Source organism: Crinia signifera, chromosome 6, assembly GCF_055691185.1.
Source record: "Crinia signifera chromosome 6, ASM5569118v1, whole genome shotgun sequence".
NCBI lineage: Eukaryota > Metazoa > Chordata > Amphibia > Anura > Myobatrachidae > Crinia > Crinia signifera.
The window spans coordinates 219,304,408-219,376,496 of record NC_139222.1 but is presented as its reverse complement, the minus strand read 5'-3'; the positions used below and the strand labels follow the sequence as shown (position 1 = coordinate 219,376,496).

Genomic DNA, 72,089 nt, shown 5'->3' with positions numbered 1-72,089 from the left:
TGAAAGATATGGCGGTACCTTTCAAAGACCTACCCGATTACAAAGAAAGGGAGGCAAATATTTGTCAAAAAATTGAAAAAAACGAAAATGCCATTATCAATCGTAAATTGAAAAAATTACAAAGAGATACTAAACCCCCCGAGATATTAAATGAACAACCACAATCTAAACCTATGGGCGTCTTACATAAATTTAAACCCAAGGTTCTTAATACTACCATTGAGACACCCGTAAAAAAAGTGTTTTCCAAAAATAAAACAAAACCGTTCACTCCCAATCCTTATAAGATCAATAATTATAGAAAATCCTACCAGAACCAAAAAGAAAACTGGAGACCAAAAAATAGAGAAGAAAGAGATAATAGAAGGTTTGATAATGATAGGTGGAGGAACAGGTTTGCTGTATTAGATAATATTCATACAGACCCACAGGACACTTATGTACCGAGAACCCATGCTAATCAGCATTTTTTAGAGCAAAGGGGAAACCCCAGGAATTGGAGGTAAAACATAAAAGGGGTACCATAGGTGGTAAACAGAGTAAAAAAACTTATTCAAAAGAAAAAAGGAAAAATAAAAGAATTAGTAAAAGAAAGATCCCAAACGAAAAGGAAAAATCTGAAAAAGTAAAAATATTTAATCTGAGTGACCATCTATTACTCCAGGAGGAAAGATCTGTCCTGGAAAAGGGATTAAAATTCTGTCCTTCCATTCCTGTCAACCATTTTGAACTTTTTGTTGACCTACAAAAATTTCTACGTAAATTGACTTTGAAAAAGTTTTTTGAAATAAAAACAGGGGATAAATCAGATGAAGTAATTATGGAATCTATATCCCCCTTTAAACCCAAGTCAAAGTTCAACCCCACGTATTTAAGAGGTTGTTTCTTGGAAACCTTCAACACCATGGTTATGGACGATATCAAAAAGTTAGAACCTAGAAATATCAAACACAATTTAACTATAAAAGAAAAAAAGGGTTTAAAAAGTCTAACAGAAGACAAGAACTTAATAATCAAACCCTCAGATAAGGGGGGGGGGGATTGTGCTCTTAAATAAAAAGGATTACGAAGAAGAAATAAATAAACAATTATCTGATATTATTACATATAAAAAAATCAGAAATAATCCGACACAAAAAATTAATAGCACGATGAAAATCCTAATTGAAAAATATGAGAAAAATAGGACTTTGACCACAAATGAGTCTAAATTTTTGTATATAGATGAACCTATAGTACCAACCATCTATATCCTCCCAAAAACTCATAAAAATCCCCTCAAACCACCCGGGAGGCCGATAATAGCCGGAGTGGATTCCATCACATCTAATATGTCTATGTTTATCGATTTCCACCTTCAGCCCATAGTTCTTCAAAATAAGTCACATTTAAAAGATACGCTGGATGTGATTAATTTCTTAAATACAATAGAATGGCATGAAAATTGCTATTTAATCACTGCAGACGTGTCAACGTTATATACTATTATTGAACATCAACAGGGAATCAAAGCTGTTAAAAATGCCCTGGGGAAATCAATTGTGGAAAAAAATCTCCAAAATTTCTTGGTGGAGGGTATTGAATTTATTCTTTATAATAATTACTTTTTATTTAAAGATGATTATTATTTACAGAAGCGAGGGACCGCCATGGGTACCAGGTTCGCCCCAAGTTATGCTAACATCTTTATGGGTGAGTGGGAGACCGATACCATCTGGTCCCACCACCCATATGGGGCGAGCCTGGTATCATGGCGGCGCTACATTGATGACATTTTGATTTTTTGGAAAGGAGACAAAGACACTCTGGACCAATTTTGTTCTTATTTAAATAATAACAATAGGGGTATCCACCTCACCTTTGATATTAGTCAAACCACAGTAAATTTCCTGGATTTAGTGATTTATATCGAAGGCAACAAAATAAAGACACGTAATTATGTTAAGCCCACCGATTCAAGGGCATACATAAGTAAGGACAGCTGCCACCACCAAAGGTGGTTGGAAACTGTCCCACTTTCCCAATACCAGAGACTACGAAGAAACTGCACTGACCTCCCTGTTTTTTATGAACAGATACAAGAGATGAGTAAAAGTTTTGTCCAGAGCGGATACGACAAGAGAAGCCTAGACAAGACTCTAAATCTGGTAGAAAATAAAACGAGGGAAGAATTATTAATTCCTAAAGATAAAACCCTAAAAAATCAATCAGAACACCATAAATGGTCATTCACTACCAATTACACAGCCCAACATTCTGAAGTAACTAAAATCCTCAAGAAACATTGGGGACTGTTGAGGAAAGATCCTGTTATTGGCACAAAAATCCCTCCAATTCCTAAAATGATCTTCAGACGGGCACCTAACCTAAAAAATAAACTGGTCAACAGCTTGTGTCCATCTTCACCAAACAAACCCTCAATTACCTCTAAGGGCTTCTACAGATGCGGAGGATGTTTGGGGTGTAAAAACATCCCTAATAACTTTGGGATGAAGGTGGACAAAATTGATATCAATGGAAAAATGTTCGTTATACATGATTTCCTTACCTGTCATTCTACCAGTGTAACTTACGCCATACAATGTGAGTGTAATAAATTTTACATTGGCAGAACCAGTCGAGCCTTTAAGGTTAGACTGGGAGAACATTTAAGAAATATAAAAAAAGGTTTAGAGGTACATGCCCTGTCGGATCATTTTAGATTACACCATCAAAGCAATGTATCTGGTATAAAGAATTTTTATATTTTACAAAAAATTTTACCTAGTATTAGAGGAGGTGATTTGGCCAAAAAATTAGCTAAGTGTGAAATGTCTACCATTTTTAATTATAATACCTTAGTCCCAAATGGATTGAATAAGGACTTTGAGACAAAATGGTTTTTATAATATGACTTTATTTTTATCTGTTTTTATTATCATCTGCTTTTATATAATATATTGTTATTTCGAATTTTTTATCCATAATGCGTCATTATAAATATGTATTATTTTCATAATATTGACTATATCCATTTATTCCCGAGGATTCTGTGCAATTACATGCATTTGCACTTTAAAGAATGAACAACAATGACGAAAGGAACACTTAATCACCTCCGTAGTTCCACTCGGTGGAGGATTTCACTTCCGCGTTGTGATACCGGAAGTATGAACATTGGAACGCACGCGTCACTTCCGGTGATGACGCTACCACCCGGAAGTCGCGGTAACACTCGTGCAGCAACGCAAATGAAATACAGGTGCCGGAGAAGCACCTGGTTTCCAACACATTGAAAATATGGACTGGATTGCGCTATGTTTATACCTATGTTTAATGTGAATGTAGAGGCTAGCTATTCTATGTCTGGAATTAGGACTTTCTTTTGTGAATTCAGCAATGACGTATAAATACCCCTCCCAGTGGCCTTACTTTGTATGCCTTGAAAAAGATATCGCAGGATATCGAAACCGGTCGGCTGGGGCCATTTGGAGGAACAAGAGAAGGGGACCCGGTGGGACTACTAGCCAATTTCCGGATCCAGGGACGCCTGCATTGGAATCTTTAAACATCTTATGCTTTTTTGTCTGCACTTTGCCTGTAGACAAAACCATTTGGTGAGAGTCCACCTGTTTCCCTATTCATTGTTCATGTAATTTTAAATTGTTTTATTAAAGTGTGTACATACTACACCATGAAGTCTCTTTTATATATTTGAGACAAATATCGCATACTGCAGAGGAGGAAAGGAGAGGATCCTATCCAGTGTGACGTGTGTCGCCCCCCATATGCGCAGTTGTCTACACCATATGTAGACCACATCTTAGGGTACGAGTCCAGCATCTGATTACTGCCAGAATTGAATTTATGTTAAAACAATATCACACTATTGTAGCATTTCTTCTTTTTTGGGTATATCTTCTGGACTCAATTGGATGTTTGCCTTAGCGCCCAGGAGACCTATTCACAATCTATTGGTATTGAATGCCACATAACACCCACCATTCATTCCACCAGAATCTGAGCCGCAAAATCCAAAAATCACTCCTTCCCTTCTGAGTCCTGCCATGCACCCAACTGGTATTTTTTGGTCACATGTGAGGCATTGCCGTACTCGGGAGAAATTGGGGCACAGATTTTGGGGTGCTTTTTCTCCTTCATACCTTATGAAAATGAAAAATTTTGAGCCAGAACTGCATTTTTGTGTACAAAAATGTAATTTTTCATTTTCACTGCCCAGTTGTATCAAAATTGGTGAAACCCCTGGGGGTTTGAAATGTACACTATACCCCTAGATGAATTCCCTGAGGGGTGTAGTTTGCAAAATGGGGTCACTTGTGGGGGGGTTCCACTGTATTGGTGCTTTGGGGGTCTTGCTAATGCGACATAGCACCCACCAACATTCCACCAGAATTTGTGCTGCAAAATCCAAATATCACTCCTTCCCTTCTGAGTCCTGCCACTTTTTGGTCACACATGAGGCATTGCCGTACTCGGGAGAAATTGGGGCACAGATTATGGGGTGCTTTTTCTCCTTCATACCTTCTGAAAATGAAAAATTTTGAGCCAGAACTGCATTTTTGTGTAAAAAAATGTAATTTTTCATTTTCACTGCCCAGTTGTATCAAAATTGGTGAAACCCCTGGGGGTTTGAAATGTACACTATACCCCTAGATGAATTCCCTGAGGGGTGTAGTTTGCAAAATGGGGTCACTTGTGGGGGGGTTCCACTGAATTGGTGCTTTGGGGGTCTTGCTAATGCGACATAGCACCCACCAACATTCCACCACCAAAAATCACTCCTTCCCTTCTGAGTCCTGCCATGCACCCAACTGGTATTTTTTGGTCACATATGAGGCATTGCCATACTCGGGAGAAATTGGGGCACAGATTTTGGGGTGCTTTTTCTCCTTCATACCTTCTGAAAATGAAAAATTTTGAGCCAGAACTGCATTTTTGTGTAAAAAAATGTAATTTTTTATTTTCACTGCCCAGTTGTATCAAAATTGGTGAAACCCCTGGGGGTTTGAAATGTACACTATACCCCTAGATGAATTCCCTGAGGGGTGTAGTTTGCAAAATGGGGTCACTTGTGGGGGGGTTCCACTGTATTGGTGCTTGGGGGGTCTTGCTAATGCAACATAGCACCCACCAACATTCCACCAGAATCTGAGCTGCAAAATCCAAAAATCACTCCTTCCTTTCTGAGTCCTGCCATGCACCCAAATGGTATTTTTTGGTCACATGTGAGGCATTGCCGTACTCGGGAGAAATTGGGGCACAGATTTTGGGGTGCTTTGTCTCCTTCATTCCTTGTGAAAATGAAAAATTTTGAGCCAGAACTGCATTTTTGTGTAAAAAATGTAATTTTGCATTTGCACAGCCCAGTTGTATCAAAATTGGTGAAACCCCTGGGGGTTTGAAATGTACACTATACCCCTAGATGAATTCCCTGAGGGGTGTAGTTTGCAAAATGGGGTCACTTGTGGGGGGGTTCCACTGTATTGGTGCTTGGGGGGTCTTGCTAATGCGACATAGCACCCACCAAAATTCCACCAGAATCTGAGCTGCAAAATCCAAAAATCACTCCTTCCCTTCTGAGTCCTGCCATGCGCCCAAATGGTATTTTTTGGTCACATGTGAGGCATTGCCGTACTCGGGAGAAATTGGGGCACAGATTTTGGGGTGCTTTTTCTCCTTCATACCTTCTGAAAATGAAAAATTTTGAGCCAGAACTGCATTTTTGTGTAAAAAAATGTAATTTTTCATTTTCACTGCCCAGTTGTATCAAAATTGGTGAAACCCCTGGGGGTTTGAAATGTACACTATACCCCTAGATGAATTCCCTGAGGGGTGTAGTTTGCAAAATGGGGTCACTTGTGGGGGGTTCCACTGTATTGGTGCTTTGGGGGTCTTGCTAATGCGACATAGCACCCACCAACATTCCACCACCAAAAATCACTCCTTCCCTTCTGAGTCCTGCCATGCACCCAACTGGTATTTTTTGGTCACATATGAGGCATTGCCATACTCGGGAGAAATTGGGGCACAGATTTTGGGGTGCTTTTTCTCCTTCATACCTTCTGAAAATGAAAAATTTTGAGCCAGAACTGCATTTTTGTGTAAAAAAAATGTAATTTTTCATTTTCACTGCCCAGTTGTATCAAAATTGGTGAAACCCCTGGGGGTTTGAAATGTACACTATACCCCTAGATGAATTCCCTGAGGGGTGTAGTTTGCAAAATGGGGTCACTTGTGGGGGGGTTCCACTGTATTGGTGCTTGGGGGGTCTTGCTAATGCAACATAGCACCCACCAACATTCCACCAGAATCTGAGCTGCAAAATCCAAAAATCACTCCTTCCTTTCTGAGTCCTGCCATGCACCCAAATGGTATTTTTTGGTCACATGTGAGGCATTGCCGTACTCGGGAGAAATTGGGGCACAGATTTTGGGGTGCTTTGTCTCCTTCATTCCTTGTGAAAATGAAAAATTTTGAGCCAGAACTGCATTTTTGTGTAAAAAATGTAATTTTGCATTTGCACAGCCCAGTTGTATCAAAATTGGTGAAACCCCTGGGGGTTTGAAATGTACACTATACCCCTAGATGAATTCCCTGAGGGGTGTAGTTTGCAAAATGGGGTCACTTGTGGGGGGGTTCCACTGTATTGGTGCTTGGGGGGTCTTGCTAATGCGACATAGCACCCACCAAAATTCCACCAGAATCTGAGCTGCAAAATCCAAAAATCACTCCTTCCCTTCTGAGTCCTGCCATGCGCCCAAATGGTATTTTTTGGTCACATGTGAGGCATTGCCGTACTCGGGAGAAATTGGGGCACAGATTTTGGGGTGCTTTTTCTCCTTCATACCTTCTGAAAATGAAAAATTTTGAGCCAGAACTGCATTTTTGTGTAAAAAAATGTAATTTTTCATTTTCACTGCCCAGTTGTATCAAAATTGGTGAAACCCCTGGGGGTTTGAAATGTACACTATACCCCTAGATGAATTCCCTGAGGGGTGTAGTTTGCAAAATGGGGTCACTTGTGGGGGGGTTCCACTGTATTGGTGCTTTGGGGGTCTTGCTAATGCGACATAGCACCCACCAACATTCCACCACCAAAAATCACTCCTTCCCTTCTGAGTCCTGCCATGCACCCAACTGGTATTTTTTGGTCACATATGAGGCATTGCCATACTCGGAAGAAATTGGGGCACAGATTTTGGGGTGCTTTTTCTCCTTCATACCTTATGAAAATGAAAAATTTTGAGCCAGAACTGCATTTTTGTGTACAAAAATGTAATTTTTCATTTTCACTGCCCAGTTGTATCAAAATTGGTGAAACCCCTGGGGGTTTGAAATGTACACTATACCCCTAGATGAATTCCCTGAGGGGTGTAGTTTGCAAAATGGGGTCACTTGTGGGGGGGTTCCACTGTATTGGTGCTTGGGGGGTCTTGCTAATGCAACATAGCACCCACCAACATTCCACCAGAATCTGAGCTGCAAAATCCAAAAATCACTCCTTCCTTTCTGAGTCCTGCCATGCACCCAAATGGTATTTTTTGGTCACATGTGAGGCATTGCCGTACTCGGGAGAAATTGGGGCACAGATTTTGGGGTGCTTTTTCTCCTTCATACCTTCTGAAAATGAAAAATTTTGAGCCAGAACTGCATTTTTGTGTAAAAAATTTAATTTTTAATTTTCACTGCCCAGTTGTACCACAATTGGTGAAACCCCTGGGGGTTTGAAATGTACACTATACCCCTAGATGAATTCCCTGAGGGGTGTAGTTTGCAAAATGGGGTCACTTGTGGGGGGGTTCCTAAATTTTAGCATCTTATGGTGCCTAGAAACCTACATGGTGCCTAAAAAATAATCTCATAAAAAGGAGGCTCCAAAATCAAGTAGGTGCTCCTTCTATTATGAAGCCTGTGGTTTGGTCAACGTGCACACTAGGGCCACATATAGGATATTTATGAAAACAAAAGAATTGGGGGAATTAATGTTTAGTCACATTTCTCTAGTAAAATGTACTGTGTTCCTTAGAAAAATGTATTAAAATTGCAAATCTGCAAACAAAATGAAATTTTGAAATTTCACCTACACTTTGTTTTAATTCCTGTGAAACACCTAAAGGGTTAACAAACTTCCAAAATGCTGTTTTGAATACTGTGAGGGGTGCAGTTTTTGAAATGGTATCATTTATGGGGGTGTCTCACATACAAGTCCCTCAAAGTCACATCAGAACTGAACTGGTCCCTAAAAAAATCAGTGTTTGAAATTTTCTTGAAAATTTTAGAATTTGCTATTCATATTGTAAGCCTCCTAGTGTCCAAAAAAATTAAAAGGAAGTTGAAATAATGATGGAAACATAAAGTAGACATATGGTCTATGTTAGTTATTAACTATTTTGAGTGGTATGATTATTTGTCTCACAAGCAGAAAATTTAACATTTTGCAAATTGCAAAATGTTCCATTTTTTCACAACATTTTGGTATTTTTCACAAAAAAACACAGACTGTATCGACCCAAATTTACCACTAATTTGAAGTACAATGTGTCACGAAAAAACAATCTCAAAATCACTGGGATAAGTAAAAGCAAAAAAAAGTTATCCCCACTTAAGTGATACATGTCAGATTTGGAAAAAAGGGCTCTGTCAGGAACGCAAAAACTGGCTCTGTCAGGAAGGGGTTAATACTAAGTCCAAGAGCGCCTCATCACGAGTTGGAGTTTCTACCGTTTGTGTAATAAACTGGTCTTTAAGTAAGCTTAAGAACCCATTGCTTCTTGCTGATTTACATGTTTCGTTTTCCCAATCAATGTCGGGTAAACTAAAATCCCCCATAATTAATACCTGACCCAGATTTGATGCTTGTTTGATTTGGTTTAAAAGAAGAGACTCTTCCCTCTTCATTTATATTTGGTGGTCTATAGCATACCCCTATTATAAATTTGTTTTTTGGTTTCTTATTATTGTCGGTTATCTCTGCCCACACTGTCTCCGAGTTGTCGTCTGACAGGTCTGTGCACATATTTTTCTCACATGATGTTAAGTTATTATTTACATATAGGCACACACCCCCGCCCCTTCTATTTTCCCTGTCTTTCTTGTAGAGTGTATATCCCTCCATGTTTAATGCCCAGTCATGCGACTCATTACACCATGTTTCTGTAATACCAATGATGTCGTAGTCATCCCTACTGATCACCGTTTCAAGCTCCCCGATTTTACTCACTAAGCTTCTTGCATTAGCCAGTAAGCATTTTAATTTATGTTTATTTTTAGATATGGCTCTAATATTGTGATTAGTTTCACCCCAGGACCCATTTGAATTCTTAACTAGCTGGGTTTGTTTTGAAATATATGTATATGTGTGTGTGTGTTAGCAGTAATGAGTGCATAGTGCATCTGCAAATCCCCTTTGTTTTGCATGTAACTATAAAGCCCAGCAAGGTAGCAACTCTCATTACAGGGTGTGCTGTCTACCCCCCCCCCCCCTTCTTGTGCTCTAGATAGGCCAAGGCTGTTTTTTTCCCAGGAGGGAGGGACCATTTTTTGTGGGGGGAAGGTGGGGTTCAATAGATTGGGTGTGGGGAAGGGGGGGGGGGGGGTTCAATAGATTGGGGCTAGATTCTGTTATGGCAAGGGGACACCATGCTGTATGTCGGGGGTGCATACATTTTGTTTAAAAAATATCTATGTTACTGCTGCTACTAACAGCATCTAAATTATCGGCTTTGGAGAAGGGCGTTGGAAGTATATTTTCTACTAAGCTTTTAATTTTGAATAATGAAAAACAAATCTGTAGGGTTCTATTCAGTAGTTTAACAGAATCCTGTCTGCCACTGCTGGACCTCCATGTTTCATAGATGTGCTATATCCTTATAATGCTGCTGCCATGTGTTTGCACCGCTGCTCTTTCATTTATTTTAGCCACCCAGCATGCTGCAGTCTTTGGCGATATTGGTTATATTGTTATTGCTGATAATATTATTGTGAGTTCTGCGGTGGTTGTAATTAACTGCAAAGGATTTTTTCTGATAATAATGTAAAATTTACTGTTAATAGTATTATAGAAACAAAAATGATTCAACCTCCATGGATTTAGCTGTTTTTATCAATTCTTTTTTATGAAATCCAGATCCAAACACAAGCCCCCAGGGGAATGAGGACAGAGGACAGCGAGGATTTCCCCAAACAGTGAGGCTCGTGGCTAAGGCAGGGAGCCTGCTGCATTTAGCTGCGAATCTCACTGTTTAAGTAGCCGCACACTCTGTTTCCTCCTCTCTCCAAAAAGCTAGCGAGGGGTACACGGTGTGTGCAGGGGGTCAGTTGAATACTGACCGTGTAAGCTGTCACAGCTCGCTCAAATCATTGAATACTGCCCATAGCAGTAAGTAGGGTAGACAATCAAAGAGTTTAAACAAAAGGAAACGGAACACATGCAGGTTGAATCACCACTGCTGCAGGAGGCGACTGCTTGTGATGGATTACTGATGATGTTCAACTTTATTTGAGGATTCACATCATCATTTTGCAGGACGCTATGGAAAGCCATCCACCCCTTTGCTCATTTGCTGGTTATACCATTGTTGGCATGTACACACTGGGTGGCTTTGGAGCTGAAAGCAGCAAAACTTGGCACATGAAGTGCCTATCACGTGTGAGCCGTAGCAGGGAACTGCTGGGACAATCAGGTCCGACTTGTCCTTAGGACAAGTCTGACTAATGTAGGGGGCCTTTAAACCACTTTGAAGCTGCCAGTAATCAGACTTCCAGATATCTAGTCCCCACATCCTGTTTTCATACTATTTTAAAATGACAGCATATATCATAAACACAAACTTAGCAGGCACATAATATTGAAGTGTCTCTGATCGGGAACAGTAGTTAACAGTAATCGTAAACCATAGCACTACATGGTCTTCACAGTTTGTCTGTGATCAGGAAATACATAGACTTTTGTCATGAAAGAGTTACCAGTAACGGTAAATCATAGGACTAAATTGTCTCCTTGCCAAGTGTGATGCAGTGGTCAACATCTACTTTTGAATTTCTAGAAAAATGGCCTTGCCTAATATTGACCATCGTGGGTTCCACAGAGCTTAATAACACATTCTAGGGTCATTCTGTTCAGTCCCTGCAGAGAACATTGAATGTACATCGAAATACCTTCCTTGAACCGTTTATCTACTATAAAAAGAGACTTTTAATAAAAATCTTTATTATGGACTTTGGTTGTGAACATTATTACAGACTTTAAATTGAGGTTCATAGAGTACAAATAGAAAGTTCACAAGTATACAAGGTGCTACCCTGCAAATGTGTGTATATTTGCTGTTTACTTCCCTTGCCAACAGGGAGGTTTATGGGTAAGGCAGCCTCATCCATTATCTGATAGATTTCACTTATGTGAACTAAAGCCTCGTACACACGGGGGAGAGATATTGCTCAGCAATATATTGCTAGCAATATATTGCTGAGCAATATAATGTATTGCTCAGTTTCTCCTTTTCATCTGCGACCAGAGATGGCCGCTGATAAAAGGGAACCTCTGCCAGCGGTGCTGCAGAGGTAATCAGCTGGTCGCAGGAGTTTGCTCCTGCAACCAACGATTAGAACGTGGATGAAAACGGGAGCGCGCACCCGGCGATTTATCGCCGGGGCACACTCCCATAACTGGCAATATGGTCGCCAGTGACCATATTTCCCGCGATTTCAGCCCCTATCGCCCCGTGTGTACACAGCTTAAGCATGACTCAAGGGTTTGTTTTGAAATATATGTATATGTGTGTGTGTGTTAGCAGTAATGAGTGCATAGTGCACCTGCAAATCCCCTTTGTTTTGCATGTAACTATAAAGCCCAGCAAGGTAGCAACTCTCATAACAGGGTGTGCTGTCTAGCCCCCCCCCCCACACACACACACACCCCACCCCTTCTTGTGCTCTAGATAGGCCAAGGCTGTTTTTTTTCCAGGAGGGAGGGACCATTTTTTGTGGGGGGAAGGGGGGTTCAATAGATTGGGTGTGGGGGAAGGGGGGGTTCAATAGATTGGGGCTAGACTCTATTATGGCAAGGGGACACCATGCTGTATGTCGGGGGTGCATACATTTTGTTTAAAAATGTATCTGTTTTACTGCTGCTACTAACAGCATCTAAATTATCGGCTTTGGCGAAGGGCGTTGGAAGTATATTTTCTACTAAGCTTTTAATTTTGAATAATGAAAAACAAATCTGTAGGGTTCTATTCAGTAGTTTAACAGCATCCTGTCTGCCACTGCTGGGCCTCCATGTTTCATAGATGTACTATATCCTTATAATGCTGCTGCCATGTGTTTGCACCGCTGCTCTGTCATTTATTTTAGCCACCCAGCATTATTATTGTTATTGCTGATAATATTATTGTGAGTTCTGCGGTGGTTGTAATTAACTGCAAAGGATTTTTTCTGATAATAATGTAAAATTTACTGTTAATAGTATTATAGAAACAAAAATGATTCAACCTCCATGGATTTAGCTGTTTTTATCAATTCTTTTTTATGAAATCCAGATCCAAACACAAGGGCCCTTATTCTGATCGGTGCGTACTTTCCCGAATTCTTACATAGCGGTCCGCACGCCACGCTGTGCGGACATCGTCCGTAGAAACGCCCCCCGAGCCTCCGCATTCGGACGGACTCACTCTTTAAGAAGAGGGCATGTGTACGGACGACATACAAACCTTGCGTGTGCGGTGGACACGAACAGATTCTGCACGGTCTTACAGCGTAAGCACGGTCTTACCGCGTCAGAACGTACGGGAACCTGGCCGTACGCACAGATGCGGTGTATTTACGCTCAAATCACCACTATTCTCATAACACCCAAATCTGTACCATGACCCGCTTATGCAATTAGGCAAGCTCATTAAAAAGGGATTGTTTTTAATGGTCATCTATTATTTATCTAATTGATAATTAAACACTTGACTACCACTTTAGATTAACCCTTTCATCATGCTAAGTTCACAACATTTTTTTCTTGCCCCTTTACGCCCATGTGTTATCTATGCAGATGTATATACCTTTTGCACCTTACATAACTAAACACCATTATTTATAGTTATATACTTATAGTTATACTTATACTGTAAAATAAAACAATAACACAGAGACCACTTCGAACTTTCAACACAAATATTTATTATTACATAACAAAATATTATAAATGAAAAAAATTTAGAGCAGCAGGTCCCATACAGTCTCCACCTCTGCGGCCATGACCAGAAGGTGCTGCCGCAGCCTGAGTAGGGCCCCTCTTACATACAAACAATTACATAGGCAATACTGTTTGTAATGGTAAAAATAAAAATGGGCCCACACACACACACACACACTGGCTTACACTACTGAATATGTGACTGATAAAAATCTCCTGCCTTAACACTCACCAATCTACTAGAAAGCTACATCCAATACAACATGCCACATTTTGCCATACATATATACCTGCATGTCACTGCTTAATAGCTAAACTGCATGATAGATAGATACATAGATGGATACATAGATGGATGGATAGATGGATGGATGGATGGATGGATGGATGGATGGATACCACATTTAAAGGCTAGCCTAGTCCCTCTACCCCTTACTTCCTGAATCATTGTCACATTGCCAGATAGGTGAAACTGCTGCACTAATCCGCTTCCTTACACCAAACAATTTCTAAAGTCAATCCATCCTACAAAATCGCTTTGCAAAATACATGGCAACAACACGGGCCAACTGGCTAGAGGGGGGCCCAGGGGAACTGCCCACTTGGGACTCCATTATAAATCACGCCTGACCATACTCCATTGATGTTTTATTTGTGCTTGTATAGAAAGGCCCTCCATAAATAAACACTCCTCACCTACGTGAGCCTCCAGATTCCACGTTTTATGCTTGGGCCTATAACCCCTTAGTGTGTCTGTTGTAACCCACTTTTGTTTATTAATTAATAATAGAGTAAAACACACTAGATTCACCAGTGGTACCTAACAAATAGTAGTACCACCAATTATTAATGATGCCTTATGTTTACCTACCACTTCCTTCTACCTCCACCACCTCACATGCCTCCTCCTCGTCAAAGTCCTCCGAGGCCACCTCCTCAAGGGCCACTTCCTCAGGTGCCTCCTCCTCCTGGGCCACTTCCACAGGTTCCTCCTCCTCAAGGGCCACTTCCTCAGGTTCCTCCTCCTCCTGGGCCACTTCCTCAGGTGCCTCCTCCTCCTGGGCCACTTCCTCAGCGGCCTCCTCCTCCTGGCCCTGCTCACGGGCCTGTCTTGCACGGTCACGTGCTGTAAGAAAAATCAAAATGCAGAGTGTTAAATAAGGCACATGATTTGTTCATTCATCATGCAGCAAAAACAATGACATATTAGACCCACATTAGAGCATGTCAAACATGAAGTACCACACAGATAGTGTATGCCATGTTTAACTCATGATCAACCAGGTTACCTTATTGCCAAGAAAAAGGTCATGGAGGGGGCGTGGCCTGGCAGCCATCGCAACTAGACGTACTTCACCCGAGCTCCTGCTTTCTACCTCGCAGAGGACCCCCCCTTACCCCCTCGAACGCCGACCAGTAGATCCACCTCGCTGTGGGAACCCTCCAGGAGACCGCCGAGTCAGCTGCGGAGCCGGAGAGAGGACTGGTTCCCTTCTCGCGGGTTGCGGCACTCGACGCATCCTGTAGCCGCGCCCGCCATCTTGCGGCCTTCATCCGAACGGAGAGGAGAGGCTCTCCACTCGGCGCTCCCCAGCTTCTTCTCGCCCGAGCAGCAAGCCACCCGGAGCCGCAGCACGCCAATCACCACCTGCCGGGTCCGGGTTCCGACGAGCAGAGAATACCGCCGTCGCATAACCCGCACCTCTCCGACGGGCAGACGCAGAACAACACTGCCTCCAAGCCAGGTACCCGGGGATAATCGGGGGCCCTGATCACTGACCCAGACCTCTATTTTTTCCTGCGGGAAGAGCATCACCTGGCATCACTGGGATCTGGGGCTGAGCTGACTGCACCTCTCCTGCCCGTCATAGAATCAGTGCAGCGAGCCCAGAGCAAAAGTCTCTCCCCCTGCACCTCTAAACTCCGGAGATCTTTCTTCACCTTTGGGTTGTTAGATGGTCAGGGTACTCTCCCCACTGTCATCCTAGGCGCACATCTCTCACTCACCATCTGTGCCTAGAAGGGACTGGGTTGCCCTGAGATCCCTGATAGAGATATCAAAGCCCCACCTTGGATTAAGCAGACTGCGCCATATAATCACCTCATTCTGCAAGAGAACTGCAACTTTATATGAGACCCCCAACCCCACACATACAGGCGTGACTCTCACCAACCTATGCTCTCTTGAATCACCCGTGTACTGCCTCTGCCCTGTAGGAACCAAATCGGCCCAATCGGGGTCTTTTACCTGAATTCTTGGGAGTACGCTCACTGAATAGCCTAAGCCTGCTATACCCCTGACATCAACATAATAATGCAGCAAATGTGAATCGGAGGAGATTGGGAGGGTGCAATCATACAAAGAGATGCGCACTGACATGCAGTGAATACCCACCGAGAGCTACCACTACCGACCCCTGCTACCCAAGGGACACCTGACCCCTGCTCCCTTCCTTCCAATTTATCATCCTTACTAAGATATCACAGAGACCTGAACACCCTGAGGCATTAATATGTCACAGAAAAGCCGTAAAAGGCTCAAACAGCGCAAAACCAAACATCTTAAAAGCCTGGGAAAAATCTGGTGCTCTTTCAAAGCAGTCGCCCAGACCTGAATCAACATCCGATACAGAAGAGACCCCGCCATCCGAGATGGCCCTCACTGCAAAAGACATCAGGGAGATTGTTACCAAGATAATCCAAGCAGAAATGAGAACAGTCCTCGCTGAATTCAGAACGGACATTGCAGATCTGGGTACCCGCACCGACACTCTTGAGCAAAAACTTGACGAGGTTTGCACCTACCAAACTGTTGTGGAACAGGAGATCTCCGAGATCAGATCTGAATTTGAATCCTTTAGAGACCACCTGGAGGATCTCGAGAACAGGAATAGGAGAAATAATATACGGATCCGTAACGTTCCAGAAACAATCTCCAATGAGGATTTACACCCCTATCTGGAAGCTCTCTTCCTTCACCTGGTTCCGGGTATCCCCAAGCCTGAGCTCTTACTAGATCGCGCTCACCGAGCCTTAAGAGCAAAACCCCAACCTCCACAACCGCCCAGAGACATAATCTTGAGATTCCACTACTACACCACTAAAGAGAGAATAATGACGGCGGTGCGTGGAACACCCTCGATCACATATGCAGAATCCCAACTGCTAATTTTTCAAGATTTGTCCCCTGTCACCCTGAAGAAAAGAAGAGATCTGATTAACGTCACAAAGGCCCTCAGGAACCACTCAATCAGATACAGATGGGGATTCCCATTTCAACTGATAGTTACGAAAGACGGAAATACCTATTCAATCAAGACTCCCCAGCAAGGCTTTGAACTGCTGCACAAGTTTGGTATCATTGAAAACATGCCGAACTCCACTCATCCACCAGTTCCACCAGACCGTCTCACCGCTCAAGCCCCCTCCCCAGAGTGGACGAAGAAATGACTACCTTCATTATATCATACCCAGCTTCTCCTACGATCCCTGCCTTAAGCCAATCCCACTATACGATAAGTATCACAGGCTATCTTTAACACAAGCTGTACTGTATATGCTTTTTGAATCTAAAATAATTCTGTAATGTACTGTTTTAGCACCGATATGCTAGGTTTATAGTTGGTTTAATAATCTTGGATATATGCTTTCATACAATGCCGCTACAACTATCTCGTTCAGGAGAAGCTGCTTCAATGATGGACACTAATCACAGACTTTCCAATAGTCTTAATTTTACTGTTAGTTATAACGTTTTAATGATGCTTATATAAGTTCTAAACAGTCTTATGGAATGGTGTCCACTCTCTCACTTTCCCTTCAATGACCCATTCGCACCCCATTTATCCTTCCACCCCTCGGGTGTCCCACCCATCCCAACTGCTCTCCCCTCTTTGCTCCGCGTGAAATACATCTCTCTCATTCTTCATTTCACAACCGAGAACAGCACCCCTTCATCCCGTCTCCTGACTGTTCACCCCGATGCTGCTCATACATTTCCAACTCCTATCCGCCCGACGCCATGCCCCCCCTCACGGACACAGCCTAGACGGCATTGTCCCTCTAAACCCAGAGTCTCCCCCAATCCTTGAGGGAGCTCGATCTCCCCGCTTTCCCATTTCCTTTCTCCGTCACTCCCACCTCCCCTCCATTTTCCTTTCACTGGGGTGGGGGGGGGGGGGGGAGACCGGCACCCTCACTATTAACTATAGTAGCTCCACTCAATTCGATCCACCATGAATTTAAAAATCATTTCCCTTAATGTCAACGGCCTCAACTCACCCACGAAGAGGGCCATGGCCATACAATTTCTAAATAGACGTAACCCAGATATGGTAATGCTTCAAGAAACCCATTTAAAACCGCCACATCCATCAATTTCTTCCAGAAAATATCCCCATACCTTCTACTCTTCAATGTCCGCTAAACTTGGAGGTACTGCTATCCTCATCCACCGAGATCTCCCAATTGACATCGAAAAGGTCATATCAGACGATAAAGGTAGATTCATAATCTTATCGGGTAAACTCAACCAATCACCTATTCTTCTTGCCTCTGTCTATGCCCCTAACACGCAACAGAGCTCCCTCTATTCCATCTTTTTCTCTAAGCTAGCGCAATTTTCTCCATGTCTCACAATTATTGGAGGAGATTTTAATGCCACCTTACAGCCCTCCATAGATAGATCCCATTCTAACTTAACACTTCCCAATCATGTCAAACTTTCTAAACGCCTCCTCACTCACTTAATAAGACACAACCTCTACGACACCTGGAGAGTACTTTATCCTTCATCGCCAGGCTTCACCCATTTTTCCCCCCCACATAATCTGCATTCAAGAATTGATTACATATTTGCAGACACTACGTCCGCTCAAAATTTGATAGACGCGCAAACGATCCCAATTACCTGGTCAGACCACCTGGCCATAGAGCTAAACATCCGCGCCTCTCTACAACCCCCTGCAAGACATTGGCGTATTAATGACTCCCTTCTTCTAAAGCCGGATATCCTGCTAGACCTAACCTCTTTCATTTCAGAATTTTACTCCCTAAATAACACCCCTGACATCTCCCCGTCCATTCTATGGGAGGCCCACAAAGCCACAATTAGAGGCAAATTAATCAGTTTAACTAGTGCACAAAATGTAGCCAAGCGTAAAAAAATTCAAGATCTTGAGGCTTCTCTCACTTCTCTCACACAAGAACATCAGCAGCACCCGAATCAACAAACGTACTTGAGAATCATAACACTTAAAGGCCAATTAAACCAACTCCTCTCGTCTAGGGCCGCCCAAGCTTTATTATGGGCAAAGCAGAAATTTTATGAAAAATCTAACAAAGCAGACTCTTTATTAGCTAACCAACAAACGAACTAAAAACAGAATTATGTCCTTAAAGTGTATGGATGGATCCATTACCTATAACTCCGACACAATGGCGGCCCAATTCCGCTCTTTCTACGAGAAGCTATATAACCTGGACCCCCCTGACTCCTCTACGTCCTCCAGCCTGGAGGATTTGGACGAGTACCTGACCTCATGCCGGCTCCCCAAACTCACCACGTCTCAGGTAGAGACATTGAACACCCCCATCACCACTGACGAGATCCTTGAAGCTATCAAATCTCTACGACGCTCGGCCGCTCCCGGCCCTGACGGTTTCACCAACCTTTATTACAAAAAACTGGCCCATCCTCTCGCCCCTATGCTTACCGCCTTATTTAACTCCCTACTGCAGGGGCTCCCGATCAACGCAGCCACCACCAGGGCTAACATAATAGTTATCCCCAAACCCCGATAAAGACCCGACAGACATGGGCAACTATCGCCCTATATCCTTACTAAATGCAGATCTAAAGCTATATGCCAAAGTTTTAGCTAACCGCTTAGCCCCATTGCTACCTGCACTGGTCCATCCAGACCAGGTAGGTTTCATCCCCAACCGCCAAGCCTCAGATAACACCAGACGTCTAATTGATCTTATTCACGTCGCTAAAGAAAAAACAACGGAGGCCCTGGTGGTGGCTCTCGATGCGGAAAAGGCCTTCGATAGGGTGGCTTGGCCTTTCATCCGAGGCACCCTGTCTCATATGGGTTTCAGAGGTCCATTCCTAGAAGGCATATTAGCCCTCTACAATAACCCCTCGGCCTCTGTTCTGGTGAATGGACTTAAATTAGCCCAATTTAACATCAAAAATGGCACACGCCAAGGGTGTCCACTCTCACCTCTCCTATTTGCGCTAATCATGGAACCTCTCGCCTCCCGGATCCGTAACAACCCAAACATCCACGGTATCAATATAGGTCATGCACATCACAAGATAGCTCTCTATGCCGACGATGTCATACTAACTCTGACCAACCCTCTGACCTCGCTGCCCTCCATTTTTCATGAAACCAAAACATATAACACATTCTCCAATTACAAATTAAATACTTCTAAATCAGAAGCACAAGCTATTAACATCGCTCCAGCCGACCTTTCCACCATCCAAGCAAAATTCCCTCTCCACTGGCAGCCTGATAAAATCAAATATCTTGGGATTTATCTGTCCAGTTCATACAAGGACCTCTACTCGATTAACTTCCCAAGATTATTTACTTCTATTAGATCAGATCTGTCTGCCTGGAAATCGCAATTTATCTCATGGACTGGTCAGATGGCGGCGATTAAAATGATGATTTTACCCCGTTTACTTTATCTCTGGCAAACCCTCCCCGTGCATATCCCAGTCAAGACACTTAAACACCTCCAAAGAGATATCAGCACTTTCGTTTGGGCGGGGAAAAAACCCAGAGTTAAACTGCGCCTCCTACAAAAACCATGCGAGACAGGTGGCCTCGGCCTCCCAGATATCCTCAAATACTATAGGGGCGGTTCACATTGCCTCCTCAATTCTATGGCACGCTCCTCCCTCTCATAGAGTTTGGACACATATTGAAACCTCCTTTATCGCTCATTACTCACTATCCTCCCTCCTATGGATACCTCCCACCTCTCGCCCCACCCCTACCACCCTTATGCCTTCTACTCGCCACACACTTAGGGTCTGGGATCTCTCCACCAAACTCTACAAATTACGCTCTCATCACCCATCGTTAACCCCACTATGGAATAACCCGGCCTTCCCCCCAGGGACGTCTAATAGTGCGTTCAAATATTGGACGAAACATAACATCCTTTTCCCCGCGGATATTGCCCCTACACTGCTCTTTCCTGATTTTGAATCCCTCCGGTCTAAATTCTCGTTCCCACACTCTACTAATATTTACAGCTACGCCACTTCTATATTTCTCTCCCTCGGGCACAATCATCCTTGAAAAAAACGCCCCTTGAAACCCTGTGCAGACAAACTCAAAACATAAAAAACTCATTTCAACTATCTATCAAATACTCGTTTCTGTCAACCAACCCCAAAAGGAAAAACACGAGTCTGACTGGGAAGCCGACCTGGGAGAAGAGCTTAACTTAAACACGTGGTCCAATATCAGAATGGCGATTGCAAAAAGTTCTATTTCAACACGAATTAAAGAAAATGCATATAAGATCTACTATCGTTGGTATATGGTGCCAACCAAATTACATTCTATATATCCTGCCTCCTCTTCCCAATGCTGGAGATCATGTGGCCAAGAAGGCTCTTTCCTTCACATATGGTGGAGTTGCCCAATCATTCAATCCTTCTGGGTGGAGGCCCATGAGTTAATTAGTTTGATTCTGAATATACAAATGCCCTCCTCTCCCTCATTCTCCCTTTTACTAAGACCAATCCCACGTTCCCAACTTGCGACTCAAAAATTGATTAATCACATTCTCAATACAACCAAGTGTTTGATTGCTAAAAATTGGAAAAGTCCTACACCCCCGTCCAAAACCGTCCTAATTAATGCCATTTGGTCCACTTACAAGGTGGAGAAGATTTCCGCATTCCTACATGACTCTATGCCTTCTTTTATCAAAACCTGGTCTCCATGGACAACCCACTTCCAAACTGAGGCTCCGTTGACATTTGTGTAATATTCTGATTTATCTTCCCTAGATGCTCTGTTTGTGGGTGCCGGCTTCTCCCCCCTCCCCTCCCCCTCCCTTGTTCCTCTCCCCTGAGGTTTGATCGCTTTCTTTCTCTTCTCGCTCACAGCCCCTCTCATTACTTCTGTATCTATTCCCCCTGTTCCCTCCTCCTGCTTCCTCTCCCATCTCATTTTCCATCTTGGCTTATTCCCTTTCCCTTCCTCCCCTGTACATCCTTTTGGTTCTCAGACACGATGAGGTCTATTTCGCTTATTATAGATTTGTATTCCCTCAGACCTCTGTCAAATAACAAACCGCACTCAGAGTCATTTAATCAACATCTCTGCTTTAATGGTTTGTACTGTTTTTGGTTTTTTGAAAATGTACCTTGAAAAACTTAATAAAAATTTTTCTAAAAAAAAAAAAAGAAAAAGGTCATGGAAGCATTAATGTACAATTGGCCATTTAATGTGTAAACACTTACATCGTGCAATGCTGGCCCTTATTTGCTGGAGCTTTTCGGGCTGCCGGCGCCTCAGATCAGACCATCGCCGCTCCAGCTGGGCGATGGTCCTGCGCACCTGGGTGCGCGCGAATATGCGCCTGCGGGCAGCGGAATACGCTTGGCGCTTCTGGCGGTTAGTTATGAACGGCCCCGCACGCCCCAGCCTGGTCTCCATAACGGAGACCAGTGTCCTCAGCTCCGCGGGTGAGAAGGGTGCTGCTCTCCCATAGGCCGCCATCTTAGCAATGGCACAATTCAAGCAATCATGTCCTGTCATTGGTTGATCAGAGTGATATTTGGTATTAACTTTATTGTTCATTTTGTCATTAACAGCGTGTATGCGCCACAACAGACATGTGTACACTTACCTTCTACCGGCCCACACTAGAGATGTGGAATGAAATGTACCTAGCATCAAGCCAGTATTTGGACACCTTTCACATGTGATTTGGATGCAAGCACTGATTACTATTGCCTGAGTGGTGGACTGGATTTACATATGGAATGGGTCAGTGTCATTTGTAGTACATACCAAACAAGTGCACAGTACAAATGTACATTCACATATACATTTCATGTCTGACCACAGTTTTAGTTGTTCATTGGTGTACAAATCTGCAATTAGCTACTAAATCAGACTAACTAAGTTTGCCAGGTTTTTTTTTTTTCGCTGGTAGGGGCGTGGCCTATGCGCCACATGGTCTACGCTGCCGTACGGAACGCTGCCGCACGGAACGCAGGGTGTCGCTGATGTACGCCAATTACAGAAATAGGATATAAAGGTGTGCTAGAAAACTGCAATGTTGTTGCAAACATGGCTGGCTCACAATCTGAAGGAGACCAGGAGTGCCAGGATCTTTTCGAACGCATGGACTCCATCACCTCCTATGTGCCCCTCAGCACAGACCAGCCAGGGGCAGATGAGCAGGCTGCTGGGCCATCCACATCAGCCCAAGCAGCAGCTGGCCCATCTTCTGCCTCAGCAGAATCATTGGGAACACAACAGGTGGCTTACCAACAGAGTAGCCTGGCCAGCACTTCAAGTACAGCGACAGGTGGCCGTGGGCGTGGCCGAAATAGGCCAACGGAGGAACCAAGCAGCAGAAACATGGCATTCGAAGCGCAGGAGCTTGCCATCCTGGTACCCCGCGCACGGGATTGGATCGAGTGTCCACAGGACAGGTTGACACACACAAGGATATGGAAGATTTGGGAGGACATAACTGCGGAGATTAATGCGGTGGCTCCACAAGTTCGTGAGGCGGAGCACGTTAAGAAGAGGCAAGTTCATGTGTGTTACATTTGACCAGTACAAGACCAGTAATGTTTAAAATAGATGTTAGATGGAGATGGGAAATGGCCAGTCACGTTGCTTGGAGCCACAGACATGTTTGCCATGTCATTTAATCGATAGTTATTGTAGGGTGAGTGTGAATGTATCTTCTAAGGGTTGTTTTTATATTTTTATTGAATGTAAGTTGTGTGTAATGAAGCACATGTTGTCATCTGTTGCAGATTGCAATGTTTGCTACAGCAAACATGAGGAGGGACATGTAGTAATATGTCAACTTTGATAGCAGGTGGCACGACTTCAAAACCAACCTCAAGAAGAAATTGACCAAGCGGTGGGAACACAGCCACACCTCTGGGGCTGGCCCCATGCCAGGCCGGCTGAAGCTCACCCCCCTGGAGGAGATGGCAGAGTGCTGCATTGCAGTAGAGGAGGTCCGGCCGGGGGGTGAGCAACATGGATAGCGAGGCCCCAGCGGAAGTCTTTGCTGCTTTTGTTGAAGGTAATTATTTGCCATGGCATAAGTAGTTGGTACTAATTTGCTTGGAATGTGTTGTAATTGTAATTTTCTCTTTCACCAGCATCCCCACCGCTTGGTGAAGAATCTCTTGAGGAGGTGACGGAGTCTGTGCCACCTGCCACCAGTGCCAGGCCCGTGCAGCAGCAGCAGCCACCAGCCGACCCCGAATACAACAGGTGGGTGCAGGTGCTTGGCCAGATTCACCAGCAGGGAGACTTGGCATCAGAGCGGATGCGTAGGACCGAGGAGGTCATGCAGGGTTTGGTCAGCACCCAGCAGATTATAGCTGGGAGCCTGCAGGCTATGGCTGAGGCCCAGCAGGGCATGGCTGGCAGCCAGCAGTCAATTGCTGCAAGCCTGCAGGTGCTGGCAGATCAAGCCCTGCGCCAAAATGACCTCCTCCTCCACCATAATGAGCTTATGGTGGAGCTAGTTGCCAGCAATAGGGTCCTATTGTCATCCGTTTCTGGTGCATTACCACCAGCAGCACTCCCTGATGGCAGAGGGGGAACACCATCCCCCCCCTCAGCAGCATCTGCTCCACCTGGGCCACCATCAGAACGTGGCCGTGGCCGAAGAGCTGCTGCACGTGGCAAGGAGCCTACCAGGGCCAAACGTGCCCGCAAATGAACTTGTGTCCGCATTAATCTCCACCCTTATGTCTTCCCAAATCTTTCATTGAGCTGTGTGTGTCAGCTTCCTGTGTCCAATCCCGTGCAGAGGGTACCCACATTTGCCCTCGTTTCGAATGTCTTGTTTGGTTCCCCTGTTGGCCTCTTTCGGCTAGCATTACTGTCTGCTGTACTTGAAATGTTGGTGCTATACTTTTGTTGTGAAGCCACCTGATGTTTTCCTAATGATTCTGCTGTGGTTCTGTATGTCACAAATTCATTTATTTATTATATATTATTTTTGTACATTCCTGGCATGGTACCTTTTATTTTGTTACGGTTTCCCTTTTTCTTTTTTTATTTATTGTAATAAATGTATATTTTTATCCCGAAATGTGTGATTTAATTGTTACATGTACAAGTGACATGTCTATTTGTATTAGTGATAGTAAGTTCTGTCCATTGGTTGCAGTGTAAAAGTGTGTGAATACTGCAGCATATATGTGTGTGTTTAGTAATGGTCCATTTAAGCTGCAATGGTTCCAATTGAAGCACTGACAAGCGTGTAATTAATGAGTAATGAGTAAAGGAGTGGATTGTATTGTGTTTAGCTGACATTGGTTGAGGTGCGGCCGTCCTGATTAGGCGTTCCGATTGCCTAGCGCATGAACGAGTGGTGTCCGCAAAGCAATACTTGCTTATGGACACCGCATATTTCTAGCCTTTTTGTTCGCGTGCATTCGGTGTGCTGTCCGAATGCACGCCTACCAGAATAAGTGCACTCCCTCGTGCACGCCCATGTTTACGCCCAGTTTAGCCCACTTTGAAACGACGACCCTGTGTAGTTCAGAATGACGCCCATAATACGCCCATATTTCCCGAGTGATTGCGGTGCACATTTCTGTACGGTATTAGTGAGAACAAGTACGGAGACCATGCGTGGCACATGCGCAAAGCGTTCCCCACGCATGCGCAGACGGCTAAAAAACGCCATCCGAAAGTATTCGGAAATTTACGCATCGACCAGAATAAGGCCCTAGATGAGGATTTAAGCTGTGTACACACGGTGCGATTTGGTCGCTGATCGATTTTGGCTTAAAATCACTCAGCAATATATTGCTCAGTGTACTTGCAATATCTCTCAGCAATATATTGCTCAGTGTGCTGTTTTCATCAGTAACCAGCAATTTTGGCTGAAAATTGCAAGCTATTCTGTCTCATTAGCCCCGTACACACGGGGGAGATATATTGCTCAGCCATATATGGCTGAGCAATATATGGCTGAGCAATATATTGGTCAGTTTCTCCTTTTCATCAGCGACCAGAGATGGTCGCTGATGAAAAAGAAACTGCCGGGGGAGCCCGGCAGTGGTAATCAGCTGGTCGCAGGAGCATGTTCCTGCGACCAGCGATCACTACAGCAGGGGTAAAAACGGGAGCGCGCACCCGGCGATATATCGCCGGTGCACACTCCCATCGTGGGCAATATGGTCGCTTAGCGACCATATTTCCAGCGATATTATACAAAATCGCCCCCGTGTGTACGCACCTATTCTGTCTCATTTTGACTACAAATCGCTGGTGCACAGTGCATTGTGCACCAGTGACCAGCAATTTTTAGCCATAATCGGAGGACCTTGCTCCTGCGACCAGCGACCATGAAGGGCTGGTAGCAGGAACACGCTCCTGGCGATTTATCTCCAACAGCAAATAAAATCACTGGCAATATGGCCATATTGTCAGCCATATGTGCTGAAATCACCCCCTTGTGTACACAGCTTTAGAACTAAATCCAGACCATTACAAGGCACATGCCTCTATTTTTAATTGACACCTGAGGTGAAATTTAATAGGATGAGAGATTCCGAAAGTGAGAGATTTGGTAAGAAATCCCCATTTTTTGAAGGCAACAATCATTAACTCTGCAAAACCAGTTTTATTTTGAAGTGTAAATGATTAATCTCTCACTTTCTGATTCTCTCATCCTATTAAATTTCACCCCTATAGTGAACAAAAGTGTTTAAATGAAGTGTAAATGGTGGAACTGTGCAGGTATGCCTAGTTTGGCAAGTCCCATTCCCAATAATAAACCTAATTTATCCCATGAAAGAAAAAGCAAGATTTGAGTCAGTGAGATGAGGCACCCCCAACAGGTAAAGCAGTTTCCGACTTCAAAGTCAGGATCATTTATGCCTGGTACACACCAGGACGACTAGGGCCCGATCCCCTCAATCTAGATCCAATTCCGACCAATTGGATGTAGATTGTGTGGTGATTGGGCCCTTTTCTGTCCTTGTGTGGACCGATCCGATGCGCGGTCCCGCGGGTCGGTCGTTATTCAGATCCTACCTGCAGCAGGTAGGATCTGAAGAACGACCATACAGCCGGGTGCGGGTCGCCATCGGATCGGACCCGCTCACGGTGCACATCGTGAGCGGGTCGTGCCCCCCGCATCATCGTGAGCGGGTCTAAAGAAACACTGACGACACGCTCACAATGTGCATCGTGAGCGGGTCATCGTGGTGTGTACCCCACATTAGCTACAAATTAGCCTCACTCTTAAGCCACTTTGAAGCTGCTGTTTTTTCGACCTGACATGTGCCGACAGGTGGTAATTCATGCCCTACCATTCACTAGGGCGTGGTGGGAGAATAAAAGAATGTGCCCGAAGCATTGCGAGCAAAGTGAGCAATGCGAGGGGATCCAGTGCACTTCAAATTGTGTCCATGTCGACTGTGTTGATATTCGGGTAAAAAAAGTGAAAAAACCCATGTCAACCTTTTGACTAGCCCATGTCGACCTAATGCTTGTGTTGACTTAACGTCATGTCGACCTAGATCCATGTTGACCTAGACCCCTGTCGACCTTGGCCCATGTCGACATTGACTCATGTCGACCTTAACCCATGTCGACCTTGTGGTGTCGACCCAATGCTTGTCGACCTAGTTATGGTCGACCCAACAATCCCAACCCGCATGGTCCTGTCTTAAAAAATGTGTAAAAGTTCAAATAAAAAAAAAAATGGCGTGAGGTCCCCCCTCCTGAGCATAACAAGCCCCAGGCTCATTGAGCCGGACCTGGTTACAAAAATATGGGGGACAAAAAAGCGTTGGGGTCCCCCATATGACTGAAACCAGCCCGGACTATTTGGACCGGTCCTGGTTCCAAAAATACAGGGGACAAAAAATCTGGGGATCCCCCATATTTTGAAACCAGCTCCGGGCTCCAACAGCCTTTGGTGTCAGCGCCACAGCCAGGGGACACTTTTACATAAGGTCCCCCGGGCCGAACCATGAGCACTATGGCTGGTCAGCCTGGGGGAGTAAATAAATAAAGGGGTCCCCCCCCAGGCTTTACCCGTCCAGGGCTGAAGCCCGGGGCTATCACCGGCTTCCCTGGCCATTGGACGCCGGCCTGATAGTGTTAAATCATTCATAAATAACATTGCTTTATACAGGTGAACTACAAGTGCCAGAAAGCCTCCCCTGCATGCTGGGACATGGCGAACCACAAGTCCCAGCATGCGGGGCATTAATGGGGCTGCTGGGACTTGTAGTCCACCTGTAAAAAGAATGTTAAAATGACATTTTTAAATAAAACACACACAGAAAATAAGAACTTTATTACACACACACACACACACACACCTCAATTTTGCACCAATACACTTACCGAACCAGGGTCCTGCACTGCCCTCCCTCCTCCAGAGCCAGCACACCCAGCACTGACAGCGGGGTGAGCCGGCTTTCTCCGGCGCTGCTAACAGCTTCTATAGCGCTGTCCCAGCACTATAGAGGCTGATAGTGTCTTTGTCTATAGAGGCTACTAGCGTCTTTGGCTCTATGCATCTCCATGGAGACACATCAAGCCAACCACACTAATATGTAAAAAAGTGTCGCCCGGCTGTGGCATGACACCGCGAGCTGTTGGAGCCCGGTGCTAGTTTCAAAATACGGGGGACCCCCAGATTTTTTTGTCCCCCGTATTTTTGGAAGCAGGACCGGTCCAAGAGTCCGGGGCTGGTTTCAGAAATACAGGGGACCCCAACACTTTTTGTGACCCGTATTTTTTGAACCAGGTCCGGATCAATGAGCCCGGGGCTGGTTATGCTCAGGAGGGGGGACCTCACGCCATTTTTTTTTTTTTTTAACACGATATCACACATTTCCTCAAATTCGCACATTTTCATGACTAAAAATAGCATTTTCATGACTAAAAATCGCACATTATCGCACCTTTTTTGCCCAGATTTTGCTTTTCATTAAATATGCATATTCCAGCAAAAAAAAAAAAAAAAAATCGATTTTGAAAAGTGCGATATGGTGCGATTTTGGAACGTGACTAAAATTCGCATCCTATTAAATGTCACCCACAGTGTCTGTTGTCATGAAGGAGTTAACAACAATAGTAAACCATAGCACTAAATGGTCTCCTTGCCAAATCTGATGCAGTGGTCAACATTTGCTTTTAAATTTCTAGAGAAATGGCAATCAATAGAGATTGAGAATGATCAATATTGACCAATCGTGGGCTCCACCGAGCTTAAATAGCACATTACAGGGCCATTATGTTCAGTCGCTGCAGAGAACATTTCACGATGGTAAGTTTATTCTGCTTGGTAATAGTAATACTATCTTAGACTGAACAGACACATTTCAGTTGACTTTAATGGATGTTTTCAGGGAGTTTATGGCTACAGTATTATAGTATTTAAAAAAAATAAATCAACAGTCAATATCACACAAAAGAATTTCATTATTATACATTTTAATGAGTGATGTGATAATATCCTATGTGATAAATCATACAAAAATTGTCGTTTCTAACTATGAAGTACAATAAGCAGGAAAATATAATTACTGTATCATTATTAATATATCTCTATATAGGGTACTTGTTTCCTAGCACGGCCACAACGATCATAATCGCGGTCATCGGGGGTAAAATCGTGGCCATCACGGGCATCGAATGCGCAAAAAAATCGGGTGCGATGGGCCAGACGCGATGCCCGCGATTTCCCCATAGAGAACAATGTTAAATGCCTCAATTTACCCGCGATGACCACGATTTCCCATAGGAAACAATGGGAAATGGCTCAATTTACCCAAATTATCATAGTAACAATGGTAAATGGGCAAAAAACACCCCTGAACATTGAAATGTCCCCCCAAAAGTAGTTTACGCCACCACGTGATCAACGTGAACCCGAAGCGTGGCGAGCGCAGCGAGCCCGCGAGGGGCGGCGGTACGCGTCCTCCGACCTTTTCATACCCCTACTATCCACTAGGGCGTGGAGTGAGAATAGAATAGTGTGGCGAGCGCAGCGAGCCACCGAGCCCGAAGCGTGGAGAGCGCAGCGAGCCCCGCGAGGGGACGCGGATACCTGTGAAGCCCGCGAAGGGACGCGTTTACCTGTGAAGGTATCCTCGCTGCGCTCACCACGCTTCGGGCTCGGTGGCTCGCTGCGCTCGCCACCCTATTCTATTCTCATTCCACGCCCTAGTGGATAGTGGGGGTATAAAAAGGTCGGAGGACGCGTACCGCCGCCCCTCGCGGACTCGCTGCGCTCGCCACGCTTCGGGTTCACGTTCATCGCGGGGTGGCGTGAACTACTTTTGGGGGGACATTTCACTGGTCAGGGGTTTTTTGGGGGCTTTCTGGCCCATTTACCATTCTTCCCTATAATGATTTGGGTAAATTGACCCATTTAACATTGTTTCCTATGGGAAATCGGGGTCATCGCGGGTAAATTGAGGCATTTAACATTGTTCCCTATGGTGAAATCGCGGCCATCGCGGGTGGACCATTTAAGCATTTTTAGGCGCACACGACGCGACCGACCCGATTTTTCACTGTTTTCAATGCATTTCAATGGAAAAATCGGGGGCATCGCGTCGGTCGCGTCGCAGGCAACTAAAATTACCCCCGATGGCCAAGATTTGTGGCCGTGCTAGGAAACAAGTACCCTATATAGTTTATTTATTATTTATTTACAGTTTCTTATATAGAGCAGCAGTTACCATTGCGCTTTACAATTGTATACACAGATAAAACAAACTGGGTAATAACAGACAGACTTGGAGGTAGGAGGGCCCTGCTGCAAGCTTACAATCTATAGGGATATAGGAGGGAAACACAAGGACAGGCACCAGTAATAGCATAGCAGTCCCACCAAGTTACAGAAGGGAAGCTATATAATACATAAGTGCCTCAGAGGGTTATGCATATGGGACTTAAATATGGTAGGCTTGCCTGAAGAGGTGAGTTTTCAGGGAATGCTTGAAAGTTTGGAGGCTAGTGGAGAGTCTTATTGTGCGTGGAAGTTTATGTACTGTACTATTGTTATTATTACTACTACTAATGTTATGTAAAGTTATTTATGTAAGTAGTAAGTAGGGAAATCAATCATCAAGGTTTTAACACAAGGAAACAGAAAACACAGGTGGGATGCAGATAGATGGAGCTGGATGTTGGCATTACGTTACAGTATATTCATTGGCATCAATTCTTGTCCCTACAAATGGTCCACATATTACATTTAAAAACCTACACAGATTTAGACTTACATAAACAAAATTAAAATAATAGTGAATATCTAACACCTGTGCTGCCCGGTTACCAGATCAGGCAAATTAATTCATCAAAGTCCGGATGAAGAGGGCACAGCTACTTATTTACATCAACATGATATCAGACAATCACTGATTGTCACCGCCGCAGAAACCTAGGTTATTCCCTTGTGAACCCGCGTCAGTGGCAGCCCAGCAGCTTACCTTGGTGTTGGGCTTGCCCCCAGCGTGACAATCGGTGGCCCTAGCGGGGGGGATCGCCGGTCCCGGTGCTTGTAGAGGATGTCATCTCCAAGCGCCGCCTCCGTTTACACTGCAAGTAGGCACCGCAGTGTAAACGGTGCAAATCCCGGATCCGACCTGGCTTGGATCTGTGTTTCAAATGCCGGGTCGGATCTGGGATTTGGGTATAAAAGGGGTATTAATCTGTCAGTCTGACAGATACTAAATATAAGGCATTAAATAATTTGTCAGTAACTGCTCTGATACTGTGTATGGATTACATTCAGACAGGGGCATAGGGAGAGTGGAGCCGACGGAGCGCAAGCTCCGGGCGCCAAAGAGTAGCAGGGTGCCCAGGAACCACACTTGTTGCCCGCTGATCTGCCCTCTTGATGCCGACCGCCCGTCCGCTTCGGCCCTTTCCCCTGCCAGATGCTGACCGCCCATCTGCTGCGGAAGTGCAGTGTCTCTGACAGTATTACAGAGACCCTGCACCCCGTCCGCTGCCACAGAGAAGACAAGCTAGAGGTACTCCCTTAGTTCTAGCATCTGTCATACTGACAGACGCTAGAGGTGCAGGAGGACCTCTAGCGGCTGTCTCCTTTGTGGGGGCGGCCATCTTTGGAGGGGCACAGGGTCTCTAATGCTGTCAGAGACTCTGTGCCTCCGCAGCAGATGGGCGGTCAGCATCTGGCAGGGGGTAAGGCGGGCAATAAACAAATTTATTTCCTCCGGGGCAACTCACATTTAGCTCCCTTTGGGCAACGAGCATGTAATCTCCCCTGGCTACGAGCATGGAACCCCTGGCCACAAGCATGGAACCCCTATGGCAAAGAAAATGGATACCCTTGGCAACAAGCATGTAATCCCTTATGGCAACTACCATATAATCCCCCTTGACAACAAGTATGGAATCACAGGCAACAAGCATGTTACCCCTGGCAACCAGCAGGTGTAGGTAAGCCAAAGATGGCGAATAGGAGCACTGGTTCTATGTAATTAAAATATCTAAATCGCTGTGCACTATTGCTGCCCCTTGTCAGAGGTTGTGTACCTCAAAACAAGACAAGGAAAGGAAAAAGGACATCCAATTTACACTGACATGTACTTTCAAGGGGCGCAGTCGTGCTCAACACAATAATTAGCAATGTGTTTAAATGATAAATATAAGTATCACATATATAAACAATGAGAAGTGCACTTCATAAACAATTACATTATTATTATCACATACCACACAACAAGACGTACAACACATAACATAAAGAGGCATATCAATTAGTCTCGCAACATCTGGTATGAGGCTAGAATGGTTTTAAATTAAGGCATCAATTGGTTTTAACTGATCTGTTTTATATTTACCAGTCCTGCACAGAATTGATGAAAAGTCTCTTTGGTGGTGGTTATATCCAGCTCAAGCAATGTCCAATTTCATATGAACAATTTACCTTCTGATTGAATGGAGGTACTCTCCTGATGTTTGTGGAGAGAGCTATTCGCCAACCAAATACAGATAATGTCCGCTCCTATAGATGTATCAGCGGCAATGAGATTGCGGTCACTGGGACAGGCTGTTTATGATCAGCGGATCCCGACGTCGGGTAAATGACTGTCGGGATCCCGACTGTCGGGAACCCTTCCGGCACCCCCTTTCTCCGCCTGTGTATAACTTCAGTGGCTTCCTCACAACTGAGTGGTGCAAAAAGATACTGTGTGTGTGTGTATATATATAATATATATTGGGTGTCATTTTGCATGGCTTTTTAATACACATATATATATATATATCCAGGCAATGGACCGGCACTTTCCATGAAAATCACAACCAGCGCTGCGTGCCTTTGTAGTATAAATATACAGCAAGGTTCCCAGACATCCAAACAGGTCCCCAGGAACAACACGTCACTGCAGCATCTCCAACATGAAAAATCTTTAATGCATAGCCTCAACGGCTTGTTTCGGGGAATTTACCCCTTTATCAAATTCCCTGAAACGAGCCGTTGAGGCTATGCATTAAAGATTCTTCATGTTGGAGATGCTGCAGTGACGTGTTGTTCCTGGGGACCTGTTTGGATGTCTGGGAACCTTGCTGTGTATATATACGACGAAACGCCTCAGGGCGTGGCCTACAACGCTCCTACCCATCTCACAGCTGACGTCTGGTTCCTGGTAACCCCTGCACGCCTCCCTGCAAGCCAGCATAGCGGTGTCCTTGGTGGTTCCTTGTTCCAGCGCCTAAGTGTGAGCAGCTTAGCCTTTGGCTACATTTTAAACCTTGTGGTACCCAGTCCACAGTGCTTTTACTTATGGTACGAGTCTGTATTTGCCTGTACCAGGATTTTACTATTGTCCATTAAAATTGTTTATAAGTGATATTGCACCATGAAGCGCCTTCTCTCTGCCTTCTCCTAGATCTCTTCCTCTCTGTGGATTCCAGAGACTTCACCCTATAGAGAGAAGCAGCTGGCGCAGGGGTTCACGCCTGTTCCATTCAAAATAAATATATATATATATATATACATATACACATATATACACACACACACACACACACACATATATATATATATATATATATATATATATATAATTATTATTATTTATTCTGCCTGCGCTCCCGCTGGGGTGATGGAGCTGCTTGCGAGCAGGTGAGCTGTGGCAGTGTTCGGAAGGTGGTGGAGGGGGTGGAACAGCAGCAGACGTACAGGCAGGAGGGGGCTGCGGACGTACAGGCAGAAGGAAAGGAGGGAGAGTGGACGGACTGATGGGAGGCTGGGCGGGTGTTCAAGTGCGGCGTGAGTAAGGAGCAGGGGGAGGGAGAAGGGGAGGGAGAAGGGGAGGCTTGGGGCGGTCCACGGGCTGAAAGTGTATAATCTTTCAGACCGCGTTGCGTACACACAGCGATAATGGATGAAAAACCATCCATCATCGCTGGCATGCTGGTAAAACCAGCAGATGGTGGACTTTGCTAGCGATGATGCGGGAGCACGCATCATCGCTAGTCTGCCAACGGTGGCTCATACACACTAGGTGATTTTCAGCTGAAAATAGCTCAAAACTGCCAAAATGATCGATTTTCAGCTCAAAATCATCAAGTGTGTATGGGCCTTTTGTGTCACTAAAGTGCCATGGGAGGGGTTGCAAAATTTATAATTACACCATTGCGTGTAAAGAGTTAACCTGGAGCATTATGGTGTGTGGCATAAAAATTAATTGGTGTGTGGTATGTGCAATGGGCATTATGGTGTGTGGCATTAAGTTACTTAAGCATAACGGTTTGTGGCATAAAGTCTAAAGGCATTATGGTGTGGGTCATAATGTGTAACGGGCATTACAGATTGTGTGGCATATTCTGTAATGGCCATTACAATTTGTGTGGCATAGTGTCACCACCTGGAAAAAGATTACTGTATATCCGAATGAGAAGCCATGGATGAATAGGGAGGTTCGGCTTCTTCTAAGGGCCCGTAACACTGCCTTTAGGGAAGTAGCCTATGGTACAGCTAGGGCGAATCTAAAGAAAGGTATTATCGGGGCTAAACACTGCTATAAGCTAAGGATAGAGGAGCATTTGGCAAGATCTGATCCCCGCCGTTTATGGCAGGGTATCCGGGTTATCAGCAACTATAAGGTAGATAAAACTAGCTCAGCACTTGCTATGGATGTCTCCTCTCTAAATGAGTTGAACCATTTCTATGCACGGTTCGATAGAGACAACAGTGAAAGGGTGACTAGACTGCCTTCCTCTGGCCAATCTCTTGTATTAACATCTGCAGAGGTCCTAGCTGGTCTAAGCCAAATCAATGCAATTAAGTCGGCTGGACCAGATGGTAAACCGGGATGGGTGCTGAGGGCATGTGCTGAGCAGTTGACGGGGGTATTTACGGACATTTTTTCAATCTGTCCCTATCTGCGTCGATTGTGCCTGCTTGCTGTAAAAGCACTACTATAATATCGGTGCCAAAAAATTCTGGGTTGATAAATTTGAATGATTATCGTCCTGTTGCTCTCACACCGATAGTCATGAAGTATTTTGAACAGTTGGTGTTAATACATCTGAAGGCTGGTCTATCACCATCTTTGGATCCATTTCAGTTTGCTTATCGCAGCATTGATGATGCAGTCTCTTTGCTGATGCAATCTGTATTATCACATCTGGATAAAAATAACACGTATGTCCGACTGTTGTTTGTCGATTTCAGTTTGGCGTTCAATACGGTGATACCAGCTAGACTAGTCTCTGGACTTGGGGATTGACAATTCCATGTGTAATTGGATAGGGGACTTTTTAAGTGATAGGCCACAGGTGGTTAGAGCAGGGACAGACAGTTCAGGCTCAGTTACGCTGTATAATTTGGTACCAAAAGGTTGTGTATTAAGCCTGTTCCTTTATTCTATTTTTACGTCCGACTGCAAGCCGGTTTACAATTCCAATATCATTATTAAATTTGCCGATGATACAACATTAATAGGCCTTATTGACAACAACAACTAAACGGCAAATAGAGATGATATTCAGCATTTGGCTGAGTGGTGTTGTGCCAATAATCTCTTTCTTAACGCCAGTAAAACTAAAGAGATTGCGGTGGATTTTCGCTGGAAAAAATCTAACCCGGTTATGCCGGTACAGATTAGTGGGAGTAATGTTGACCGTGTCTCTAGTTTTACATTTTTGGGTACTCATATCTCTGAGGACCTAACATGGTCAACTAATATTAAGTGTCTGGTAAAAAAAGGCCCATCAACGCCTTTTTTTCCTTAGGATGCTGAAAAAACAACAATTGCCACTACGCATATTGGTAAATTTCTATCGCTGTGCAGTGGTAAGTATTCTGACCAGTTGTTTCTCCGTCTGGTATGGAAATTGTACCGCTGCAGAATGGAAGCTAATACAGAGGTCAATTAAACTGGCCAACGGATAATGGGTACTACTCTCCCTGCTGATGATGATATTCAGAGAAAGCACTGTCTGTGTAGGGCGCTCAATATCTTAAAAGATAGAACCCACCCGGCTAATGGGTTGTTTGTGTTTTTACCTTCAGGCAGATACTAGTTGTATGAGGAGTAGGACCAGTAGGATGAGGAATAGTTTCTTTCCTAGGGCTATTTTAAAACTAAATGCTAATTTGGGTCATGGGGGGAGGGTTAATGGGACTTAAGTTTTATTGTTATTTGTACGTGGATCATTCAGATTTTATTGTACAGTATGTACGTATGTGGATGGATGGTAAACTGAGTTTTGCCGCCCTAATTTAGGGTGATGACAATAAAGCTGTATCTAATCTAATAATGTGTAAGGAACATTACTATAAGAAGGAAAGATGACTGGGTGGGTTGGGGGTGCCAAAACATACCATTGCTCCGGGCACCATGTCACCTAGCTACTCCTCTGCATTCAGATAATCAAAATATTTAACATTAGAGATGATGGGGAAATTTACTAAAGGAAATTTGTAAAAAATAGGTGTATTTGTATCCAGAAATACACTTATTTTTGACATTTACTATCCCGAAAATACGGCTATTCGTATTGATGTGCTATGAATTGCCGTATTTTCGGGATAGTAAATGTCAAAAATAAGTGTATTTCTGGATACAAATACACATATTTTTTGTACAAATTTCCTTTAGTAAATTCCCCCCGATATGTTTGTTAATTAATTTTACAAAAACTGAACCATTGATCTAATATACACATTTACCCGTTATAAAGAAAAGCTGTCATGATTGTAATATGTAGTAGTAGGTCAAAGACAATTATTCATGGTTGGATCAGAAAGGTTTACTGTATGTAGACCACTACAAAGTAACATTATGCTCTAGAAATTAAACACCCCGGTCATCCCCAATCTTTGCTGGTTGTATGTCTTTTTCTTGTTTAATGATCAAACGACTACAGCAAACACTCAGCTAATAATTACCTTGCCGAGCCAATAGTACAGGAGCTTTTTTTACAAAGAGTTGAAAATATATTTGGTCAGTGTAAAGCACACTGTCAGAAAAAAAGCTACCGGTTTTATTATTTGTCTTTTTTTTACATAAAATTATACTTTATCACAAATTACTAAATTACAGCTATAAAGAATCTTAAGATAACTGTTAACTATGCATTACAGTGCAATGGATAAACACAATGGCCAGGAATCGGGATGTAGTAGGAGCCATTTTTGGTCCAATTTTGTGAAATATACAATTATTCTGCAGTCACCAATTGTAAATAGTGTCCAGCTGCATTCCAAATGACTGTATGTTACACTGCTTGGCTAGGATACACTTTAGCAGAACATGTTTTATGCAGATACAGTCACAATTACATAGATGCTGCTTGTACATCCATATTGCACAGCGATGCGCATAAGATGCATTTGTACAGTACATGACCTATTTTGACAGGTCAAAGTATATTTTGCAAATGAAAGTTACAAATAATTTGAAAAATGTTTGTTTGTTACAAATGTACCTAATTGTGTACTTGTAAGTGAACGTAAACATTGTTGAATAAAACTTATGACCCCCTCAAAAAAAAAAAAATCCATCTCTATATTTGTCTGACTTTCTAACTCGGCCGCCATTACGTCCCTGTCTGCAACTGTTACACTACAGGTTGAACAGCGATTACTCGGCATAGTCTGTTCCAGCACTGAGCTGGATTACCAAATTTGATGGATTATCGGTGGTACCCTCAGAAAGCAGAGAGCCCCCCTCAGTGTGACCTCTGTAGTACCAATCCGCAGCTTGTCTTGCGCGTGCAGATAATCCAAGCTCCCACAGACTCCCATAGTCCCTTCTACATCTAACAACCTATCAATACTAATTTCCCCCTGGCACTTGATATGTCCGGATTAAAGGAGATTCCGGACCACCGGTTGCTGGAAAATCAGCGGTGTACCTGTATATGGTGCATTCCGGTTGTCTTAAAAAATTCAGATGCTTCCTACTCTAAAAATACCATCAGAAGTCAGAGCCGATTTGCATTCGGAGTGTTACATTGGCCGAGTTCTGGTAAACAGTTGACATTCTAACGTTGACTTTGAGCAACTTTTACCTGTCGACTAAAATTAGCTTCCATTACATCCCGGCCAATATCATAAAACCCATAACATCACAAGTCAAATAAATAAGATAATGAACAATTAAATAAAGTAAAACAAGATGGGGTCAATAAAACTGTGCAAGGCAGTTGCCTACCAGTTCTGATACAATACATTCATAATCAACAATGAATACAAATAAAATACATAATCCTAAAATCCGTATAATAATATCACCACCCTTAGTAAGCCCAGCAGATACCTTACTTGGTTTCACAGACCCTTCAGGACAGTGCCGATCTGTGTCTCCCAGCTGCTGTTGCTCACAACCTGTGGTGCAGCTTTCTCTAGAGATCACAAATGGGGATGGGTGTGTCTGCTTAAATCAGTGTCAATATCCCAGCTCTTAGGTGCTTCTAAATAGGTCTTTAATGCATTTCCCCTCCTGCAGTAAGCGTCAGCGGCTTCTTCAGAGAGAGTGTCTATACATACTCTCTCTAAAGAAGCAGTCAGTCCTCACTCTACCTTCCCAAAGTCTCCCTGCAATGGGAGGGAGGGGTGTAGCGGGACCCAGGCCCACACCGGGACCCAACATGCCCGGGCCTGGGTAAAAAGGACCCATGCCCCCTCTCTGCGCCACTTTAGATATTTTGACCTTATTCACAGACATACAGTACTGGGTGTACACATACAGTGATGGGCTCATGATATATCGGCCACTTGAGCAAAATGCCAATATATGTATTACTTAGCATGTACCAGACTGATACCACTTTCACTTCGCTAAGCCGGGTCGGACCTGGGATTTTGACAATTAACCTGGGCCACCCATTATACACAGGGCAACCTGCCTTCTGAAGAAACCGCTGCCCTGCTATAGCAGAGAAACGCGTAAAGGATTGCTATACACCTCCTACAGCTACTACTGAGTGATAGATACAACCACCTGCCTCCACAATCTTCAAGCCGCTTTTCCTTCTGCCTTCCTGCGGTGATCTCCCCAGTGTTTCCAGCATATACCAACAGCCGGCGTCCGACTGGTAATTCCACCAACCTGGGTGAGTCCCGCACCGTGTCACTAATTGTGATTCCCGGCATACAGCTAATCTGTACAGCTTGCTGGAGACGGACGGCTCGCCCCCTGTACAAACATCACATCAGCGGATCGTCAACAGGCGGCGACCGCTGACAGGGGAGCTTGAGCTGTCTGTTAATCACACAGAATAGAGATTGCCATCAATTCATTCCATCGGCTATAGAAAAAGAAATTGAGGTCTGTTCTATCACCCTTAATGAAACTATCATTGTCTAAAAAGCTCTAAGTCCCTATCAAGGGATAATCAAAGGACATACTACTGTTTAAACACAGTCCTTAAATTGACTTTATCAGGAGTGTATGCAAATCTATTGTTATTCCATTGTGTTTTTATATATTTTTTTGTGAGTACTTATTAAATTGTACATTTTATTGAGAGATTTATAATAATTTTAAAAGTAATAAATCTATATTGATTACATCCATTGGTGTGGCGCTCTCTAGATATATGTGAGTGATCACATATATCTGATTCTATTATACTTAACCCTGGTTTAACCCTTCTTATAACCCGGGTTGAAATGCTGGGTTCGTTTACCCAGAATATTCAGTTTGGTCCTTTCACACCGCACCACGGCCCAGGTTGACCCGGGTTATAGGTGCAGTGTGAAAGAGGTAAAGCAATAAGATGTTTATTGCCCTACCACTTTACTTTCACTGTCACACCTCCCAGCACCCATGTACTGCATACAGTACATGGATGAATTACAGCCAATAAATGACACACACACACACGCTGCTCAAAGATTGACAGTATACAGCGATATATCGGCAAACTTCATTATGCCGGTATACCGGTTCAAGCACTGCACTTATTTCTTTTTTTATGTAGCTGCGGCTCTGAATCCCAATCACTGTGGCCAGCAGTGATCGTACGACCCACAGCATCCACACTCCCCACCTGGTGGCTGCTTGCTGGACAAAATTTTCCATCATGTGATCTCTGTAGCAGTGCTGCTGGACTGGCAGGTGGCTCTGTGGTATATGTACAATGATACACCATTCTTAAACAGTCATTACTGTATTAAGGGATCAATAGCACCCAGTAAATTTTGGGCATGTACTATATGTTTACCAGTCCCTTGATCTGGCTGTTTCATAACGGTTATGTGTCTGTCTATTTCCAACTAAGTATATCCTGCTGTTTCCACTACACCTAAAGGTTACTCAGATGTCTGATGATCAAACAGTCGATTGGTTGAAGCAGCAGCTCAAAGAAGCCTGCAATGGGTATTTTTTGTTACTCACGGGAGTCCTGTGGCATTTGCATATTTTCGCACTGCCGCTACTTACAAAGATGAAGAGTTGGATTGGAGTGCTCAATAGATCTAAGATCTGCTTTGTAATGATAGCAGGGCCACCAAGAGCGGGAAGCAGCGACAGCCTAGCACACCCTGCTGTATGCTGGTCTGGTGGGGAGGGTAGCAAGTGAACACCCCTGGTTGAGCGTTTACGTGCCCCCAATTCTAAACACAGCACTGCAAATACTTTTTTGTATTTTTTTCTACGGGAGTTTGGTGAAATAGTCACTAGAATGCTCCCTTGTTTCAATGGATTAAGGGGGTGATTCAACACCGCTCGGTAAGCAGCGGTCATTCGCTGCTTACCGAGCGGCTTAATGCCGCCCCGCCAAACACCCACCACTGAATCCCCTCAGTACCATGCGAGAGGATGTGTTGGCAAACATGCGTCCGCTAGCAGGAGAAATCATTCGATGGTCGCCGACCATCAAATGCTTTCTCCTGCCTTCAGAGGAATAAAAGTCAGTAGAAATGGACGTTTATTTCCTCTGCAAATCCAGGAAGGCGGGCTCGGAGCTGACATCCAATGGGAATGCATTTTCATGGAGATGCCCTTAAATGCTGGGTGTTCCCGAGGTCCAGCGCCATCACCGGTCTCTTCCCTCTCCCATTCTGTGTCGCAGGATCTGTTTGCACATGATAATCTGTACTTTGTGGCACAGGGTGCAGCTCCAACCACATCTGAAATCTGAATTAGGCCTGATGCTTTTGAATTTCAGGTTTAAAGAAAATATACCCTAAGGGGGTGATTCATGTTGGCTCGGTAAACAGAGAAAATCGCTGCTTATTGGGTGTTGAGACCATCGCCAAATCCCCTTGGTACCATGCGAGGGGATGTATTCACTAACATATCCCCTCATATGTGGTCGCTAGCAGGAGAAATCATTCAATGGGCGTCCCCATAAGAACGCTGGGCGTTCCCATGGGAATACAGTCGAGCCGATGTCTTCCCCGTCTAATGCGATTTGCGGAGGAAATAAAAGTCAGTTCAGAATGACTTCAATTTCCAAAGGCTGGGGAAATCATTCGATGGCCGCCAAATTCTCCTGCCCCATTTCTGCCTTTGTCCGCCCCCTGCCCTCCCTCCCCGCAACGAAGGACCTGGCGAGTGTGTAAATCGCCACAGCAGTTTGGTGCTGGGGTTGGCACATGCGCAGAAATGCACCATCATAATGGGCTAAATTTGGCCTCTTCCGATCGTTCAGGAATAAGTGTGAAAGCAGGAACAATTGCTTTATCTAGCAGCATGAGAACATCAACTAGAATCATTGGTCCTGAGCAGAGGAGGCTCCTACCTCGCCATAGGAGGGAGTCACTGGGAGTCAAAGTGAAGCCAGTTCAGACTCACATACAGCATCTAGCTTCACTAAGACTGAGCAATGTTGCGGATTATCCTTGGGGGGGAGCTACAGACCATGGGTAAGAAAAAAGGCACTGGTACTGTGTATTATTACATTTGTATCGGATTCCCTACACAGTGATTGTACAAAACATTTTTTTCTAAAACTCCAGTCTGACAATGTGAAGTCAATAAAATGACTTTTGTTTTTATGAGTATTTTTCTTTCATTTGAATTCCAGAAATATATTGCGGGTCTTGTGTTGAGTGCCGGTGTCCTTTTCACTGTGTGCAATGCCGCTTGCCTGACAGAACCTCCTCAAGAGGAAGAGGATCCAGAGGGTAAGTTTATACTGACAAATGAATGAGAATAATATTAAAGTGTACATAAATTACAGTACAATGCAATTTCCGACAAGTGCATGGTAGGGCAGTGGGCATGGCTGAGCACTGGGCTTTAAAAGCCCATTCAAAAAAGCTATATAAGCGGCACCTATAGAAGTGCCTCAGTGACTGGGACATGCTTTTTGCCTATATGAAAGCATGCCCCTGTCACTGAGGAATTTCCAGTGCCATTTCTACAAACAGATGTCCACTGACTTCTCCAGTGCTCCTGCCGCTGGGCCGCCAGTTCTGCTGCAACCTGCCGGCTCCTCTCCGCCTGCATTCTCATAGGTGATGACTGTTGCTGTTGCCTTCTGCTGTCACAGTATATAATAGGCAGTGGTGCTGGCAGCTGGGGTCAACGGCCTTAACACTCCCACAGTTTACTCCTGCTGGCAGTAGAGCAGATCTCAGTGCAGTATGGGACATGGGAAGCAGCATGTAAACTGCTCTTGCCTCAGCTCTGCCTCCAAGGAGATCTGGAGCACCACCAAACCCCACTCTGAGGCATAGCCCAATGCTCCTCCTGGAGAAAGAGTCCATGTTTGCCTCTTGCATCCAGGGCACGGTGTACACACTGTCCAACCCACCGGACACCCTGAAAGACAGCTGCCCAGGATCCACAACCTGCATGGCTCAATGGAGTGTATGAGCTTCATAGCCAGCAAGGCCCAGGTCCTGGTCATCAATATTGGGGGCACCATCGGATTGCCTGAATGAAGGTGAAGTTGCAATGTGTGCTTGGGTAGGTAAGTTATTGCCTGTCCTGTGCCTCTACCTTGACCCATACACTGTATTCTATGGAGTGGGGCTTTCCTGTGCCCACTGATTTTTTTTTTGTGAGGGGGGAGGGGGGAGGGGGGGTCACTGTCACCCAATTCTAATACTATTGTATTAATAACTGTTGATGAAATTATGTAATGTTTTCTCATATGATGCCAGCATATTTAATTTTGGTCTGTAATGGTCATTTATTTATTTATTAACAGTTTCTTATATAGCACACACATATTCCGCAGCGCTGTACAGATAATAGTCAAACATTCACATCAGTCCCTGCCCCAGTGGAGCTTACAATCTATATTCCCTACCAAATGTACATGCAAACACAGACATTCTATGGTTCATTTGTTGGAAGCCAATTACCCTACCAGTATATTTTTGGATTGTGGGAGGAAACCGGAGTACCCGAAGTAAACCCACACAAACACGGGGAGAATATACAAACTCCGCACAGTAAGGGCTATGGTGGGAATAGAACCCATGACCTCAGCGCTGTGAGGCTGTAATGCTAACCATTACACCGTCTGTAATGCCCATTTAGGGCAACATTTTAAACAAAAAAAAATTCAGTACAGTTAAAATTAACTTGCCACCTCACATTTCTCATATGCAGATACCAGAAAAAGCCAATATGGGCAGAAGGCAATTATATAATGAAAATTCACTACTGTTATTAATAAATGTACTGTTACTTCCACATTTGATTGTTCAGCACATCAAACCTACCATCATTGCAAGTGAAGCTGAGCGATATGTTGGTCTGATCCATCTAACCAGACAGCATAACGCCCAGTGTGTACCTAATTTTAGAATGGGAAACTTTTAACTGTTCACCTCCTGCACAAATGTTTAATTAATGTATTTATGTTTATTTTATTTTTTTTAATAACTGAACATTTGAGATATTTTTACTGAGATGTGAAATACACTTCACAGGTCATGTTGCTATGGCCACCCAATCACATCCTGTCTACCTTCTATCTATCTTCTAGAGGGTGGTAAATAAATAAGAAGTAGTTTCTGATTGGTTGCCCATAGCAACATGACCTGTGAAGTGTATTTCACATCTTAGCAAATTTAACCCATTATATTTGTTGATTGACATGGGTAGACTTTGTTAAGGAATTGTGGGGCAGATGTATTAAGCCTTAACAAGAGATAAATGCAAGGGTGATAAGGAGAGATAAATGCCCAGCCAATCAGCTCCTTACTGCCATGTTACAGGCTGTGTTTGAAAAAAGTCAGTAAGGAGCTGATTGGCTGGACGTTTATCTCTCCTTATCACCCTTGCATTTATCTCTTGTTAAGGCTTAATACATCTGCCCCTGTGTGTCTGTGCCCACTATTGTGGCATTTTGTAAAAGGGGTACTAATGTATGATGTAACATGTATAAGGGGAACTACAATATGGTGCAATATGAATTATAGTGGTGTAATCTGAATAAGCTTCTGCTACTGTGCAGCATACTTTGAATTAGAGGCAATATTGTGTGTCCACACACTTTCCTTGTAAGAGCACATCCCTTTTTGCGGCTGTTACGTGTATTTATGAATTATTGGTGGGTGCCGAACACCCTAGCACCTTGATGTGTACATAGTTACTGAGGACTTCTGCAATGGAAATTTGGTAGCTTAAAAATAATAGGTACCGTATATGTGTACAGACATGACTTAGACCCGTAGTGCAGATCTGGCATTTTACTGTGTCATTCTGTCTGTTTCATAAAACCGTAGGGAGCAACATTTAAAATTTTAGGAGTGCCAGAATGAGAGAATATTTTGCCCTCCAACCTATAAAAATGTTCTGACGTCCATGATAGTAACCAATGTGCTGTCCCTGTTGCAGCTGCTGAGGTGAGTGCCTCCACTCATATATATATCATACCCCTGGTGCAGCGACGGAGCCCGCACAACAGCCTGCAGAGACCACATCATGCCTGTTGAGTACAGTGGCACTGACAGCCCAAGCTGTCAGCCACCACCAGTGTAGCGCTGCTGATTGTGCATGTAATAATGGCCTGTGTACAGGAGAGGATTCCTTTCTTTAACAGATGTTTCAGGCACTGCAGGGAGTCAGGCACAGTCTATTTAGTGTTCACAACCCGGCGCTGGCTCCATCAAGCCAGAGCCTCACCAACCACTACATGTCACTGGCTCTAATAGAGCTTCTGCTTTAGTCCTGTTTGATAAAACTTGCCCTGTCTGTACCTTCTCATAGTAAGCTTCTGTTTGTCTTGTGTATAAACTGCTGTATTATTGTGTCCTTTATGTAACTGCTCTTATTGAGCTTCTATGTGGAATCGGATATACCTGTGCTTATGTGTCAATAAATCTGCTACTCTGCTACTGGCACTCTTCCCCAGTCTGGTCCATGTACCTATATGTTTGTGTCGCTATTAGCGGCTATTCCACTTCCAGAGCCTGTCTGTCTGCCGCAGTGGTCCTGTACCAGTCGCACATGGTAGTGTGCTAAAGTTATTGTGTGTCTGGTCCTTCCAACTGTGTCCCAGTCTAACTCCAGTCCTTTATTTGCCTTGCCCAGCCTCCTGTAGCAGCTTTGTCCAACTTAAGACCTGGCGTTACCCCAACACCTGGTGGTTACGTTATGTTGTACCATGGAGCAGAACAATTAACACAAATCAATAGTTACATTGCTTTAATCACTTTGGGAAATGATAAGTAAGTAATTTTAATTTATATAGCGCACTTTCTCCAACAGGACTCAAGGCACTTTACAGACATTAAAAAACAATGCACATAATACAGAGGATGTTGGTTCTACAGTAACAGACAAATCACAGACAAACGAAAGCCTTGAGCACACAGTAAGCATAATGCAGGATTGGTGCAGCATTTTGGATAATCATTTTCATGGGTTGTGTACTCCACCCTGACAAGGTATCAAGTGCGGCAGCCATTTTAGGCACTCTGCGTAGGATTACCCTGGGTGGAATAGATTACCCATAAAAGAAATTACCCAAAATGGGTGATTTCAATGTATACTCAGGTCCATTTATTTTTCATCTCATCCACAAGTGCACTACATGAGGCAGCCATGGTGGGCACACTACGAAGGTTACACTGTAAGATGGCCAAGCCATACAAGGAAGACAATGGAAAAAGGGGATTGGTGGTATCTGTGTGCACAATTTTAGCTGTAATGTTATTAGCAGCCCTCTGTTGACCGGAAAAAGAGCAAAAACACCCAATGTTTGGTGTAGCAAATCTAAGAAGAAATGGTCAGCAGAGATGGCGCATATAACAGTGCAGTGGATATGCTATATATGATCTGGACCCAGTTCAGGGCACTATGATCTCCAGAATAACAATTTTATTTCACATAACAATAAAAACAAGAAAAACGTTTTCATCCAAAAGTGCAAATGCAGTTTTATAATGCAATTGAATGCATACAAACATCTGAACAGGGGCAATCAATGTCTTTATCTCACCGTTCTGAGGTGGTGCGGTGGGCTGTGGTGCTATATGATGGTAAGTCCTGGGATAGCAAAGGGGGCGCACCACCGCACAGGCTTGAATAGAGACAAAGGTAGATGGTCACAAAGTCCTCCCATCAGCGTGATGGCATCCTGATAACATGTTTCGGAAAATATTCCTTCTTCAGATGTGTGAGTTGAGGCCACATGATGTTCCTGAGTTTTGTGGTTTTAATGCAGTCCTTCAGAAGTAATATTGGTTTGTTGTTTACCTTCTGGTTTCCTTTGGTAGAACGCCGGTATAACGCTGCTAATAATTTAAAGCTGACCCTTTATAACTAGACCCTTCTTATACTAGATCCCTAGCGTCCTGAAGGACTGGCGTCCCAAGCTATACTGAATATATCAGCCAAAAGAAACATATGTGCATCCTGATTTAACTGCCCCTCCCAATACACCTCCCCCACCAGCAAAAGGTGCTGATCAGACATAGGAGATGTAAGATCAGTGACACTATCCCACTATTTCTAAGTTCTCGACATAGCACAGATATAAAATCACAATAGCAGCTTTATACAGTTTTAAATCAATAGTCTGCAGTAGATTTCTGACATTTGATTAATTACCCAATATGTCAGCAACAAAGGTAATATAAGATTATATTAACTTTCCCACACATTTTACAATGATCATGATGTTGTATACATGAATGGTTTCTAAAGTTTTGTTAATATATTTTGTTTCCAGGATGTTTCAAGGATGGTGAATACCATGAAGTTGGCAGCTCATGGAGGACAGAGAGTTGTATGGATTGTAGCTGCTCTCTAGGTGGAGAAATAAGATGTTGCTCAGCGTAAGATGAATCTTTCCAAATATATATATTTTTTTTTATATTGATATTGATTCAAATGCCCCAATTACAACCATGGCTTAAAAATGACCGAATGCAGCATCCAAAAAAAACCCAACAAAATAGAAAAATAATTGTAACACATTGACTCAGATCAAATACAGGATATAAATCTGGGGTAGAGAAAAGGGGGCATGGCGGGTGGTGAGAGATGATCAACATGTTTGAGTGGAACAGCCTAGGTATTAGGTACTGTAGATCACAAATATAAAAGGAGGTTGGTTTATTGGTCAGTAGGCGAAAGGTCAGTGTTTTTCCTTCTCCCTAACTCCTTCTCCCTAACTTAAACTAAAGACACCAAATTTTCTATCATCCTGATAATTTTTCCAGTGTTATCTGCAGCTTTGAGTAATTTTTTTCCATGTTGCTATTAAAAAAAATAGGAAAACAAGTACAAAGTCAGTAAAGCGCTCCCCAAACACACCATGTGAAGAATACAATAAAAAATACTGTCCCTTTTTAGGAGATTTTCAGCTCTCAAAGCGGCGTATAAATACTGTAAAAAAAGCCTTGGCTTTATGCAGACCATCCAGCAAGCATATTGCCAAGGGGAGATACACCACAATTTAGTGCAGATGGTTATGGCAATTGGAGTATTGTATAGATTTCAGGAACACTCACAAGCTAGCTGTGTATATAATAGCATTCAGAGATATCCCACTGGCAAAACAGCAATTTCCTCAATGCAGGATGTCATCACCAGTAAAAATCAAAAGAGAGTGATGCTGCAGATCAGTTAGACAAAACACCTTTTAATTTCACAATTACACTCACATATAGAAGACAAGATAAAAAGTGTATGTGGTATCCCAAAGGCAAACACTGGAACTGGGTGTCACCGATCCGTCCCTGGAGAGAAAAGATGTTGTTTTCACTGACCCTCCGGAAAGGTCAGACTCCGGAAACAGGGGGAACGTCCAGTCAGTCAGGCTTAGGGTCCACAAAGTCCTGGTTAGCGCCAAACGCGTTTCGGATAAACCTTTCTCAATGGCGTATCCCAGGAAGTCCAGAGGCCGCTATTTATGTGCCTGTTGATTGCTGTCCATAAGCGGCACCTGCCGCTGTTTCATAAGCGGCACCTGCCGCTGTTTCATTGTGTACCTTACGTTTCCAAGATGGCGGTGCGTTCCAAATACCCGGAAGTTCCGGGTTTTTGCGTTCCACCGCTTTGAATGTGCTTTATTGTAACGCACATAACAATCTAGGTAGGAAATACAATGTGTAAGTATCCATTCTCTGTAAATACATACATAATAAGGTGCTAGGTGCAGGTTATGATTCTTTTAGCAGCAATTAAGGATCGATTGGTATAAAATATATATTATCTTAAAATATATATTAAAAATATGTATAAAAAATGGAGTTTAAAAAAAATATTATAAATAGGAATTTATCCGAAATAAGGTTTATCCGAAACGCATTTGGCGCTTACCAGGACTTTGTGGACCCTAAGCCTGACTGACTGGACGTTCCCCCTGTTTCCGGAGTCTGACCTTTCCGGAGGGTCAGTGAAATCAACATCTTTTCTCTCCAGGGACGGATCGGTGACACCCAGTTCCAGTGTTTGCCTTTGGGATACCACATACGCTTTTTATCTTGTCTTCTATATGTGAGTGTAATTGTGAAATTAAAAGGTGTTTTGTCTAACTGATCTGCACCATCACTCTCTCTTAATTTTTACATGTGATGACATCCTGCATTGAGGAAATTGCTGTTTTGCCAGTGGGATATCTCTGAATGCTATTATATACACAGCTAGCTTGTGAGTGTTCCTGAAATCTATATAATACTCCAATTGCCATAACCATCTGCACTAAATTGTGGTGTATCTCCCCTTGGCAATATGCTTGCTGGATGGTCTGCATAAAGCCAAGGCTTTTTTTACAGTATTTACACGCCGCTTTGAGAGCTGAAAATCTCCTTAAAAGGGACAGTATTTTTTATTGTATTCTTCACATGGTGTGTTTGGGGAGCGCTTTACTGACTTTGTACTTGTTTTCCTTGACTCTATGTATTTTTGAAGTGGTTGGATGTCACTTTGGGGGTTATTCTAGTTCACTCTTTCTGACACAATCCTTCTTAGATGGACAAAACCATATGCACTGCAGGGGGGCAGATGTAAAATGTGCAGAGAGAATTAGATTTGGGTGAGTTATTTTGTTTATGTGCAGGGTAAATACTGGCTGCTTTATTTTTACACTGCAATATAGATCTCACTTTGGAGTAAAACCCAGTGGTGCAAGTAGAATTTTTTTCTTGGTAGTACTGATAGCCTCCACCAAAAATGGGCATGGTCATGTGTCATCAGGGGGCGTGGTCACACAAAGCTAGAGGAGTGACTAAATGACAATAGAGGCGTGGACACAGGAGACCGGGAATGAGAAACTGGGAATGACTGGGGGTGGGTTGGCTCTTGCTTGGGGGAGAGCCAGGCAGCTTGTGCTTACAATAGTGGAGCCTGCTCTTCATGCTGTCTGCGCTGCTGATGCCTGTCAGTGTGACAGGCTAAATCAGCAGTAGCCGGTAGCTGCATACAGCACCAATCATAACGCTGGGTGGGCGGGCTGCGGATGCATTATATTTAGACTTAAAATGAAAATAGAAATGACAGTGGATCAGGGGTAAGTGGTACTGCGTACCTGCAACATATTTCTTACAGGTACTCCGTACCACACCGTACCCCCTTACTTGCAACACTGGTAAAACCCCACCCAAATCTAACTCTCTCTGCACATGTTAAATCTGCCCCACCTGCAGTGCACATGGTTTTGTCCATCTAAGAAGGATTTTGTCAGAAAGAGTGAACTAGAATAACCCCCTTTATGTACTGAGTCTAAGGGGGATATTCAATCTCCGTCGAGCATCTCCCTTGGGGGAGATGCTCGACGGGCCCTATTCAATGCTGTCTTCCCCGACAGCATTGAACAGGGTTTCCTGGCAGAACGAGCCCGACATCTCTAGCTGTCGGGCTCGTTCTGCCGAGAACAGCCGGGAAGTGACGAGCTGCCGGCTGCAGCTCGTCACTTCCCGGCCGCAACTCGCGGCCACGCCCCCTTCTCGTCCCGCTGCAGGCAGGACATTGAATCCCGCCTGCATGTTCTCGGTCGAGCTGACCGAGAACAGGACTGGGTCACGGCGGGCGAGCAAGCTCGTCTGCCGTGACCCGAAGATTGAATACCCCCCTTAAGCTGCACTCCAATCACTTGTGCGCACTCAATACTATTCTCTTTAATTCTACCATTAATACAAAAAATAGACAACATTTCAATTTCGCCTGGAAGGTGTCAAAAACACATGGAACACCGATTCACATGTTTCTTGCCATTTCATACTAAAAAAAATGAAGAAAAGTGCTGATTTTTCATCTAGGCAATAGTCATTACTAATTGAATCCTATGGAACATGTAAGGAAATAAGGAACCTAACTTTGGGGGTTATTCTGGTTTAGTCCTTCTGTCAAATTCCTTCGTAGATGGACAAAACCATGTGCACTGCAGGTGGGTAGATGCTACTTTTGCAGAGAGTTAGATTTGGGTGGGGTTTTAATTCAAAGTGAGATCTATATTGCAGTGTAAATATAAAGCAGTAAGTATTTTCACAGAAAATGACTCACCCAAATCTAATTCTCTCTGCACATTTTACATCTGCCCCCCTGCAGTGCACATGGTTTTGTCCATCTAAGAAGGAATTTGCCAGAAGGAATAAACCCGAATAACCCCCTTTATCCTGGAAAAAGAAGATTTTTGGTCACGTCTACCAGATGTGTAAAAACTTAATTTCTATAGCATAAGGGGGAATCAGAAGTATACATTTTGGTCTCTGTCATTTTGAGGTACCATTGATAGTAAAAAAAAAAAGAGATGCAAAAGAGAGCAGCGCCTTTTCACTACAATGATTGACACAATTTATATTGAAAGTGAAAAATATATATGTAAAAACAAATAATACAATAATACATACAATATATTAAAAATTGATTGGGAATTGGGTTGCAAATATTGTGACTGGTATGGTAAATGGTAGAAAAATATATCTGATCTCCACAGCGCAAACAACTCTGCCCAGGGTGACACCAAGAAAGCTTCCACCACAAAAAGCTTTAAAGCATATACAGAAATAACAAAGTTTTTGGTGAAACACCCACTGGCGAGATGAAAATTAACTTACACAAAGTAGGTATTGTATAAGTCCAGGCGGATGGATAAATAATCTAAAGACTCAAAAGACAAGAGCAACAAAAAAAGACCATAGTGTGGTAATGTCATACAATTTCTGGATGATTTTGAATTAAGTAGCACACTCACAAAAGTGGGTCATATATGCGCATATCACCAGTCTTTGGGCCACATCTGAATTGTGTTCTCCTCCTCAGGTTTTTTACCTATAGGACTAACGGAAGAACTCGATAGTGCAATACTGTTTGTTATGAAAGAATAACAAAGTTTAATGGTGCACTCACATAAGATAAAACAAATAAAAACATATCACCCAATCCTGGGTAGAACGGTGTCCGGCCGGTCCAGCCACAAATGTACAAATGGTTCCACACAGAGATGATGCGGCTCCCACAGGTCCGGTCCGTTCGGTGATAACTATAAGCTTGAGCGCGCTTTCGGGCTAATGGAGCCCTTCCTCAGAAGCGTGTTGTCATTATCGACCGGGGCGGCTCTTTTATCCCCGTACATGATTTAGAAATCCCCAACAGGTGTTCTTTCCGGCTACGTCTTCCGGATATGACGTATCGCAATGTCCGTGAAGGCCGGAAGTGGTCTTATTCATTCTGCCGCTTGTGCGTTTCACATCTACTTCCTTATTTGCGTTCCAAAACTCCATGCATACTTTTTCCTGTATCTTGAGCCGCACGGCCATGTTTGGGAGAATGTCCATAATTTCAAATGTTCATAATACCCAAAAAAAGCGATAAGGAATAGAAAAACAGCGTATCAGGTTTATAAATATAGAAAATTCTTTATATAAAAAATTAATTAATTAATTATACAGAAATTCATATACATTTTAAGTGATTAAAAGGTTAAAAAGCACTATCCATTTAAAATTTAAAGTGACAATGTGCAGTATAAGGAAAAATCAAAGAAACCATTTAAGTTCGAAGTCACAATTCAGGCCTGTTGGGACCAAAGTCTTAAGTTTGTATATCCATTGCATTTCTGCCTTAGCAAGGTGAACTTCAACATCATTGCAACGCCAATTGGGGTTTATCTGTTGGATACCCAAAATGTTCTAATTTGACAAGGGTCCGAATGGTGACTTTTCTTAAAATGGGCTGGTAGTGTATGACTGTCTAAACCTTTTTTTATATTATAGACATGTTCGGCTAATCTGGTCTTTAGACTTCTAGTGGTTTTTCCTACATACACCAGACCACACTTGCATTCGATAGCATACACTACATTTCTCGTATTGCATGTTAGGAAGTCTTTTATAGGATATTTAAATCCTTTTACTTGGAATTCCTTAATTTTGCTTGTGCCTTTAGTTGACCTGCACATTTGGCATAAGCCACAATGGTGAAAGCCTTGGCTACGAATGCTACTCCTTTTAGGAACATCCAGGGCACTTCTGACCACAGTATCTTTGATGGTTCTTGAACGTCTATATATGAAACGAAGGGCAGGGGGGAGTTGTGGACCTATAATGGGGTCCTTTAACAGAATTTTCCAATTTTTTCTAAAAACATTTTCCACCTCCCTGTATTGACAATGGTATTGGCTAATGAACGACCATTGTGTTCCCTCATCAGTGGTCCTGGATTTTTTGTCCTGATATATCAGGGATTCTCTAGTTGTGTTATCAACCCTTTCTTTTGCTTTTTCAATTAGGTTTTGTGGATAACCCTTTTCCAGGAATCGTGTTCCCATTTCAAGGGATTGTTCCTGATAAACGTTTTGTTCCGTACAGTTCCTCCTGACCCTGAGGAACTGTCCATATGGGATTTCATCGAGCCAGTTCCCATGGTGTTGGCTTGTTTTATCAATGAAGCTATTTGAATCAGTAGCTTTTCGAAAAACTTTAGTATTTAGAGTCCCCTCTTTGATGTATAGACATAAATCAAGAAAATGGAGTTCCTCTTTACTTTTTGAAAAAGTTAATTTTATATTCCTGTCATTTAAATTTAGTGAATTACAGAAAGACTACAACTTTTCAGGGCCCTTGTTCCAAATAAACAACACGTCGTCAATGTAACGATGCCAGAGCACCAGGCCCGCCCCCAGCTCCCCCCCATGCCATATGGTTTGTGACTCCCAATATGACATGAAGAGGTTGGCATAGCTGAGTGCGAACCTGGTGCCCATAGCTGTACCGACCTTCTGTACGTAATAGTGGCCGTTAAAAAAGAAATAATTATTCCGAAGAATAAACCTAATTCCCCCTATAATAAATTCCTTTAGGTCCTCTGAATAGTCAGACCAAATATGCGTTCCACCTCTATTTCCGCCTTTGATACTATTGTGCAGGCTTTCAACAGTGTCTTCAGTTAGTGGTCTGCCGGAAGTAAATGGGCGGAAGTGACATGACAGAAAGGGAGAGTATCAAAATCTCCTCCACTGGCGCCGAACAATACGTCCCTAAAAGTCAAGGGGCGATCCTCTTCTCCAAAACTAGTGAAGGCTGTTTCATAAAATACCGTATGCCCCTTATGGGGTGAGGGGGTTCCTCTTCTCCGAATCTAGAAAGCTCAAAAACAGGTCCCAAGGGTAGCTGTCACACTGATGAAAGTAGTTGTAAATCCCTGCGTCCCTTAAAGCCTCAGTAGGTGATCGTGGTGACCCAAAATGAGAAATGATTGGGGGTATAGTGTAAAACCTTTTATTGAACATACAGATATAAACAAATAAAAAGGCAAGTGGAACCACTTGGCATAGTACCGTTTATGGTGGAGAACCGAGATATTATCAAAGTTCTCAAACAGACTTGAAGCTGAGCGGGATTGATCCCGGGAAAAACCAAAAGTCCACGCTCCCAAAAGTATTCCCCCTCAGATTGCGCACGTACGTCCGGTTCCACAGATATTGTGGGAACCCTTTGAGCCGGCGGGGATGACATTTGTGGGGGACAGATCATCAGTTAAAGATTCCCATACTATAAGGGAACAGCGGTGTACAATATAGGTTCCTACTTAGGCTAATGAACATAAGATTATGCAAGGACATGTATATCAGATCTATTAATGGCTGCACTTAATCTAAATATACATTCAATATTATTTCATTTATTATAGAGAACATACAAACAGGTATAGAGGAGAATATAATAATTTTCCTATTCAGTATATGGAATAAGTGTCTATCTAAAACGGCGCCCTCTGATGGTCAAAAATTATTATAATTATCAGTAAGTTGTAATGTGTACTGATCTGTGTCGCTCTGTATTTGTACTGTATTTTTGTTATTTATTCAATGTTATGCCAAGTTTTGTCTCCCTGTATTGTTCCTTTGTACGGCGCTGCGAAACACTTGTAGCGCCTTATAAATAAAATTATAATAATAATAATAATAGCAGAGAAATAAGTATAATACATGTGATACATGTTAACATGATAGATATTGGGACTGAATAAATAAATAAAAATACACACTAGGAAAAAATAATAATCATAATAATTAGGTATTGATATTAAATTAAATGAGTCCTACAGTATGTAGAATTATCATATTCTCCCATATATAACACTAAGGAATAATTCATAGGATCTTCTCGAGGGACTATTGAGGCTAAACAGGATGTATATGTTTCAAAGTACTATATTAAGTTCCATAGCCTCATTAAGACCTTTGGGGAATAAACAATCAAATTTAAAGGTCCAATATATTTCCTGTTTGCACAGGGTCTGGAATCTATCTCCACCTCGTTTTGTGGGAGGTATTGATTCTAGACCAGTCAGTTGTAAGTGTTTGGGATCGCTATTATGGTTCTCCGCGAAGTGTCTTGAAGCTCTGTGCAGTTGGAAGCCTTTTAGAACATTTCTTCTGTGTTCTAAGAACCGTGTTCTTAGTGGTCTGGTTGTTCTACCCACGTATCTAAGATTGCAACTGCAAGAGAGCATATATATTACATATGTGGTATCACAATTTATGAACCCACGAACCTTGACAGATTCATTCTCCATTTGGATAGTAGTAAGTCTGTTAGAGATATAACTACAGGTAAGACATTTATTTTTACCACATTTGAAACAGCCCTCTGGTTTCTTAGAGAGCCATCCCACTGTGGTTTCAGAGGTAGATCCGACATTGGGACCAGCTTTCAAAAAGCTGGGGGCCAACAAATTCTTTAACTATTTATTTTTGCGGAAGATGAACGGTGGTTCCGTAGGTAATAAGTCTTTGAGTACTTTATCCTGTTGTAAAATACAATAATTTTTTCTAATAATTTTTTGTATATCCCGTTATTGGCTGTTGAATGTGGAAATAAAAGCTAGCTGTGGTGTTTCAATATTGTGTCCTTTATTACTATTAGTATTTCTGTTTTTATTTGTAGTATTAGTGCACAAGAGAGTTTCTCTGTCCAATTCACGTGTGATGTTAAAAGCTTCGTTAATGAGTCCCTCTGGGTATCCACAGCTTTGAAAGGCCCCTATCATTTCTTCAGCCTGTGAGTCAAATAAGTCCTGGCTGGAGCAGTGCCGCCTAAGACGGAGAAGTTGACCCTTCGGGATATTTTTGATCCACGTAGGGTGATGGGCACTGTCAAAGTTGAGGTATGAATTGGTATTAACCAATATTCGATAGTTAGAGGTTTGAATCTTACCATCAATAACTTCCACTGTGATATCTAGAAAATTAATAGTGTGCGTGTGAGATGTGGAAGTGAAGGTTAAATGATAAGAATTAGAATTAAGGTGAGAAACAAAAGAGTGTATAGAAGTGATGTCCCCATCCCAAATAATAAACAAATCATCAATGTAACGGCCATAGAGGACCAGATTCACGCCGTATGGGGATCCCCAAATTAATTGGTCTTCTACCTCACCCATATAAAGGTTGGCATAACTCGGCTCGAATCTGGTCCCCATGGCCGTACCCATCACCTGTAAATAAAAAGTGTCCAAAAATAGAAAGTAATTGTGCTTTAAAATGAAAGTGATAGAATCCTTGAGGAATTGACGCATTTCCACAGGATGATCACCATCAGATATTAATCTTTTTTGGATACTCTGGATGCCCAAATCATGCGGAATATTTGAGTATAAGCTTTACACGTCCAGAGTAAGAAATGAATAAGACTCCGTCCATTCAATATTCTTTAGTAAATTGAGGAAGTGCGTAGTGTCTTTAATGTGGGAACTTAAAGTGGAAACACGTGGTTGTAAATAAAAATCAACAAATTGTGAAAGATTAGAAGTGAGGGAGTGGACACCAGAAATAATAGGACGACCCAGCAGGGAAGTGAGATCCTTGTGAATTTTAGAGAGGTGATAATAAATAGGTGCCGTGGGGTGAGGGTTAAACAAAAATGTTAATTCTTCCTTAGTGATGACAAGATTATTAACGGCTTGGTCCAAAAGCAATCTGAGTTCAGCAGTATACTTCTGAGTGGGATTAGAAGCTAAAACAGTATAAAACTTGTTATTAGACAGTTGGCGAAGGGCTTAATTTACATAATCAGTTCTGTCCTGAATAACGAGACCCCTGCCATTATCTGCCTCTTTAAAGATGATTGTTTCATCTTTTATAAGTTTTTTCAAAACAATTTGTTCCCACTTATTCAAATTGCTGTTGGACTTTGTCTTGGAAAGTTTGTTAGAAGAACACAGATTTTTGAAATCGTCCAGAGTTGTCTTGTAGAACGACTCTACAGTAGTTCCCTTTGCTTTAATTGGATCAAATCGGATCACAATTTGAGCTTAGTTTTATCAATGTCAAAGATCTTTTTAGGACTACTGTTATTTTCTTCCCATAACTCTGCCAGAATATCTAGGGAAGTCTGGTCCCCTGTATCTAGAAGGATGGGGGTGGCTGATTCGGTGGGATTTAGTAATTTCTGGTTAGCAAAATATTTCTGTCTACACAATGTTCGAATATAACGATTATAAATGTTGGCTTCAGAGGAGGGTGAAAATTTAAGTTCCTTTTTGAGCAATCGGAGTTCAACGTTATTCAATTTTTTGGAGGAAATATTAAAAATATTGGTTGGTGGAATAAGGTTGCGGCCCTGAGTTAATCTCTTGCGTTGAATCTTTTTACCCCCCCTGTTTCCTCGGCGCTTAAATGGCGACCTCTTTTTGGGGTTCCCTCCCTCGGATATCTGTCTAGGTCCCTCGATATGCGAGGTCCTAAAAAAGAATCGGTATTGAGGTCTTTCCTAGATCTTTGTTCCTTGGGTCTTGCCCCTGAATGGTGGTAAGTTGCGTCGCCCTGACTATAAGGTTTGGTATTTGAGGTTCTTGTATACCTATTCGGTATAATCTCATCTGATCTAAGGTCAACTGTTTTTTCCGTCTGTTTTCTATTGTCAAATGTTCTATTTTTATAGCTATGATTCTTATTTCTATTTTTAAGACGATAGGATCGTACACTGTCAGTTTGGTAATCGGTCAAATCCCTATGGAATTTTTTACATTTGTTATCTATGATCACTTGTTCAAATTTCATTAATCTGTCCATGACCTTGCTATCTCTTTCTTTGTACTCCTTCAGTTGGTTATGGGGTTCCAGTTTTAATTTAAGGGTCTCTATTTCTCTCTCTAATTCCTTTGCTCTTTTAATCCTATATTCAATATCTAATTCCATCAGCGTAAAATAACATTTATGAAGGATATTATCCCACTTCTCTTGATAGTCTGCATCGTTTTGGAAGATGGAGGGCTTATGGAGTCAGAGACCGCATGGTAGCATTTTTTTATCGATGTATTTTTGCAAATTTGTACTGTCCAACCACTGTTTGGTCTCTTCCTTCAATAAGTCCTCCAGTTCCTCAAAATTCTCTTTTAATACATCATCATTCTTATCTATTTTTCCTTCAGGGTGCTGGTCCCATCTGGAAATATATGTTTGTCTACTGTTTAACCGTTCATTGTAGTTAGAAAAACAGCTCATCTCGGCCGACCAGTGGACTTAAAGAAACAAAAAAAACACAAGGTCTAGTCCCGTTAGAGACAAAGATCCTATGAATTATTCCTTAGTGTTACATATGGGAGAATATGATAATTAGTTCTACATAGGACTCATTTAATTTAATATCAATACCAAATTATTATGATTATTATTTTTTCCTAGTGTGTATTTTTATTTATTTATTCAGTCCCAATATCTATCATGTTAACATGTATCACATGTATTATACTTATTTCTCTGCCATAATAACTTTACAGAGCGACACAGATCAGTACACATTACAACTTACTGATAATTATAATAATTTTTGACCATCAGAGGGTGCCGTTTTAGATAGACACTTATTCCATATACTGAATAAAAAAAATATTATATTCTCCTCTATACCTGTTTGTATGTTCTCTATAATAAATGAAATAATATTGAATGTATATTTAGATTTAGTGCAGCCATTTATAGATCTGATATACATGTCTTTGCATAATCTTATGTTCATTAGCCCAAGTAGGAACCTATATTGTACACCGCTGTTCCCTTATGGGAATCTTTAACTGATGACCTGTCCCCCACAAATGTCATCCCTGCCGGCTCAAAGGGTTCCCACAATATCTGTGGAACTGGACCTAAGTGCGCAATCTGAGGGGGTATACCTTCCTTTGCACACATAGGTCCGTAACGTCACTTCCGCTAAATCATGTCCAGCGGGAGAACTACTCAAACAGTCGAGTGTCAAAGATAACGCTATCCCCGGTGGTTATGAAGCCGTCACGTCACTTCCGCCCATTTACTTCCGGCGGACCACTAACTGAAGACACTGTTGTAAGCCCGCACAATAGTATCAAAGGCGGAAATAGAGGTGGAACGCATTTGCGTTCCACCGGAGTTGATAGCACACATCGAGTGGAACTTCCCACGCAAGCATCCACAATTACTACTGGTAAAAATACCTTCTTTCTAATATACTTATATATAAATTGGTCAGCCTATTCCTTCTGCCATATATGTTGTATATCTTATACAGATGGGGCCGGGCTCTTCTTTGCTGGCGAATCGCCAGAATGTCACCGCTGGCGATCCGCCAGCAGCCTGGCTCACCATCTGACTGAGACGCGCGTGTCTCAGTGTCCATGCGCTGGGGGGGACGGAAACCTGTCCGTCTCCGCTTCAGGGAGACGGACAGGTTTAGGGGGGTGCGGGGAGGCGGTGGGGACCCCGGGTGACCGCCAACATGCCGGCGGTCACCTGGGGAAACCCGTCAGAAGGGGACGTGCGCGCATCTCGTGCGCGCGTGCCCCCTTTCGCAAAAACAGATGGCGCGTGGTGGGGGATTGCGTCGCCATTGCTATCCCCTGCAAAGAAGAGCACGGATCCATCTGTGCATTAGTATAAAACCTCCGGCCGATCATGTGACTGTGATTGATCATTTTATCCTAACCTGGAAGTAAATAGATTGCTTATACAACTTTTGTACTATATTTTTCTCTTTTTCCTTCCTATAAACTGCAAATTAATTTTATGCTAATTATAGTTATCATATGTTTGTCTCCTAACCGTTTTAATTTTTACAAATACAGTATTGCTTGTTTGGGTACTTGTTTCCTAGCACGGCGCCCGCGATTTTGATTGCATTGATCGCGGCAGAAAAAGTCGCGTCGATCGCATCGCATGCAACCAAATCACATGCGATGCGATCTACGCAATCGACACGATTTTTACATTGGAATCAATGTAAAATGGTCCCTGAGACCCAATTTTACATTGACTCCAATGTAAAAAGCCCCAAAACACCCCCAATTTTAATTGCACCCCCCCCTCATGGTTGAAATGCCCCCCATTGTTAACGCCACCCCACTCTTGACGCCAACCCGAAGCATGGCAAGTGCAGCGAGCCCGCGAGGGGCGGCGGTACGCGTCCTCTGACCTTTTCATACCCCCACTATCCACGTCGGCGTGGAGTTGATTTTATAAAGTGTGGCAAGCGCAGCGAGCCACCGAGCCCGAAGCGTGGCGAGCAGACGCGCATAACTTTACAGGTATACGCGTCCGCTCGCCATGAAACGCGTCAGTTGTTTCTCACTCCTGGACAGGATTACTTGCTTCATTTAGCCTACCCTACCGTTTGGGTACTTTTACCATTGCCTCCAGTGTGGGTATATACTGCGACCTTGTGGTGCTTCCTGATTTACCCCCCACCAATTGGATACCCCCTGATTATTTCCCATCCACACCATTGGGATACCCCCACCTGGATCACCCACCTTCATTGCATGTCCCATTGTGCATCCTCCAGCGGCCTGAGGGGGGCACCGTACCACCCTGGTAATATTTCCATCCATTTACCATACCAGTCACAATATTTGCAACCCAATCCCCAGGAGTGAGCAATTCAATCAGTTTTTAATATATTGTATTTATTATTGTATTATTTGATTTTACATAAATATTTTTCACTTTCAATATAAATTGTGTCAATCATTGTAGTGAAAAGGCGCTGCTCTCTTTTGCATCTCTTTTTTTCCTATGGTAGAACTATTAGGGATGGACTACCCCTAAACAGAGCAGCTGCCTTTCTTTGAAGATCAGCTCATACTCCCAGGCGCCCTTGTCTTTGTCTCTAACGGGACTAGACCTTGTGTTACCATTGATAGTAAACCTTATAAGAATTTTCTTTAATCAATGTGTAGATTTAGCTACAGTAGACCCAACTGCATTTCTGACAACTTTTAGTACTCTTCATCTAGTTGAAGACCCAAGTGCTTCTTTCGCTGACTCTCATGTCTGTTCCCAGATTTGAGAGTGCTACTTAGGAGAATAGAGTGTTTTCATTACTTTATGGATGTTTTCATTCATTTTTGGACTCTGTGTAGTACATGCTATGAACAAGGTAACCCTTATAAAGAAATAAATAACTATTTAACCCTTTGAATGCCAAGTGAATTTGTCAAAATAGGTGTAAAAAATTGGCAAGCAAACCTTTTTATTCATCATAATGACCTGTAATGTTTACCTTATATTGGAAATATAATCGCTTTTTCACAACATTTTTATTTGAATTTATATAAGAAATGTGAGTGATGCTGGCATTTTTAGCAGATATTCTGAAAATCTCTCACAGACATGTTGGCACTCAAGGGGTTAATAGGCTTTAACCTTTTGTATCTAAAGGTCCAGTATAATGCAATAGCATCAAGCATGAATGAACATTCTAAAGATTTAATACAAATATCATAACTTCCAATATTCATACCTGAAAACACATTATACTGTAGATCACACTCCTGCTCTATACATGCCCCAACCATTACTCAATAAAGCACACTGCCAATTCCACTTGTGAACCCACATGTAAATAACCTCTTCCCCTATTCGCAAAGGAAATTTAAAATAAGAACATCCAGTATTAGAGATATGCATGTTGAATACTGAAAAGCTGAGATGGGCATGTTGGTGTAAATGTAATAGGGTCTGGGATTTCATCAGAGAATGTCCATCTTTTTAAAGTGGCAATACCTGTTTGGTTTTTGGTTTTGCCTTGTAATTGATTGCCATTATACGCCCATTCTTAGATGAAATCCTGGACCTCCGGCAATTTAGAGGCGGACATTCCACAATGCAACATATTAGCCTACCTAGGGCCCAGCAGGTCCCAAGGGATAAAGAGATACTGGCCATTTAAAAGGTTCCCAGAAGAGCATTGCGTGACTACCACATGATGTCATGACATCACATGGATCTGTCCACACTCCCAAAGTCCCTTTGATGTAATTTGATAAGATAAAAAAACTTTTGGTTACACAAAATGGTTTCATCCATTGTATGTGGGGAGTCAGTTTACTTTAAATGTGACACAGGTATTAAGCCTACTTCCAAAAGACCTAGAGCCTTATTCAGATTTGTACCCAATGCCGATGTTCTTGTTAGACTGTGCACATGCCAATGGGCTTTATTAATGCTGCCTGCAATCAGAAAAAAAAACTATAGATTTTTTGAGGAAGGTCCCAAACCGGTATCTTGCCTAGGGCCTCATGTCAGACACTATTACATTTACCTCTCTGAATTAAGTAATTGTATTTTTTCCTCTTTTAACAGAGGTTTCTTGGAACATACACGTACTACTTTTGCCCTATATGCCTACATACTGTATGTCCACACTTATTTGGATGTTTATGCTATTGGTGTACTGACAAGCACCTGATCACATAACACATTTAATTGTGGAGGTAAAATGGTACAGTATTTCACCTTTGTGACATTTGCAGTAATGGAACAGAGGAAGAATGTATGTACTGTATACTTAAAGTCCCTACAGGAATAACATTTTATGTTTCTCTAATTTTATTGGTTTATTTATTTTATTTAGTTATCTTACACCAAAAAACTATGACAAGATGAAGTGTAAGTTCGCCTTTAACAAAACGACCTGTCAATATGATCTGATACCCAGTAAGGATCCAAGAAAGAAGTGTGAACATTTTGAAATGGCGGGATAAACATATTGTCTACAAAAGACACCTCCAGACTAATCTAACTTGTGAAGACACCAGATGTGGTTTATCTTGTACCAAATTGTCTACAATATAAACAATATAAATAAAAAACAGTATTTGCAAGCATTAAAAACTGTCATAAAGTCTCATTCTTATAAATAGCTCCATTAACTGTAAGAAGTTACATGTGATTATTTAACCGCTGAACAGTTTCTACTAGGGATGAGGGAATAGACATCCCTAATTGTCCTCTTAATATGGATCTCTGTTCCTATATTGGACTTATATCATGGAACAGACTATTAATTGAAATGGGCTAAGACGGTTTCGTATACCACTCATGATTCATGGGATAAGTCCTGCATCCTTGATATTGCAGAATGATGATATCCTATGGAGTGGTGACAGTTGCTAGTAGTCCTTTGCTGGTAATTGCTGACCCACGGTATATTCTGCACAAGTCCTGGTTCTGGTTCAGGTTTGTAATCCACAATGGGTGGTGAAAGAGGATGGGGTGTCTGGTGCCTGATGTGTTTCGCTGAGGGGTCCCCAGACACCTTTTTCAAAGGTGTCTTTCGCTTAGTCAGATCACTGTATTTATACTTACAGCCAAATATGTCCGCTGATTGCTACAGCTGTTCATTATTAGCATCATATTAGTGTGAATATACATGACTTTCCTTTTAAAAACAAAGCAGTTGATAAAACGTTTTATACTCATAATTGGATTCGTTCCTGGTATTGTTTTTGTCCTGTCTACATGCTGACTTGGTGCAATTCACCTTTCGACATTTAAAAAATCCAGATATTGGTGTCAACCGTGTATTGTTGTTTTTGTTTAGAAACTGGTTTAAAAAAAACTTGGAGACAAGATATTTGCTTATCTTTGATTTACAACGTTACATCCAGGAAGTTCATCAGTGTGCAGTGATAGGAAGAAGTAAATTTGAAACTAAACGTATTATTATTAAGTGATGTGACAAATGTGGTGGCAGATAATTCATCCCCATCCCCAAAAAAAAAAATCGTCGATGTAGCGGCCATAGAGGACCAGGCACACCCCGAGTCCACTTCCCAGCACATGTTGGTCATCCAATTGATGCATGTATTGGTTAGCGTAACTTGGGACAAACCTGGTCCCCATCCACTGCAAATGAGCTGTTGTTAATAAATGCTTATATTTTTAATTACAAGTTGTGTGAAAATGTATCTTTACTCAAAAACGCAGTTTTTTTCTTTGTACTGTACCTATAAGGGACTGACTATCCCTGTAACCAAAACTGCTGCTGTTTGATGGGAAGCCCTAAGCAGCGCCGGAGATCTACACATAAATCATCCACTTTCCAGAGGTGTAGCTAAGTTGCCATATCAGTACTGGGGTGCTGCTAAGTGTGCTGTATCAGTCCAGGGGTGCTGCTAAGTGTACAGAATTAGTCCAGGTGGGTTGCAAAATGTGTAGTATCAGTCCAGTGTTTGTGTCGCACACTTCTGTCACTTAGCTTAGTCATCCAACTACCTTGTAAACAATATTGTGAGGTGTTCAGAATAGACTGGAAGTGAGTTGAAATTAATGATATTGAGATTAATAATACTGTAGGAGCCTCCAAATTATGTGTTTTACAGTAGAAGTTGGCATGTCACTGTCATCTTATGCTTGTTAACAATTTCAGTGTCAATAAGCGAGCTGTATTCCATTTATAATATATTGGTTCTGAATCTGAGACAGATGTACCCATGGTCATAGCCACCCCCCTACTAACTCATGCTAATGTAAGAACCCACTTTTCTGATTACAGCCATAGTCATGGCTGTGCTGGAGATATGGCACTTTTGACAATTGATGGGCTGTTGGGCCAGTTCAGATACCAATCTGTGGTTGGCATATAGATAGATTGGGAGGAAAGGCCAGCTCCCGCTGACACGCCCACACTTCTGTGCATTAGCATGGTCGCTACCCAGTGGCCACCTACAAATGTCCATTTCCCAGAAAGGGTGGCCCAATAAATCCATTTCATACATATGCAAATGACCTACAGTATTCTTCACATGTGCCTTCACTGATTTCTTTTGATGGCTTTGGTGCAGTTTGCTCAAATCCACGAGATGCATCCATAAACCCTCTTGCTTCTGGCTCTGCGTCAGGCACAATACATCAAAGACCAACTTATACGGTTACAAAAGCTAAAAAGACTGAAAACAAAGTTGTTTTATTCCAGTTTATACTATATGAACATTGGGGATAAGAAAGGGGATAAGGAGAGGAGGAGGGGGATTACCCTGGAACCCAGGTTTACCTAGCTTGTTTGTGGAGGAGATACATCAAACCTTCAAGTGTAGCAATAAACTATAACAACCAATCAATCAACTTCTCTCATTTATCTAGCACAGTGTATAAAATGACAGTTATAAATTGAGTCATGATACATCTCTTCTGGGACAGAAAGGGAAGATAATGGGGGAATGGAAAGAGGAAAGAGGAGCAATTCTCCCAAGCTTTGTGGAAGTCTGTGACAATGTCATTAAATAAACTCTTAATATATTCCGACACAACAGCCCACATAGGAAAGTTCACTGTTTTATATCAAGGAATGTCCGCTGAGTTTTTCAATAGGTTGGAAAAGTAACATAATGAGAGGCAGGGGGCAATTTTAGGTATCATGCTGTCCCTAGACACAACATTATTGGTTACGCCCATCATTTCACTGCCCCCTACATTCTGGGGCCTTCCAACTACAAAAGCATCAACAGCCTCACCCCCTCCACCAACCCAACCTACTGACCATTACACACACACACACACACACACACACACTCCCCCCCCCCCCCCCAGTTACAAAAGAAAATAAAAAAAAGACCTAGCCTCATCTGACTATGGGTCAAGCAGGGCCTTCATACAAGTGAGCATGTTGTGCCACCTGCCCCCCAGCATCTGTTAGCCAGTGGCCATTTACCTCACCGCACATGCCTGCTGTTAGCCATAGGCGCGTGCCTCAAAAGCATGCATTATTGGACCAATAGGATTACAGTGCAACCAACACAAATTAGACCTCGTGTTATAGATCTTCGGTAGTTTAGAGAGAACCAACTAATTTGTATATATTTTAAATGTATTTTCTCTCAATGTGTATTTATGGATGATTGAGCAATTCACTGTCTGTTGAACAACAATCTGTAACCACTTTCCCAAGCTCAATCCAACTTTTCATGGGGATAAATTGTGGAGGAGTATATGGCATGATAGAACAACGAGAGATGAAAAATAGTTATTTTATTGTGGACGCACATATATTAGAAATTAAAAATGAACTTTTATTATAATAAATTAAGATATTTTTCAGAACAACTGCGACATAAAAGAATATAAAGGTGACAAAGATAAAAAAAAGTGTTTTAAAATTCATGCCATACTGTGTGTCCAGATAGGCATTAATTAATTGGAAAATAAATTGAAAACTGTGGTTGGAAGAGTATTAAGTTGAACTTAATGACTTAACCCCTTGAGTGGTGGGCTTTGCTGGGGCAGGACAAACCTACTAGGGCAAGTTTGTCCTGCCCCAGCAAAACACACCACAGGACGTTGGAAGCCCCCCCCCTGTCCCTGTTGCAAACTCCCACCCCCCCCCAGTACCCACCTCACATCTGCTCCGGCGTTTATTTGTACACCGGAGCTTCCCTGCCGCCGCTGCCTTACCCGCCTGTCAGCAGTGACGTCGGCGGCAGGCTGGGGCATGTTCGCGGCGGACTCAGGTGCCGAACATACCAGAGCCTGCCGCCGACATCACTGCTGCTGTAAAATGAGTGGCAGCTGGTGGCATAGTGGCTGGGTCAGGGGAGCTCTGGCATACGCCGGAGCAAAGGTGATGGTGGGGGGGGGAGTTGCGACAGGGGGGCTCTAGAGGTGCTGCGCCAGTGGTGCACACCTGGACACCATTGGTGCGCACCATTGGTGCGCACCTATTTTATTTTAGTGGTATGCCGGGAAATTTTCTGGGACAGCCCGCTGCGGCAGCACAGCTGAGCCTGGAGAATTTCCGGGCATACCACCCAAGGGGTTAATGATGAAAGGTCAAATAATTCTTCATCCAAAATAACATTTTCACGAAAAATATTTGGATCTTCGTGTAGCCGCACACATATGGCAGTGTCTATTCTGCAATTTATGCACAAAGATTACATGTAGTGCACTGAAGTCACAAAGGCCCTGATTCTGGTTAACTCACAAAAGCAAATTCTCTCTCTAATGGACAAAACCATGTACACTGCAGGTGGGGCAGTTGTAACATGTGCAGAGAGAGTTAGATTTGGGTGGGGTTTGTACTTCAAACTGATATCTATATTGCAGTGTAAAAAATAAAGCAGCCAGTATTGACTCTGCACAGAAACAAAATAACACAAATGTAACTTTCTGCACATGTTACATCTGCCCCACCAGAAGTACACATGGTTTTGTACATTAGAGAGAGTTTTTGATTTTGCGAGTGAACAGAATCAGGCCAAAATGTGTAGCTATGTGAGCTGCTCTTATGTCTAGGGATTTAAATGATAACATGTGTTGCACTGGAATTACAGTTTGTATATTAACATAGGTTGTTTCTGTGTCCAATTATTCATAAGGCAGCTTTACTAAAGGCACAGATGCCTAGTCCTGCTGTTTCTATGTCGGCCGGGACTGGCAGCTGGTGGTTGAGCTGACAGCTGGGGCAGGCAGCTTGTGCAGTGGTAGTGGTTCACCGTGTGCGTATAGCTATGAAAGCTTCAACCGGGTCCCACCACTAATGCACCGACTTGGCTTAAAATAACTTGTTCTGTACAGGTATACAGTTAAAGTGCAAGGATATATATATATATCTGGCTGGTGGCGGCGGCACTCTCAGACTGTGACTGCGTGAAAGAAGACAACTGATGCCAGCTAGGTGATTTTCTTTTTAATTCAATACTTTTTATTGATTTTCTCAAACAAACACACAATAACACCCCAAAATATTGTTCCATGGAGTGCAGGGCAACATTGTATACATCAATATATAGGTATGGTATAACAAAGCAGTGTAATATATAGTAAGACTATTGAGCATGGTTGTAGCGGTGTGATATACACCAATAGGATCACCCTCACAGAGTACCCGTAGGCACCATACGGGTAACACTTTACGTTAAGGGTAAAGGATATTATATCAGACATAGAGTTTACTGCTAAAGTCACCTGAAGCCCTACAATCCTAGAGTTAAACCAGGTTTAATTTAGGATATATGGAACACAAAATAATAATATTTATAACCCAAAACAAACCTCCCTAATAACCCCCCTCCCTGTATGAACCAACCCCAACTTAGGTATACTTGGATCCCTTAACCTACCCCCACTACAGCTATTCTATACTATCCTAAACATATAAATCCCCCCTCCCCCCCCCAAAGGAATAGACTTGGATCCCCTAATCACTACTACCCCCCTTTCTACTTAACTATCTATCTATGTCCCCCCACCCATAGCTTCTATAGTAGGGAATAAATAAACGGCTGTACAGAAAGAAGAAAAAAGAAATCAGTTTTAACTAGGATGCACTCCTCATCCACATTGTCCCGTGGGACATAAAATTTTTTAATTATCGTTCTTTATTGAAATGCAATTAAGGGTAAAAGGCCATCATGTATTATTATTGATAGGTCAATTGTATTAATTGTCCATGACCTGGTATGCTGGGTCCCTGTATCAGGGATATTGATGGCGAAATATTAAAAACAAAGTAATGAATATAGAGTAGAAAAGAAAATAAGAAGATTAAAATCTGTAAACTGTCGTTTTAATCAAATTTATTCTGATACTTCTCAGATAAGTATCAGTGATGTTGTACCAGTGAATGCTTTAGTAGTCAGTGGTATGGAGCCGCTGAATGTGTTATATTGTGTGCAATTGCAACCATTGATATTGCTGGTATGGCTTTTTAAATGTTGCAGTATTTCAGTATTACTTCATATATGCCGTTGCCATCAGGAAAAAGCACTTATTTTATAATTTTGGTGGCCACTGCTGTATACTCATGGGTGTCGTTCAGTCCAGGTGTAAATTAGGACAGTACTGTCTCATATCCTGTCAGGGGTATTGCGGCTACAGAAGTCGGCCACAGTTAGTATGTGCCAGCTTTATCTGTGTATATAATTACCGCTATGACGGATGAGGTTCTCACTGTAATTGGCATAGGGACCCCCGCTGCCGATATTTTAGACAGTATTCCCACTATATATGCAGGATATATGCATACAGCCACTAGATGTGCTTTTATTTTATGCAACTTCAAAACGTTAATTGTGCTGGTATGGCTGGTTTTGATTGTTGCAATTTTGTACTTTTTATTCACATATACTGTTGCAGTTTATAGCAGACACTGTTTAGTATTAGTGAAACAGTATAGATATTGTTAATTAGGGTGCATCAGTGTGCACTTTCACCATTGATCATGAATTGCATATGCACATTAAAGCTGGCTGATCAAGCGGATAGGATAATGAGCTTAATACAGAGACATCAAGACATCAGACTGAGCGACACTTGATGTCTCTGTATTAAGCTCATTATCCTATCCGCTTGATCAGCCAGCTTTAATGTGCATATGCAATTCATGATCAATGGTGAAAGTGCACACTGATGCACCCTAATTAACAATATCTATACTGTTTCACTAATACTAAACAGTGCCTGCTATAAACTGCAACAGTATATGTGAATAAAAAGTACAAAATTGCAACATTCAAAACCAGCCATACCAGCACAATTAACGTTTTGAAGTTGCATAAAGTTGCACATAAAGTTGCACATCTAGTGGCTGTATGCATATATCCTGCATATATAGTGGGAATACTGTCTAAAATATCGGCAGCGGGGGTCCCTATGCCAATTACAGTGAGAACCTCACCCGTCATAGCGGTAATTATATACACAGATAAAGCTGGCACATACTAACTGTGGCCGACTTCTGTAGCCGCAATACCCCTGACGGGATATGAGACAGTACTGTCCTAATTTACACCTGGACTGAACGACACCCATGAGTATACAGCAGCGGCCACCAAAATTATAAAATAAGTGCTTTTTCCTGATGGCAACGGCATATATGAAGTAATACTGAAATACTGCAACATTTAAAAAGCCATACCAGCAATATCAATGGTTGCAATTGCACACAATATAACACATTCAGCGGCTCCATACCACTGACTACTAAAGCATTCACTGGTACAACATCACTGATACTTATCTGAGAAGTATCAGAAAAAATTTAATCTTCTTATTTTCTTTTCTACTCTATATTCATTACTTTGTTTTTAATATTTCGCCATCAATATCCCTGATACAGGGACCCAGCATACCAGGTCATGGACAATTAATACAATTGACCTATCAATAATAATACATGATGGCCTTTTACCCTTAATTGCATTTCAATAAAGAACGATAATTAAAAAATGTTATGTCCCACGGGACAATGTGGATGAGGAGTGCATCCTAGTTAAAACTGATTTCTTTTTTCTTCTTTCTGTACAATTCAAACTATTAATCAGTTGAGAGCACCCAAAAATAAAGAGAAACAATATATATAAAAAGTTTCTTCTTTTGAGAATAATTCTCCATCCACAGGGATACAATCCCAATACACCACTTGGTGCGGGTCATACTGTCTGTGTGTGAATAAATAAATGGCTGTCAGCTATCAGCTAACCTATGCCTAACAAAACTAATTTACCCCTACCTCCCACCCACCCATCAAAAGGATAGCTATAGGATGGACTATCTGGGGTTGCGGACAAGTGGTATCAAAGTATATTGGATGCATTATTTAAGCATAATATCCGCTGTAACAATCTAGAGCAGTATAACAATTACAGGAACAAACACCCCCCCCCCCTCCCCACCCCCCATACAGGATAGTACAAGTAGACAGGAAGGATAGAGACATGGAAACTGGTCTGTATTGACAACAAGTCAGGCCAGTCAACCAGTTCAAGTTATGGTAAGGGCGCAGCAGATGCTAAACAGGAAAGTCAGTCTGGTTATAGAAAATGGTATCATGGATAAGGAATATAGAATTGATGATTTGCTTTCCCCCAAGGAAGCTAATGCTCTACAAATAGCAGAAGCCTGGCACCCATATTCAATAAACTATTTCTCCCAGTTGTACGGTCCGAATGGTTTAAAATCATTTGCCCAATTAAAAGAAGAATATAATCTCCCGAATACACTCTTCTTTCGATATTTGCAATTAAGGAGTGCTGTGGAAGCACGCTTAACAAATTCAGCCCTATGGTTTAATGAATCTGAGTTTAAAAAGATTATTAAAGCTATAAATACCAAGAAAATAATATCTAGAGTATATGGTATCTTAATGGAAAACAAAAACAGAGACAGTCTAATAGTATTAAAGGAAAAATGGGAGAAGGAGATAGGAGAGATGTGCGACCTGGAATGGTCTATGGCCAAGTCAATGGTGGCTAAGGCGACAAACTCTCTCCGAGTTCAACAGACCCAACTCCTTATTCTACATAGATCATATATGACCGCCTTAAAATTGGCGAAATTTGCAGGGAGAGCTTCATCCGCCTGCCCTAAATGTGGAAATGCTCCTGGGTTATTTATCCATTTAATATGGGATTGTTGTCAGGTCTCTCAATTTTGGGATAAAGTCAAATCTATTATAATGACGACAGGGAAACCAATTGAAATCTTGCCTCTAAAGTGCTGTTTATTGGGAATAGTGCCAGGGGATATTGACAGGAATGATAAAATGTTTATCGTTAATCTCATCTCCATTGTTAAAATTATAGTGGGAAGTTGGTGGATGTCTAATGTTGCACCATATATAGAAGTATGGAAGGCACGCGTGAATTTTATTATACAACAAGAAAGAAACTTAGCACAAGCCCGTAATACACTAAATAAATTTTACCTGGTTTGGAATCACTGGATACAATCACATTTTTATGATAGAACAATTTTGCACTAATAAGTAGAAATCTAAGTGGAATTTGAATGTATCTTCACCTTATAGAGAGAATTAAATGCTATAATAGAATATATAATTATAATATTATGATCACAATTGTAAATATTTATGTCCTTTTCCTTTATTTTTAAGAGGAGGGGGGAAATAGGAGGAAGAGAGAGGAAAAATATATACATATGTTTTTTTTTTCCTTTCTTTTGCAATGGAAGAATGAAGTTGAGATAACCTGACTCACCCTGCTCTAGTTCACTGACACAGTAGGGTAAACTATATATAAATGAAGGGGGGGGGGGAAGAGAGGTGGAGGGAAGATTAAGAAAGTAACTGAGTAAAG

At 42.6% G+C, this 72,089-nt stretch overlaps 2 protein-coding genes across 2 annotated transcripts; both read left to right on the top strand.

The window, feature by feature from the left end:
- The first annotated feature begins 23,058 nt into the window (after positions 1 to 23,058).
- On the top strand, positions 23,059 to 24,450 carry LOC146007213 (uncharacterized). Its single transcript, XM_083145568.1, has 2 exons — positions 23,059 to 23,494; positions 23,574 to 24,450. The coding sequence occupies exons 1-2, from the start codon at positions 23,449 to 23,451 to the stop codon at positions 24,140 to 24,142; spliced, it is 615 nt and encodes a 204-aa protein (XP_083001694.1). The 5' UTR covers positions 23,059 to 23,448; the 3' UTR covers positions 24,143 to 24,450.
- A 4,136-nt stretch (positions 24,451 to 28,586) lies between these two features.
- Positions 28,587 to 62,889, top strand: LOC146008974 (beta-microseminoprotein-like). The gene is made up of 4 exons (XM_083148856.1): positions 28,587 to 28,723; positions 41,923 to 42,022; positions 47,032 to 47,137; positions 62,630 to 62,889. The coding sequence occupies exons 1-4, from the start codon at positions 28,691 to 28,693 to the stop codon at positions 62,757 to 62,759; spliced, it is 369 nt and encodes a 122-aa protein (XP_083004982.1). The 5' UTR covers positions 28,587 to 28,690; the 3' UTR covers positions 62,760 to 62,889.
- The last annotated feature ends 9,200 nt before the right edge of the window (positions 62,890 to 72,089 follow it).

Excerpts from the sequence above, each read along its gene's own strand:
- LOC146007213 (XM_083145568.1), top strand. The coding sequence starts at position 23,449 with ATGGATAGCGAGGCCCCAGCGGAAGTCTTTGCTGCTTTTGTTGAAG. Across the intron at positions 23,495-23,573 it reads CTTTGCTGCTTTTGTTGAAG|CATCCCCACCGCTTGGTGAA; the intron begins GTAATTATTTGC and ends CTCTTTCACCAG.
- LOC146008974 (XM_083148856.1), top strand. The coding sequence starts at position 28,691 with ATGTTCAGTCGCTGCAGAGAACATTTCACGATG. Across the intron at positions 28,724-41,922 it reads GCAGAGAACATTTCACGATG|AAATATATTGCGGGTCTTGT; the intron begins GTAAGTTTATTC and ends TTTGAATTCCAG. Across the intron at positions 47,138-62,629 it reads GAAATAAGATGTTGCTCAGC|TTATCTTACACCAAAAAACT; the intron begins GTAAGATGAATC and ends TATTTTATTTAG.